This window comes from Pinus tabuliformis, chromosome 8 (genome assembly GCF_031772625.1).
Source record: "Pinus tabuliformis cultivar Carrire ecotype Pingquan chromosome 8, CPIR1, whole genome shotgun sequence".
Lineage (NCBI taxonomy): Eukaryota > Viridiplantae > Streptophyta > Pinopsida > Pinales > Pinaceae > Pinus > Pinus tabuliformis.
The window spans coordinates 366,872,499-366,944,587 of record NC_142294.1 but is presented as its reverse complement, the minus strand read 5'-3'; the positions used below and the strand labels follow the sequence as shown (position 1 = coordinate 366,944,587).

The window sequence follows — 72,089 nt, the reverse complement described above, 5'->3', positions numbered from 1 at the left end:
TAAAAAGAAAAATGACAGTGAAGAAAACAATGGCATCATCAATGGAAAAGATCGAAAATCCTACAAGTCTACACTCTGCACTATAAATAGGGAAAATAATAAGGAAAAATAAGAAGTTGGTATTTCTCAAGTGAAGGTAATTAGAATTCCTTTGACAAAAACAAAATATGATTTAGGTGAAGGCGACTCAAAACTTGTTTGCAAGTAGATTCAAAATGTATGATAAATTGAAAACATAAATATGGCTATGTTCTATGCGAAGGTATTGGAAAAAATTTATGAGATGCAAAAATAAGGATATCTGGGCTTTGCAAATGAGATAACTGTTGAAGCTAATGAAACATGTTCTAGTTCTACATTGATAACTAATGAGGTTGTTGAATTTCTAGCATAAGCTATTTCATCATCATATGAACCTTCAAAGCTCTTGTTCTGAACCCCATCAAAATGCTCTAATTCTTGGATAAATTGTAAACAAGACTGCATGGAAATGTTTGCATGAAAATCTTGATTTAGTTCCAATTGCAGTGTGGCATCGAAACATAAGGAGAGTTGGGTGTCATAAGTCCACCATAATTAGACTGATAGAGAGATTCTATTATCTGCTGAAAGGGGTTTCGCTCACTGATGGAAAAAATATCAAGAGCTTTAATGTGAGGTCTCTAAGACAACACATAGCTCTTGTAGGGTAGGAGCCAACTCCATTTGTAGATAGTATCAAAGATTCCAAAATTTCATAGTCTCCTAACATTCTTGACATTCTACAGGATTCCAGTTTGATAGCAACAATAATTAAAGTGGTTGATGGACCCATGGACTTAATAGTGAGTAGTGAATTTGGAGGCCATGGAACTAGATTAGTTGTCAATGAATGGAGACGAGCCTCTCAAAGATTTGATTCCATCCAAGAAGTGCAGGACACATTAGACTATTAGAGGAAGTATTCTTCTTATAGAAATAATTCAGAAAACAAATCAGTTGACAAATTGATACTCATGACACATGTTGGATACTTTGGAGAAGGAATTGGGATTTTTTCCTAACAATGTTGCCTATTATCATGGATTGCACTTATAGAATTGTATGCTAAACGTGAAGGAAGCTCTGATGATATCGGTCCATCGAGCCTATTACCATCAATTGCCAATGTTGTGAGACATGGGTTACCCAATTTCTCAGGAAAATAGCTTGAAACTGGTTTTTGGATAACCTGGAAGAGGGCCTAGACTATGCGCTAAATGAAAAATATGGTACCTAAACAAGAAGATTAGCCTCAACAATAAAACTCAGAATTGACTCTAGAACTAAGAAACCATCCGAGAGTAGCAAAGACACTAAATCGAATGACAAATATAGTAACTACAATTTACAATTGGCAACTGTAGCTGGAATCCACCCATTTAATCCATGACTTATATAGTCATTAGATACAAAAGGTGGTGCAAATGGTCCATGCTCTCTAAAAATGATCCTTCAAGGTTCTTATTTAGAGGTCAAGTTTCATCGGAAAATTAAGGTTTCCAATTTTTACTAGTATTTCATAATTGAATAAGTTTGATCCTCTCCATTCTCAATTATTTTTGGCAATAATTTTGATTTTGCATTATCAGTCATATCCAAAGTGATTAAATTGGTAAGATGGGAAAGTTCTGCAAGGAAAAATTCAGAGAAGAAAGTTGCAAAGGCATCCAAGTATTATCAATTTTAACAAATTCCCCAACTAGGGAAGACTGTTACCAGAAATTGTAGGTACTTCAAATTTTCAAGATTTTTGAGCTTAAAACGAATGCCACTAGTTAAAAATAATTTTGACAGGTTATCAAGATGGTCTACCTGCAAAGGTAGACTTCCACTGAAACAATCTTCATTCAACACTAAAGATGTTACACTTTTGGGAGACTTAGAGGACAACACACTATAAAGATCATTGCTTTTCAAGTCTAGATGTTCAAATTTCTGGATACCCCAGAGCTGTGAAGAAACTTCTCTTCATGCTCGACATCATGTGGACACAAAATATTATAATTCAGCCTATGTCTCATCGCCTACAAAACATGAAAGTATTATCTAGTCTCAGTTCTGAAATTGATTGCACTATTCTAATGGCATACGAAGATGACAACAAATAGCATGGGAACTCAGGACCAGTTGACGTTGCCAATGTGTTGGACGCGTCCTAGCCTTTTGAAGAGACTGTAATTATTAATCTTCGCCCTCTTGGGAGCTTCTAGCTTCTAAGTATGTAAAACATTCCAATAAATCACATGGATGGATCTTAGTGAAGTTGGTAACTGCTTCAAATTGTTAGTTATATCAATATGTGAGGGTGCTGGAGATATGTCTTTGGGCTTGAACACCGTTGAGGTACAAGAGAGACTTGAGGTTCATATGAACAAATTGATGAAAATTATCGAGAGAGGGAAATGTAGAACCTTTGTTGATAAGGGACGTTATAATTGTTCGAATACATTTTCCAAATCAGTGAAGAAAGTGGGAAGTGATTAACCATCATCTCCATGATGAAGATCTTGTTTTAATTAACCATCCAACAAATTTTGATCGGGAGTGTGCATCCATGTTTTTCTCCCAAATTTTGAATTCTAAAGCTGTGTTTGCCCCACTGTTATGTGTGGATCTAAAAAGGAATAGTCCTCAATGTGGAGAAACAATCATAACATTGAGTTTTGATATTTCACTTGCTGCCAAGCTTCTATTTGGCAAACCCCACTGAATCAGAAATTAATGTAGACTTTTGGAACCTTTCCTGAACCAACAGTCATTAAAATAGAAAGTGGAGGATCATTTTGGACAATTAAACAACTTCTTTAGATGGCTTTACCTCCAGGATTTGACTGTGAGAAGAACAAATTTTTCATAAGCAATTGCAGAATTATCTTATTGGACTTTTCAATGCAATAGTTAAATGCACAGGCCCAAAATCAGTAGTGAACTGCTTGAATTCAGTTGCACAATTTCTGATTGAAATTTGCATCCTTGGATGATTTTAGTGCAAGCATGGATGCTTTCGTTCTTGCTCATTGCGTTTCGTAGGAAACATATATATGGAAGAATTAAGAAATGAGTTAGCATATGGGAGGAGGAAGACATGATACTGTAGTAGATCAGTTGCATCCATGTGGATGAAACAAAGCATGTCATATTATCAGAATTTTCAAACAATAGAGTGAAATGGTGAAGAGGGGTCTAATCCATGTGGTACTTTTAACAGTAAATTGATCAATGGTCTTTGTGAGTGAATAGAAGGTAGGAATCAGAGTTGTTCTCAAATGTAACACAAGGAAAAGGACTGCTATCATTAGGTGCCAATATCCCGACGCTGGGCAATAAAAGCTGGAAATTACTATGGAAAGCGTTACCGTGATATACCAGACTCAATATCCAAAGGATCAACAGAGAATATAAGATGCTTAAAGAGGAGGTAGCTTCCTCTGCAAGCAAGCAAGGACTGGTTTAGCATTATGTTTACAATTTCTAAAGGAGTTTCACAAACAAGGGATTTGATGAAGGCTTGGAAAGTTTGCTGAAAAGGAGGGTTATTGCAATTTAGTGTGAAAGTGGAAGATTTGTCATTGAGTCTAGAGGCTTATTCTATAGTGCAGTGTGAGATGTGTAAGTCTGTCCATTCCTCCATTTAAAATAAAAATAAATTATGCTTTAAATATAAAAATAATATTGACTATAATAAAAAAATGTTGTAAAATAATTACAAGTAAAAAAAAGTGTGAGTAAAATGTTTAAACCTTGTATTTTCAAAAATATTTCAACATGAGATTTAAATAAGCTACTTGAAGATCTATGTTAACTAATTTATGTCAATATCAACTTCATATATATCTATATATAGAAAAAAATTTGTTAAAATAAAATATTTTGATGTTGTATATATATCAATAAAATATTTTAATACTAATTAACATGGACATATACTTAAAAATATATTAATAATAAAAAAACATTTTAATCTGCATTGATAAAATGTCTCAATGTACATGCTATGTAAAACATTTTAATATCAACTATGTATATATTATATATCATTTAATTTTTTTTTTATGTATATATCATGAAAAAATAAGTTTTATGGTTAAAATGTTTATTTTGCACTCAGAAGTTTCCCATGAAGAGAGTTGATCTCTCTCCACTCATGTTAGCTCTGTACATAAGATGGATCTATGCTGGTAGCTAAGACAATGCATGAGTACCTATCTTGAAGAAGCACAATATAGCAACACAGTTGGGGACAATTAAAGAACAAAGGCATGCAATGAGTACCTGGCAGGAAACAATGCTTAAAACTAAAAAACAAAGGCATGCAATGAGTACCTGGCAGGAAGAAAGACTTAAGGCTAGCAAGTTTTCATGTGACATGGGTATATAATGCACCAAGGATAGTGCATAAATAAGAGGGGAGGGTATATTGGTCTGTAGGAGATCTACTAGTTATGTGAATTTTAGATGTCCTTTTAATGCAATTTTTTTGTATTTTGATTTTAAAAATGTTGATTTTATTTTTTTTGTATTTTTTTTTGTGCCCTTAGCTTTAATCATTACATTGAATACCAAAAACATTGATAAATTTGGACCCAGTGTGGGCATACGCTGAGTCCAGGTGGGTTCAATAGACAAACTTTGAATTGCAAGTCGTGTGGGATGCATATGATGAATGGAATCTCCTAATTGAAATTATCTGAGACATGAAGTACAGATTTGCTCAAAAAGAAGTCCAGAAATCATCCATATTGTCACCAAAGCACTACAAGTTAGGGATGCAACCAAAGGGAACACAAAATCTGTGAAAATTCAAGTTGCAAGGGAGGAGGGGAGGCAAAAGTGAGACTGGTTCTTCCACATCACCTTCCACAATGGTCAACCCCTCATGTACCTCATCATTTTTATTCCTAGAACCACAACTAGTGCACAACCTTCTATCTGGTTGACGCTTAAAAGAAAAGAGAAGGAAGAAAATGATAAGCTAGTGGGCAGGTGTCTTCTATGTAGTGAAATTCCTTTCAACATTTCCAAGAGCAATCCATTCTACCAACCTATGTTTCATGTTGTTTCTATTTTTCGCCAACGGTACAGGGCCCCTATTTATGAAGAGTTGAAAGGGCCTATTCTTCAAAGTCAAAAGGTTGATTGCAATGCTAGATTGGGGGAGTTTAAGTCATCACGAGAACACACTAGATACGTTTTGATGTCAAATGGTTGGACTAATCAGAAGGGTAGAACCCTTCTTAACCTTTTGGTTAATTGTCCTAAGGGGACAATGTTTATTAAATCTATTGATGCATTTACACATATTAAAGATGCACAATTACTATGTGAGTTGTTGGACCTATTCATTTAGGAGGCAGGTCCAAATAAGTTTGTGCAAGTCATAATGGACATTGTTGTAAATTATGTCACTGCTAGCAAGTTGGATATGGAGAGATATCCTAACTTGTTTTGGACATCTTGTGCTACACATTGCATTGATTTAGTGTTAGAGGATAAAGGGAAAATTCCATATATCAAGGATATTGTTGAATCATCCCAGAATATATCAAAATTTATATACATCAATGCATTTTTTTTTAGTTTGATGAGACAATTCACTAATAACAAGGACTTGGTGCATCTTGCTAGCACACAAATTTCCATTGGCATCATATATCTTCAATCTCTCTTGGATTACTTGTGGGATGTGATGAGAATGTTTCTTTCAAATCAGTGGCGTACTTTATCTTTTAGCTACAAACCAAAGGGGTAGGCCATATGCAGGCTAGTTTCATATCATGAGAGCTTTTGGGCAAGAGTGGAGGAGGTGTGTACCATTATCAAAACTTTTGTAAATTTCTTTGATTAGTTAATGGAAACAATCATGCAATGAGCTACTTGTATGAGGCTATGGGTAGGGCCAAAGAAGCCATCCATACCTATTATATGATAATGGAGATGATGGGTTTGAATAACAATATTGATACCGAGAGTGTTTGACGAGAGATAAAACAATACACTCCATCGCCCCCTTCACGATGCAGAGATCTACCTGAATGCCACATTTTTTTACTCATATGGTTTCAGATTTGATGCTAAGGTGATGGATGGATTCCTCACTTATGTTCAAAGGATGGTGCCATCCATCTTCACAAGAATGTGCGAAGATTTCTAAATAAATGGAGGTATATAGGATGATAAGTGGAACATTTGTGTTTGACATGGATCTCTAGGATAAGAAGACGAAGATGCGAGGTAAGATTCATTTTTTTTCCAAATTTCATTGTTTCTTCATATTGTGCTTCAACTTTCAAATTTCAATGTTATTTTGTTATGTTTCTCTTATTTGTTATAAATGCTTGGTGGATAATCTATGGTACAAGAGTACCCAATCTCCAAAATATTATCATTCAAGTCCTCATCCAAACATGTAGCTCATCTAGATGTGCGCAAATTAAGAGCGTATTTGAAAAAATACACACTAATAAGTGCAATTGATTAAAAAATTTCAAATTAAATTTTGAATTCGTTATAAAATTTTAAATTATAATTTATTATTTTATGCCACGCCACTCTCTAATTATAACATGTATTATAATTATTAATTTATAATTTATGGCCCTAATATGAGTTGGAGTCTCAGTTCCTTAATGGCTTGGTATACATCTACTACAATCTCTAATTGTGGGTGAGGAAACTTCAAAAAACATGTGACGTGGATGCCATCTCTTTGAATGGGATTGACACCACTATAGCATGGAGAGTTGAGACAAATAGGTCTATCATGGAATTATTCCTTGATTGGTTAGAGGAGGAGGCACCAAAGAAGGTATCAAGGAAGAGAGAGGTGGAGGAGGAGGTGACACCACCACCTTCTAGGACTGAGATAAAGTGAGTTGGACTTAGCAATAGCATGGGCACTATTAGAGGATGTCAAAGGCTACCTCCAATTTCTTCTTCTAGAGGAAATCATAGTCTAACACTAGCCATAGGGATTTCTTCCTCTAGAGAAAAATCCATTTCCTTTTCTCCTAAAAGGGGTAGAGGAAATCACTAGTTTATGTATCTAGTTTCATTGTATATGACTCATGATAATGAGAGACATTTATTATATTTTTAGTTGATATTTTTAGGTTGAGTCGGGACTCGGGATTTAGGACATGATTCACTATTGATGTGTGATATAGCACTAGACATCTTATATATTATATTGTTTTCATATTTATGTGGCAATGCATTTATTTGACATTGCAGTTGCTTTAGATATTAAATTTTTTGAAAAAAATGAATATTTTAGTATATTTTTAATTTTGTCGATGTTTGCCAATTTTTACCAATATTTTCTTGATTTTTACGATTCATTTCTTTTCTAGATCATTGCTGAAATTTCACCGATGCTAATGTCAACAACATTGAAATAAATTAAGCTCATTGTCCACACAAAATAATTATACGAGATCATCATCCATGTCGGATACAACCAGTTGTCTGCATGGACCGAAACTTGTTTTTCATATGTGATCTTACGACAATGGAAATCCTACACCCATGGAGAAGATAATGAAACCCCTTACTCCTTGAGCAAGTGAACTATAACTAGCTTCCCCAAAGATAAAACTATGACCAACTCAAAAGTTGGTGCATAAGGAGTTCAACCACCAACCCAATACTTGCTAGCAATCAAGGTAGATTGGCCAAGAAAGCAACATATGGTAGCTAAATAAGGAAAACAACGATCTTCATTGAATCCTACACAACTACAACTTCGAACAAGAATAATGTTTTAGATAATTATGTGTACTAGGCACCCAAAAACCCTTCAAAACTATCAATTTATAATTTTGGAATTTCACCCTTCAATATTCATATTCAATAATTTACTAGGAAAATGACCTCAAAAGAAGACGAAGTGTATGGAAGATATTGGGTATGACCTCCAGCTAAAATCAAGCAAAGCGGTGTCCTAGATTTATGTATGGGGCCAAGATAGGTTGTTTTTTGAAAGCACACATGACCATGAGGTAAGTAGCTTCAACAATGACCTATCAATATACTAACTTTTAAGGAAAATATGTCTTGAGCAAAAATCACCCTTTAATCTTTAAATAAGACTTAAAATTGCTTCCAGATGGTTAACTACAACCCCACTACTACAAAAAAAAAAAAAACCAAGACTAGCCATTTGACAAGAGTGAAAGTTACCTCCCCCTTAATATACTTTGCTTCTGTGCCCTTCTTGGACAACTAGGAACTTTTACCTTTTCCTCACGAGAAAGGAAAAAACAAGTGTATGCTACTTTCCCAAGCTCCTTAATCTACTGCAATAACAACCCATCCTTGATATGATCTATGGAAATAGCTTTATTTCAAATTAAAGTATATAAAAATTATGTATTTATATACTTATTCTTTTGGACTCGATTATCACAATAATAATAACAATAATATATTTTATGTTGGTATTGAAATTATTTCTAGGATTTTTAAATTGATACTAAAATTAACCCATAGCTAAAAGTATGGTGCCGAAATGAACATGTAGCAACATTGTAATCATGAGTTGGTGTTTTTCCAATGCAAGAAAATAAAAGTAGCATCAAAGAAATTTGTGTTAAGTGAATAAAAGGTTACTTGATCAAACTAATATGAAACTAAAAGGCACTGAACATGTGCAAGTCATAACTGGATCACACCATCAATGTCATAGAAACTTAATAAGTCAATCTCCTTCACACTTACATGAATTGACTCTGCCTTCAAATCTTACACCACCAATGTCATAGAAACTTAATACGTCAATATCCCTCACACTTACATGAATTGACTCCGCCTTCAAATCTTATAGTGAAATTTCGCCTTTTCATCCCGTTGTCTAAATAAAAGCTTCTACAATTTTACATAGCAGTTTTTGAAAGTGAGCAAACTTAGTTTTTGAAATCCTTTTATTATGAGTTAAAGTTTTGCCCTTTTTTGGCTATATTCTTCCTTTTTTTTCAACAATTTGGATTCTTTAAAATTTTCAAAGATAAAGTTTTGTAGTCAAAATTCCTATCATTATGCATAATTATAACTTTTAGAGAAATTCCTAATAAATTCTCAGAAGAAAATAAATAAATAAAATAAAATAAAAAAAAAAAATCTACTAAATAGAAGTAAAGTTTGTAAACTTATTAACTTACTATATTATTATCTAACACCACAAAAATCATACTACTACAACATATATGATTTCAAATAAGTATAGAGACAATGATATTGAAAAGGAAGAAAAGTGATATTGATGATAAGGGAAGGTGATTTTGAATAGCACTAGGAACATGTCCCTCTCCAAAAAAAACACAAAAAGATTCAAACATTGACCTTCTCCAAAATTTAAAATAAAAAGATTCATATTTTGACCAACCTCAAACTTGAAGCTGGAATTTCTCTTTAAATTACATTTGCAAATGGGAATTGAAACTCTTCACCCTTAATTGTGGAGAATTTTTGGATTCAACACTATAATTTCTAAATTCTAACACAATTTTAAATCGAAAAATTATTCACAATTATGAAATTGTGAAAGTTTACATGATCATATCATTAACTCTTTTGTGTTCTAGTACTCCACCCTTCAAGGGTTGTGATAGGTTAATGGGTTAGGGAGCTAGGGGCTTATAGTGTTAGTGGGTAAAGGGTTTCATGGATTAGTGGTTAGCGGTTTATGGTTAAGAGTTCAAGGGTTAGCGGGGATTAGGGATTGGAGGATAGACTCATAGAGGTTATAGTATTGAGGATTTGAGATAGGTACTATATAGGTTTAGTCGATTAGAGAGTTGTGAGTTTGGGTATTGGGGTGATGGATTTAATGGGTTAGGGGTTTAGAAGTAAGGGGTTTAGTGAGTTCATCATTAGGGTTTAGTGGATTAGAGGTTAGCAGTTTGTGAGTTTGATAATAACTATTAGTTATTAATACATCATATCAATAGTTATTGATATCAATGTATCATGAATAGATTGTGTATCAATAAGCTCAAATAGTTGATTCAACCTTTGTTGTCACTGTTGTTGGGAATTTCTCTAGTTTTATGCTAGGTTATCCACCTGAATCTCCTTGGATGAAGCACGGTATGTTAAATACAATCCACTATCCTATAATTTCTAATACTTAATAATATTAAATTAATTGAGAACTCAATTCAATTTCATTTAAAATTTTATACCTCCAACATACTTATTTAAATATAAAACATTCTGATAATAAATTATATTTAAGTGAATTTTAATATATTAAAATTTATTTAATATATAATAATACTGGGTTTTGAAGTGAGTATTAAAATTAATTAGTGATTGCAATATTAAAATTTATTTAATATATAAGAACACTGGGTTTTGAAGTGAGTATTAAAATTAATGCGTGATTGCAAATATTGGCAATGGGTGGATAGTATTTATGTCTCATTTTGCCACTTCAAAGAGGGGAAACGAATCATATTCAAATGTAAATGGCATGCTAACTTTAATGCTAAGGCCTGGGCTACCTCCTCGTGGGCTCTTGGTTTTGGTTTTTGTTTTATTCCATGGTATTTTTGGCTATAGTTCTGGTTGTACTCCTGGCATGGTTTTTTTGGCTATCGTTCTGGTTGTATTCCTAGCATGGTTTTTTTTTGTCGTTTTCATTTTATAGTTATCTGACATGTAAAGTTTTTTGGCCTAAGTGATTTCAAATTTTTAAACAGTGATAAAATGTGTTTATACGATTTTTGACTAACAAATAAAGAAGCACAACTATATCTCTACAAATGAAACACAAATAGCACAACTATCCCTCTACTAATGAAACACAAGATCGCAAAATCGCTGACTAGTTTTGTCTCCAGTGGTAGACTAGTTATGTTTTAATAAAACAAAACTGATTTATAATAGATATCAATGTTTTCTTTTTTTTATAATAAAAAATCATCGACGGGAATTAAAAAAGAAAAACTAATAATATCATCGACCTAATAATATCATCGTCTCGCTACGCACCATCCACTTTGGACTAATGCATATTTTCCTTGTGAGGCAAACTGTATTAAACAAGCGCTGGTGGTGATTGGTCCCATACGCATTTGTCAGAATATGTGGTGATCTGGCTCACCATCCACATTAGGGAACATATGTCTGTCTCCCATTTTATGACAACACAAAAAATCTTACCACGTGCTTATTATTTCGACTGGTTGACCGTGTGGCTTCTAACAATCTGGTTGGGTTTGATTCTAACTTCGAATCCAACAATGTGAGTCTGATTACTACAACCAACGAGACAAAGAATCAGGCCTTCTAACTTCTAATCCAGCAACGTGAGTTTGATCACCACAACCAGCGAGACAAAGCTACAGGTGTGAGTGGTGATTGGGCCCCACTCAGCGGGGGCCACTATTTTAAGGTCAGTTCTATACAACCATAATGATATTCACATGATAAAGATCCTACCCATGTCAATTAATGCACGCGATTGAGGGTTTTAACAACGTGATCAAGGGTTCGACTCCAAATTCTCATACTCGCGGGTTCTATTACCACACCATTAAGACAGAGAGCTTCTTTAATCATAAGCATATTATAAAAACGCTGCTGTGGAGGTTTAATTCAAAAATCCAAATTCCATTTACACAGGAATAGAAGTTAAACACTAAGAAATATAAATCAAACACTCAGAGTTGTTCCTCTGTCGAAATATGAGGATTTGGCTGCAATCTTATTCTTCTCCATCCCTCAATTTGCTACGAAAAATTTACCTAAACTTCTCCTCACATTCACATGAATCTAATCGACTCTACTTTGGAATCTTAACAAATCTGAATGACGTACAGGTACAATGTCGGATCCTTTTCCACTCCCATTCTTGTTTTGGTGGCTAGCAGCAATAAATAGCAGCCGTTCTCTTCGCAGATCAACCCCACAGGATCGATCGATCGGGTTGCGGGTAGAGATGTCCCCTTACTGGACCTAGCAAGAGAAATATTATCTCATACATAATTTGTTTGTCCCTGAGCAGTCGATTCAGAGTCTTACATTTCGATTTCGTTTCTCATTTAGGATTCTTTTAATTACACACGTCTAAATAGACCAACCCTAATCCACGAAAATCGATTTTATTTTATTTGGAATGAGGATAACCAGACTTGCATTTCGTTTGATTAAATCTAAATATCATCTATCAGAATCGCGCGGCTAGTTTTTTGAATTCCAAGACGTCAAAACAGGGTTTATTTAATTTGGTTAAATAGTAAATAAGAAATTATTATTAATAAATATATGTTATACCTATTGAGTTAGTTATTTCATTAATTAAGCATGTACTTTAACGTATTTCTCAATTGTAACTAAATTCTAAGTATAATAAAGATTTAACAGAATACTATTGTTTGCTTGAAATTATAAATTACTAAGTAAATAAGGATAAATATAAATTACTATATATAACATATTATTTGAATTCGAATGGGCCATCACATTATATAATAAATAAAATAAAATAATATATTTTACCAATAGATTTACCTAATGGTAATCTAAGACTAGTTGCTTATATATAATTAATATTGGGATAACAACAATTATAGATTGTTTAATTATTTATTAATTTATGGACCATAATAAGTTTGAATGATATAAATATTATATGCTATACCTTTATTAAGCATAATCATTTAGTTAACGAATGAATTATTTCAAGTTTAGTTAATAATAATATATTTTTTAAATATACATATGAATTCTTTTAATATATTATTTACCAAATTTAGCTGTTTTCCAAGAATAATAAGAATTTATTATATCAAGAATATTAGTGGTTTGACTTTGTCCTTTAGGTCAAACTAGCCGTTGGCAATATAGCCGTTGGAGTCTCTGCACGCTCTATTTAATCAAGCTAAGCCAGATCAGTTCTTCATCTTGTCCTGACGATGAACCACACTGGTTGGTTCGAAACGCGTCGACAATAGATTGGTTATGTGATTTCGCCGAAGAGTTTCTGAACAATGTTATGGATCACAGAAGTCTAAATTCCTTAAGGGTTTAATTAATTTGACTTCTAGTTTTTTTCAAGGAGCCTGCAGATCCCTTTTAATTAGAGAGCCTCAGGGCGGAATCACACACTAAATCGAAATTTATTTATGATTTCAAAAAGAATTCAAATCATTTTACCTAATCTTTATCACAGTTTCTATGTTTACTTAAAGAAATTTAAAAAAACTATTGCATTTTTCAATTTCAAAAATTCTCTCTGATAAATTGATAATATCCAGAAGGTACCTTAAAAAAATATTGCTCCATTGTAGCAGTGATCATTCGGCCCTTTGCACACGGTCTGCAGACGCTATATACTCCCAAATTCGTTGAAAGCCAGGTAGAAATTAATAAACAGAGCATCCTAGCCTAGACATTTTGAAAATAATTAATTAACCAGAAACAGAGCGCAATTGTTATTCATAAAGAGATCAGATAGACATTGCAATCGTTGTTTATAAAGAAATCAAATCCACACAAAATCACAAATAACAAGCCCGAGATAGGTACCTTGCACATATGATTTTGTAAAAGTATTCACTCATGCACCCAGAGCTCTGCCCTCGAAGCTGGAAGGAAAATACTAACAACAAACAAACAAAGAATTAGTGCAGAAACATTTAAAAATAATCAATGAATTGTTAAAACCAAAACCAAAGAGCAGAAACATTTAAAAATAACCCATGAATGGTTAAAACCAAAACCAAAGAAATTAAAGATTCCGATTGCTGCTCATATATCAAAAAACTACAGCACAGATTTCTTCATCTCTCACCTCATCCATTCATGGAGAAGAGGAATTTGTGTCGCCCAATTTGATTCACTAAGATAAATATGTCTTTCTCCTCTGCACTCGGTGGTTAATTTACATATAGACCACACAAACCTAACAAGAACAACATCATACACAGCAGAAACACACAAATAAGACTATACACAAAGAACAACAGCATACATCGCAGAACATTCAATCATAACACCCCATACTACCACCGCATGAGAGAGGAGAGAGGAGATAGAGAAAATTAAAAGGAGTTGTCTATAATGTGATTTTTTGGAGATTTCGGTGACGGAATCCGGCGGAAGAAATTCAGGTTAAATCTTGATTTGTTGCAGTTAAAATGGTTTTTTAACTACATATTTAGATTCAGCACCCTGGAAAACCCCTGGGACGCTTTCATTGTGTAGAAACTAGCTAACAAATTTGCGATTCCAATAAATTCCTACAGGATTTCGAGCAAAAAAATCTGCCAGAAAAACTTTCAAAAAATCGCGTTATAGACAACTGCAAATCAAAATAAACTTATAGAATTGGACCGTCCCTTATATATATATAGACTGCCCAATGTCATCTTTAAACAACGTTCATGCATTTTCCATGCTTTCTTGAATGCTGAGCTGTCAGGATTTTTGAAATTAAATCAATTTGAACGGAGAGATGAACAAAGTAAAATCAGTTTGAACTGAGAATGATGGTTGAACATGTTATAGTTTTTTGATTCTCCCACTTGAATTTAAATCGAGTGCCCTTGAGATATTATAGACAAAGATACATAAGAAATTACGAACTTTAAAATCTCATTTAAATTAATTTTCTCAAGATCAGAATCTCCATTCCTTTGAATATCTTTGATTATATCATTTCAAGAAAGAGTTTAGTTCTAAATGTTTGGTAGGTTAGGTAATTAATATTGTTTTAATAATTTAAAATAATTTAACATAGGTTTTTTTTCTAATGGAAAATGTTTAATATATGTTTATAATAATAATATATTATAATTTATATTGATGTATGAATAAATTAAGTTATATATATATATATATATATATATATATATATATATATAATATTTTATTGTTATATATATATATATATTAATTTTATATTATACAAAGTTTTATTTCGGATATAAAATAAATTTTCAACTTATTTTATGCTACTTATATCTATATTCAAGAGTATTATATTTTATGTTAATATCAACATTATAAATGCACTGAATACTTATTCATGAAAAAACCTTGTATTGGTATTGATTGAGCTAAAATATGATTGATAGGGTTACTAAATGTATTCACTCATAAATTATTATTTATTGGATTATTTCTATAGTTACTCAAATTATTATTCATTGGATGATGATGATGATGAAGAACGTCCATTGAGATGGACCTTAAGAAAAGAAATTAGTTGAGACTTTTCAAAATTTTATTTCTATAAGCAAATAGAAGGGAGACGAGCGTTCTGAGATCACTATAGTTATCTTGGTTGAACAAGTCAAGAAGGTTGGAAGTCTGGCAAATGTTTTGAAAATGAGAACGGATGTGAGTGAGGGTCGGACAATCCAAGAGAAAGTGTTTTTCATCATCAATTCTCTTAGTGTCACACAATTGACAAATTCTTTCTTCCCAGGGTGTTTTGGGGATATACCAACACCCAATTTCACTTTCGAAGCTCGTGGGAGTTAGTTATTATCTTCACAATGTTCATTTTCATTTTAGCACTAGTCAAGACAAAAATAAAATTTTGTTAGCTAGAGAGTGGTTGATCACCTCTTTATAGTAACTTAGCTTTATTTTCCCCTCAAGCTCCTTATCATCCCATAATTTGTCCTTAAATTTGGAAGTGATAGTATTTTTAATATTATCTCTATTCTCCAAGATGAACTCCTCATTCACCCTCCAATAGTTGAGCCATGCCTGGGCATCCTTGTGCCAACCCCACTTGAGTCGAAGGTGAGGATTTTGGCTAGAATTAGAAGCAATTTTGGGGAACTTCTTGGTTTCCAAGTTGTAAAGCTTCTTCTTATACATCTTATATAAATATCTTAATCAAGTATCATAATTAGGACAATCTTTATTTTGTAAATATCATAAGTTAGAGAATATTTATTTTTTCTATGAGTCTATAATGTTGAAAAATTAATTATGAATTAAAAAATAATTGTAATTATTTTATGCCTTCAATATGTTAACCTCAAACAATAATAAGTACAAGTTATAACCATAAATTTTGGTGTTTAAATGCCACTTTATTGTCAAAAGGCCTTTCAAAATTTCTTTCTTATAACCTATTATAAAGAAGGTGACCAAAAAATATATGCAGAAGCAAGTAATCAAATAGATAAGAGATGGGAATGAGGAGAGGCATTCAAAACCTCCATCTTACTTATGCATACCCAACCTTAAACCTCACAAGGGCTTCTCCACAAGGAAAAATAAACTTATAATTCCAAGCTAGATAAACTGAGGTCATGGTTGTGCTTAGGTAAAGAGTGGAGTTGAGATGACTTCAAAGAATTTCTTGGATGAAGTGTGTTTTCTGTGTGACTTTGTCACGCTAATATGGAAATTATTGTAGAAATTTCCCACTGTAGATCACCAGATAATGCAATATACTAAAGCAAAATACTTGATCTACTTCTACAAACAAACTTGTGGAAGCTTAATCAATTTGAGCTAGATCAATCGGAACACATATAACAAAGAAGAACAAATCATACACATGAAACACAGAAGAATTCTCTGGGGAAAACCTCAGCTAAAAACCCCACTATTTGTATTATCATACAAGTGGAAATATCTCAGGATTACATAAAGCTTTAGCTCTCAAGTTATCCAGCTCTCAGTACAATCCCTCACTGCTGCTCATAGACAGAATAGACAACACATATGCCTTCCTTCAGTCCTCCAAGCCTTCTATTTCCTTGCGCAGTTTCTCCTAGGTCCTCCAGCTGCAACCTGTGTGATTCTCGCCTCACACACAACATTGACCTCTGAAATAACTGCGCAATCCTGAAGGAGATAATTCCTTCTACATGGATGACTTTCCTATATAGGAAAATTTATCCAACTAATAGTACATTGTCCCTTTCTCTGATCTCAACTGGGCCTCTGACTGAACTGACATGCATGAGTTATTCATCAGAGAATATTCAGTTATCTGAAGTACAATAGTTACGTGCATGCATGCATTAACTAACTGAACTCACAATCAGTTCAACAGACTATTGGAACTAATCTAATTGGACTTAACTCAGTTAACTTAGGTAACTAATTACAACTCAAAGGATAACTGTCAGGCCAGGGTAACTCCAGAATGAGCGGGTGAAAAACTGATTTATTATTCATTAGCTAACACACATTTATATACATAAACATGACGGATCAATTCATATTCTTGATGACTGTCCAATTCACCCATCCATTTCGGATTAGGTGTCAACATTCCCCCCCTTAATCTGAAGGGATGTTGGTGAGTCCAAGCATCGTTCTGAATCTTTCAAGCTTTTCTCTTCCAAGCGCTTTGGTGAAGATGTCTGCAATTTGCTCGTTTGTGGAACAATGACGGAGATGGATTGTTTTGGCCTCAACATGATGTCGGATCAGATGATATTTAGTATTGATGTGCTTAGTACGATCATGGAACTTTGGGTTCTTGGCCAACTTTATTGCAGAGGTGTTATCAATCATGAGTGGAGTTGATTGTGTTTGTTTTACCTGCAAGTCTTCAAGAATTTTCCTGAGCCACACAATTTCTTTCGTTGCTTCAGCTGCTGCCACGTATTCTGCTTCTGTTGTGGAATCTGCTGGTACTGATTGTTTGCGTGATCTCCAAGAGACAGCTCCTGATCCAAGACTCATAGCATATCCTGAAGTAGATACCCCAGTTTCTTTGTCTCCATCGAAGTCTGAATCAGAGTATCCAATCAAGTTGAAGTCGTCCACCTATGTATACTTGATTCCAAGGTCTTGAGTTCCCTTCAAGTACCTTAGAACTCTTTTTGCAGCAGACCAATGTCCCTCACAAGGCTTTTGCATAAACCTGGAGAGGATTCCAACATCAAATGAAATGTCTGGTCTGGTAGTAGTGAGGTAGATGAGACTTCCTACAAGCTGTCTATACTTTGTTGCATCCTCAAACTCCTTTCCTTCAATAGATGTGAGCTTCAAGTTTTGTTCCATTGGAGTATGTTAGTGTCAGTCTTTACAGCCTTCCTCCAGTGATCAAATGTGCTCTTACATAGTGATTTTGAAGTGTCAAGGTCAAATTTTGTCATTTCAGTGAGTCTTCAAAGAAAAATTTGGTCACTAGGCATTAGGTCTAGGGTTTGCCCAAATGTCAGTCCATGTCATCATTCAGTTGAGCCTATCATCATTCAGAGGGTTTTCATTGTCATGTCAGTGTCGAATGAGTCATTTTACACCTTATTCATGCTTCAGTTGCGCCTAGGCAAGGTCATTTCCCTCTCCTAGGGTTTTGAAGGCAATTTCTCTTGGGCGGCCAAATCACCGGCAAAAATTGTTTCCTGATGTTCATACACCTTCCCCTATCCTTAAAGTACCTTATAAAACACTTCCCATCCCTTAGATCCGCCAAATTCCTCATTTTTGCACAAACCCTAGTTTCTAGCTACAACCTGGCAATTTTCTAGGTTGGGCCTGTGTTTTGCCCTTTTGGACCCCTTCCCCTCACTCAATCTCTGAGATTCCACTTTCCCTTGCTTCCTAACATCCCTCCATACTCCCACAAATTTCCCCAAGAATTTAGAAGACCCCTATCCCCTTCATTTCGCTCCATTTCGACAAAATTCCTTGTTTCACACATCGGGACAAGTGACACTCAAAAGCTGTTTCTGAGCAATCAAAGATGAATTTTGGAAAACTGAGAGAGGTTTTTGTCCACAACATGCCAAGGAAGAAAAACCTCTTTCACTTTTTACACAGGTGTCATGGTTTGAGAGAAATGTCAAAAATACCGGCGAGAACGAAGGTGCTCCAAGGACGGTTGGCCAAAGCACAAAAACGAAGGAAAACGCCTGATCCACTCCAAATTTTGGCCAAAGCCTCTTTGATTGAGCATGGTACTTGATTGGGGACTCCCAGCCCAAATTTCAAGAAATTTGGAGAAAATTTTGTCATTTGCAAATTTTTGGTAAAATTACAGGTTTTTCCCGTGGAATGGTCTCACCCGGGTGAGACCATTTTGGAGGACTGCTCGGAATTTTGAAAACTTGGCATTTTTGGAAAGGGCATGCAAAGAGAAAAATTACCAATACTTGGGAGAAGCAATTTCATCCAAAGGGACTGTTTCACTTACTTGAATGAAGATGTCATCTTGCTTTTCATGAACTAACTGAATTACCTCCTCATGCAGGCTCTGTTCTGATGGCATGAGAACATTTGGATCAAAAACTCTGTCTATGATCTCAACAACAAAACTCTCCTTTTCAGGATTCAGCACAAGGTATGCTTGGTCACCATGATCTGAATTTTGATCTGAAATAGCTGAGTTAACTGCATTACATTCTAAAATTGAATCTTGGCTACCCTGCACGCTGTCTTCTTCTGTAGGCAGATCTGAAACAAGCTCTTCTCTTTCATCAACTACAGCCATATGACCATCTTCAACCTGCTGATCTTGACAAGTATCCTCTGAGATTTCTATGTGCTGTTGAAACGGATTCTCATACATAGCCTCCATGATCTCTTCATACATAAAAAAAATGACTTTCTGCCCACTTTTTGAGTTGCAGAAAGTGACCTTGGGAGAAATGGTTTTTGAGGGGGAAAAACAACTCCAAATTCAGAAATTCCACTTGGGATGGAAAGTAGACAGACCAAGCTTTCCAATGAGCCATCTTGCACCTGATTTGGACCAGTGGAACCCACTCAAAAGTTGCTGCAAAGGGGCGCGACCATTTGAACAGGGGGCGCGACCATTCGAGCCAGCTTTGCCAGAATTGACCTTTTTTGTCAAAAAACACTGTTTTGACTATGGTTGACCATTTTTACTTGTAGATGATGGATAAATGTAATATTTTCATGGCACTTTGATAGATTTTATCTCTCTTTACCCTTCTAGAAGCTTCCTTGATGTAAAAAGTGAATAATTAATGCATGAATCAGTTAGCTAAGTAATAGAGGCAAGTTGTTGGACTGCCTATTATCTAGTGCTTAATTTAGAATTAGTTCAAACTGCCCCAAGGAAGCTGAGCTCGACCCCTAGAGGTGGGGAAAGGAGTTAGATGGTCTAGATGGTCTATATTATGCTCTCTCCTTCTCATTTTCATGGTTGGACTCTTGTGGGAGAAAGCATTATTGTGTATTGTACATCTATTTCTACAATTTAAGGAAAGGAAGGCCAGGGTTTTGCAGACATCATTGTGGATTCTTGTGGATTGTTGTGTTGATGGTGTGTTCTCTACATGTTCTTGTAAGTTTGTTTATGTATTCCACATCTCTCTTTTGCTTCTAATTGGACAGATGAAGTGGTAAAGTTCGAATTCATGCTTTGACATGCTCAGCTTTTTAGTTTGTTCAATATTTATGTTTTCTACTGTCTAGAGAGGATTCAAAATGGTTGTTTGCCCTCTTTAGCTCCTCCTCTATCATCCTTGATCATCCATCTCAGATTAAGGCATCAGCGCTCACTCCTACCTTGCCCCAAAGATCCCCCTGCAAAAACTGTGCTCAATCCCCGCACCCTGAATTGCACTCCCTCCAATTGCCACCAAAAACCCCAAAAATCATTAAATCAACCCCCCTATCAATTTACTAGCCTAAAATCTTTATTTTTAATTGGTCAGCCTAATCATATTGAAAGATCTATCAAATCTGACCCGAGAGAGCCTTCTCATACCTCGTAGGGCTAGCTACGAGGTGAAATGGTTTGATGTAGCCTTGAGAGTTTGTCTATCTCAGCCTAGGTGAATTCCAAGCGCTAACAGAGTAGAAAGGGGATTGCACTCTGTCATGCCAAATCTGTTTAACAAATCTCCAATGTATTTCTTTTGAGAAAGAAATATGGACTTTGGATGTTGGGTTACTTCAATGCCAAGATAGTAATGAACATAGCCCAAATCAGTCATTTCAAAAAAATTTCCTAATTCTTTCTTTATGGATGCAATATAGCTTTCATTGTTCCCTGTCATTAAAAGATCATCTACATATACCACAAGATATACAATTGTTGCCAACTTTCTTGACAAATAAAGTTGCATCATCAAGATCAAAATGATTGAAGTTGAGTTTCAGAAGATGCTCAGTTAGTTTTTCATACCAGGCTCGTGGTGCTTGTTTGAGGCCATACAAGGACTTCACAAGTTTGCATACTTTGTGTTCATGTCCTCTCACAGCAAATCCTTCAGGCTGGGACATAACAACATTCTCTTTTAGATCTCCATTCAAGAATGCAGTTTTTACATCCATTTGATGGACTTTCCAACCGTTCTGAGCAGCTAGTGCAAAGAGTGTCCGGATGGTGGCCCATTTTGCTGTGGGGGCAAAAGTTTCTTCATAATCGACCCCTTCCTTCTGTGCAAAACCTTTTGCCACAAGCCTAACTTTGTGCTTGTCAAGTGAGCCATCAGCTTTGTACTTGTTCTTGTAGACCCACTTGCAGCCAATTGGTTTTGTTCCAAATGGAGGATCAACCAGCTTCCAAGTGCCATTCTTTATGAGGGCATCATACTCCTTCTGCATCGCTTCTTTCCATTCATCATGAAAAGCAGCTTCTTTGAAGGAAGTTGGTTCAAAATCTGTAGGCAAGTTCAATTCACAATCATAAGTAACACCCATATCAACAGGTGAATTAGAGTTATCTACATCACCTCCATCTTGTCGGTTTGTATTTCTGGTTCCTGTTTTTCCAATTTCATCAGGATGAACACTTTCAAGTGTCTTTGTCAACCACTTTGGGGGACCTTTCTGAGATGGTCCAGGCTGCTCTGTTGATTGAGTTGGGTCTGAATCAAGATTGAGTCTCCCAATTCTATCAATTACATCACTTAAAGCATCATCCGTTGTTGGAGTGTCATGCAGGGGAGATTGTTCTTCAGAAGAAGATTCCACATGTTGATCTAGTATAGGAATCCCCCCTTCAAGATGTGGAATCTGATTATCAAACTCTTGAAATGATTTCAGTTTTGTGAATCTATCCAAGCGATCAAGTTGCCGCTCAACAACACTGTCAGATTTGGATGATTCAAGAAAAATGACATCTCTAGATAAAACAAACTTTTTAATTACTTCATCATAGAGGCGGTATGCTTTAGATGTGTTTGAATACCCCAGGAAGATACACTTATGACTTCTAGCACCGAGTTTGTTTCTATGTACCTTTGGTATTAAAGCATAACAGGTGGAACCAAAGATCCTGAGATGTTTTACCGAAGGAACATGTCCATACCACAATTCATAAGGAGTCTTGTTTCTTATAGCACTAGATGGACATCTATTCTTTATATATGCAGCACATAGAACAACATCAGCCCAAAACATTGTCTTTACATTTTTGAAGAAAAGCATGGATCGTACCATATTCAAAATTGTTCTGTTCATTCTTTCAGCTACACCATTCTGTTGAGGATTATAAGGTACAGTTGTTTGATGTTTAATCCCATGTTGGCGAAGATAGTGTTCAAATTCATTTGATGTATATTCTTTTCCATTATCAGTGCGAATAGACCCAATATGAGATTGTGCATCATTTTCAACCCACTTATGAAAATTCTTGAATGTTTGAAAAGCATCAGATTTGTTCTTCAATAAATAAACCCAACACATTCTGGTGTAATCATCAATAAATGTCATGATATATTTATTTCCATTTGCAGAAGGAATAGGCATTGGACCACATAAATCTAAATGAATGAGTTCAAGCTTCCTATGTTCTCTTGAATGTGAATCATGAAAAGACTGTTTGCTATGCTTTCCTAGAATGCAAGCATCACATTGCTTATGTTTTCTAGGAATTGTAGGCAAACCAGCAACACCATTTTTCTTTAATAAGCGAAGACTGTCATAGTTTAAATGTCCAAATCTAGCATGCCATAATAAACTTGATGGAAGTGTACCTTCTTCATGATGAGAAATATATGAGAAATGTTGTGCATGAGCAGAAGTTCCTTGCAGTTTAAGAAGTCTTTCTTCTTCTATACCCCTCATGACAAGTGAGTGGTCATATGCCTTTCTTACCTCAAGCTTGCCATCAAACATGTGAATGGAGTGACCTTGCTGGCGGATGTGGACCAGGGACATCAAGTTTCTCTTGAGCTATGGGAGATATAGAACATGATCCAGAAGAAAGTCTGGAAGACCAGGCAGTTTAAGCCTGATTGTGCCAAGCCCTGATGGCTTGATTTTTGACTGATCTGCAAAGTATACTGCTCCATCAACATTGTCAGTGAAATCTTCAAAAAAATCTTTCCTATAAGTCATATGACAGGTTGCTCCTGAATCAAGCAACCAGTCATTTTTCGAAGAAGCAAGTGAAGCATTAAACAAGTCTTCATTTACTCCAATGTTACATTGTGCCTCAATATACTGAGCGGATTCAGGTGCTTTACCTTTGTCTGTGTCATCAGTTTTACCTTTCTGCTGGTTTCTTCTCTGCTCAACCTTGTCCCATGGTAGCTTGCATGTAGAAGCATCATGTGATCCATTTCGTTTGCAGCGAATGCAATGCAGATCTGCCTTTTCTGCTTGAGAATGTTTGCCCCCATGCCTCTGAAGTATCTTCCTCTTCCTCTTCGTCCACCTCTTCCTCTTGTAGAATCTTGAGCAAGATGCTTTTCTTTATGAGCAAGGCAAACAGTCTCTTCAGAAGATTCAGGGACCGTTTTCTTTCCAAAGGCTTTCTCTCTTTCAGCAAAATTTTTCACAAGAGACTCAAAGGTTATGTCTTTAAGATTTCCATTTGCTTGTAAAGACTCAAGATAATTAGAGTAGGTAGGATAGAGTGCTTTGAGAAAGGCAATAAGAGAGATATCCAACTCAACCTTAGTGGATTTAATATCATGCATTATAGACTTTATTTCAGATGCAAGAGCAAGGGGCTCATTATTTTTCAGTTCAAGAGTGAAGAGTTTAATCATGAGCTGAACAACTTCAAGTGCTGAATGTGAATCATAGAGTTCTTTCAGCTTTTGTAAAGCTTCAAAGGCAGTGGAATAGGATGAAATATGACGACTTACTTCTTCATTTACAGATGCTGCGATCAATGCATAGGCTTTGCTGTTCTTGTTTTCCCAAATGACAAGTTCTTTATCTTATGTAGGCTGCACATGGTCTTTGTCTTCTTCTCCAACACACACTCCTTTCCACAACTCATTGTAGATGAGGGTGTGTTTTACCATCCGAGACCATTCAGAATAGTTCTCCTTGCCAGTGAGAACTATTCCGACCATAGAGATGATTGAATGCATTCTGTAAAAAAATACTTCTGCTTGATAAAAAAAACTTCCTTACAGCCTTATGCACTATATTTTCTACAAATCCCTCTAATGTGTGACAGAAGGCATCAGAATTTCATTGAAATATTATATCACTTTATGCTTCAATACAGCATTACCAAAAATAAAAAACTGTGCAATATCACTATATCACCTCCACAAATGCTTTGATATATAAAATGCTCTGACTGATATGACTTTGAATGCTTTTGAAAACTGCTTATATAAACCCTTTGAAAACTGCTTACAACACAATACTCAAAATTGCCATCATAAATACATATCGACAACACAACATTATACCGCCATTAAAATCATCTCTCTTGTCATTCTCAAACTTTCGGGACTCATAGTGAGAAAGAATACATCTCCACGTTGAGATGAATCAGGTTAAAGTCATATGGTTATCTTCATGCATAAACAAATTGCGCAATACTGAATCAAACTGCGCAAACCAGCTACCATACCATACATAAATCGGGATCTAATTATTGTTATACATCCGACCGGATCACCCTTTTTCTTAGCGAAGGGTTTGAGAATCTGTGATCCTTCCAAGGAGGAGATCGAGTCACAGCAGTAGAAAAAACGCGTGTCACGCACGCTCAATCGAAGACGCTGGTTCGAATCCTGTTCAATCCCCAAAGCACAAACACACAAAAGTGTTCTCAACCGGAGACCCTGGTATCTTAGAGATTATATTCTAGTGAGATTATCGATCGATTACAGTGCAAGGCTTAAATCCTGCCACAATGAAGAAGACGGACTTTGCAAAACGATTTGACTTAAAAAGGCCAGAGCCAAGACGGAATTCGAATTGCAATTACGAATTTGCAGTTAATGGCACATCTTGGGGGAGGAGCCGAGGCTCACGTCCATTTCAAGAAGTATGAATACAGAGCAAATTCCAGTTTAGTTCTAACTACAGACTCTAGACCCAGAAATACGCATGAGCCCACAGGAGAACCAGAGTCTCTTTGGCGTAAAATTGATCCTAGGGACAACGCACATTCAGTATCAATTCAAAATCAGAAATGCATCAACGCTTATGCGCATTCATTATCAATGACTCATGATCTGAGAGGGCGCAGTCTCTGGCAGTCAGAGAGTGCAATACCGCCTTGAATGAAAACGCTTATAGTGCAGTCAGTCCAGACAGAGGCATTCAATATCAGTTCAAAATCAGAAACGCATCAACGCTTATAGTGCAGTCAGGCCAGGAAGAGGCAGAGCCAGGGAATCAATGTCAGAGTAGCGCTTAGGACTGAGCAGCTCTCAGGACAACAGGAGTTACAACTATTTCTGGGACCTGTGCTCTGATACCATGTCAGGCCAGGGTAACTCCAGAATGAGCGGGTGAAAAATTGATTTATTATTCATTAGCTAACACACATTTATATACATAAACATGACGGATCAGTTCATCTTCTTGATGACTGTCTAGTTCACCCATCCGTTTCGGATTAGGTGTCAACAATAACTCATCCTGATATCCTTTAATCAAGGGATAAATTCCTCAATCAAAGGGGAAACTGTTGCATGTCTTCACATAGACTTCATGTTTGATTTTCTACAACTAATTAACTCCAGATGAATTAATTAATTATTTTACAAACAACTGCTAAGATCAAATTCGAATTTTTCTTCTCAATTTTAGTTTAGGGACTAACTAAAATTTGAATGTATCCCAAAATGCTATTTATAGCAATGTTATCTTTAGCATTTCCATTTTATCATTCATTGTTGCCATATCCAACACTAGTACTTGAAATGTTATTTATAGAAATGTTATTTATAGAATTTCTGTTTTTAGCATTTCTTGTTGCTATTTTCAACACTCCCTCTCAACAAGAAAGGCATTTAACTCGAACCCGATCCTGAACCTTTGGAATGTTCTACATGCAACACTTCTCCCTAGTGTTGTTGCTCCAACAATTCTAGAAACAAAAAAATATCCAACCTGAATTAGAATGATGCCTCTGTTATCAAAGCCTTTGACTGTTATTGCCTCTGTCGACTGAAAAATCTACACCTATGTGCTCTTTAGTATCTGACTGCTCTAGCCTCTAATACTTTGATCTCTGACTGCATCAATCACACTGATTCCTGCTACTGCATCCATGCTGCTGCTAGTCCTATCTCCCAGCACTGCATCGGCACTGCACCTCTTCTCATTATGTTGCATCGTGCTGCCCACTACTGCACTGCAACTCAGTTACTGAGAAGTAAGTAACTGACCTCCCTGTTGGGATAGAAACACCCTCTGATATTGAAGCTCCCTCTACCGCTCCATCCGCATCTGTTTCTACCCACTCAGCCAGTCCTACTGCTCCTCGTCGGGGCTCCCGTAGCAAGGTCTAATCAAAGAGGTTGGGTACCTCAAGGATCCTGCCCCTATTTCAACCTTCTTGGGACTATCTCATCACATTGCCCCAACTCACACCTGGAGGTATGGCTGCATGTGATCCCTCTGCCCACTTGGCTCGAAATCCCCCCCCCGCCGGAGGTCTCTGCATGAGTGGATGCCTCCACTCAGTCTCCTCTCTGCTTCTCCAGTTGTGGCTGCTCCACAACCTCCTGAAGCTGCTTCACCAATCGTGGCTCCTCCACAATTGTTTGAGACTTCTTCTGAGGCTGCATGTTGAGAAGTAATGTACTCTCCCTCTCAACCACCAAGTCTCCAACATTTTCCTTGCTCCTCAATGCTTTGCATGCATCTTAAACCTCAAGAGCATACAGGTTCTTGACTCGTGAACCGATCTGCTTCACCTGTATCGTGGTGATATGTCTAAGGAAAACCTTTCCCTTACTGAAGACTACGTCATAGCCTTTGTCCTCCAGCGTCATGATCAATACCAAGTTCTTCTTCAGTCCTGGAACATACTTCACATTTGTCAAGGTGATGCGAGCTCCATGCTCCCTCTGAAAAGAAACCGTGCCCACTCCTAAAACAATATAATTTTCATCATTACCCATCTCTATGAGTATCTTGAGGTCTTTCTCCTCCAAGGCACTGAATAAAGTTTTATCATCGGTCATGTGGAATGAGGCTCCACTGTCAAGATACCAACCACAACCCATCATCGATAAAACCATGCATGCGATGAGGGTAAAATCCAATTCAAACTGAGAGGCCAATGCCTCACCTTCAGATCCTTTCGAGGATCCCTTCTTGGATTTCTTCAATGGACAATTAGTTGCATAATGGCCCACCTCATGACAATTAAAGCATCTCACTTTAGATTTGTCAATCTTCTTCCCTCCATGAGAAGAACTCGATTTGGGATGAGAATCCTTCTCCTTCCCTTTCCTTTCCTTACTTGCTAAGGCCAGATTTTCTTCATCCTCCTTGGATGAAGAACCATCTCTGGTGCTTCTCTTGATCTCCTCCTGCATCAGATCCGACCACAGTCATTCCCAATCTGGCAGTTTCTCTCTTCCATTCACTGAGTCCTAGTAGCTATGTTAGCTCTTAGGAAGACCGAGGAGAGAAAGATTCACCATGTCATCATCGACTGTCGTGATTACTACACTTCCAAGCTCATCTTTGCAGGTGGTAAGCTTGTTCAAATATGTAGAGATTGTGTCATCCTTTTCACACTTGGTTTTCCGAAGCTTGTCCTTTAGCGCCAGCTTCCTTTGATCACTGCTATTCTGATATAGATCCTTCAATGTCTTCCACATTGAAAACGGTGTCTCCTTCCCATGGAGACTCAAGACAATATGGTCTTGAACTCCCTCCAGAAGAATTATCCTCACTCTCGCCACACATTTTTTCCATTCTGCCAATTCTTTGGCATTAGCTGCTGCTGGCTTAGGGACTTCTTAATCAATGAAGTCCTTCAAACCGTTGTCCTCTAATACCACTTCCATGCCATCCTTCCAGGCTATGTAATTCGAGCTGCCATCCAGGGCATACTCGAGTCTCCAGCCACTGAATGCCATTGGTGAACTTTGAGATGTGATAAGAAATCGATTATGTACCTACAATCAATAACTTCAAACTTCGAACTTCTCCCTTCTTTGTATACTATTCTCCGCTCTAATCACCTTTGCTCTGATACTGTGTAGAAATTTCCCACTATAGATCACCAGATAATGCAATAAACTAAAGCAAAATACTTGATCTACTTCTACAAACAAAATTGTGGAAGCTTAATCAATTTGAGCTAGATCAATCGGAACACATATAATAGAGAAGAAGAAATCATACACATAAAACACAGAAGAATACTATGGGGAAAGCCTCAGCTAAAAACCCCGCTATCTGTATTATCATACAAGTGGAAATATCTCAGGATTACACAAAGCTTTAGCTCTCAAGCTATCCAGCTCTCAGTACAACTCCTCACTGTTGCTCATAGATAGAATAGACAACACATATGCCTTCCTTCAATCCTCCATGCCTCCTATTTCCTTGCGCAGTTTCTCCTGGGTCCTCCAGCTATAACCTGTGTGATTCTCACCTCACACACAACACTGACCTCTGAAATAACTGTGCAATCTTGAAGGAGATAATTCTTTCTGCATGGATGACTTCCCTATATAGGAAAATTCCTCCAACTGATAGTACATTGTCCCTTCCTCTGATTTCAACTGGGTCTCTGACTGAACTGACATGCATGAGTTATTTATGAGAGAATATTCAGTTATCTGAAGTACAGTAGTTACATGCATGCATGCATTAACTAACTGAACTCACAATCAATTCAACAAACTGTTGGAACTAATCTAATTGGACTTAACTCAGTTAGCTGAGCTAACTAATTACAACTCAAAGTACAACTCATCCTGATCTCCTTTAATCAAGGGATAACTTCCTCATTCAAAGGGGAAACTATTGCATGTCTTCACATAAAATTCATGTTTGATTTTCTACAATTAATTAACTCAAGATGAATTAATTAATTATTTTACAAACAGCTGCTAAGATCAAATTCTAATTCTAATTTTCAATTTTAGTTCAGGGACTAACTAAAATTGGAATGTATCCCGAAATGCTATTTATAGCAATGCTATTTTTAGCATTTCCATTTTATCATTCCTTGTTTCCATATCCAACACTGGTACCTGAAATGCTATTTATAACATTTCTATTTATAGTATTTCTTGTTGCTATTTTCAACAATTATATCATGGTTGTTTGTATATTCAAGGGGCTACTATGAAAGTAGTTTGTGGTTGTGGTTTTACATGTGAGTGGACTCTAACGTCCATTTCAAGACCTTGCAATGATGAAAGCACATTGATCTCTTATATATTTCAAGAAAATGAGTTATTCCAAAAGGTCTTTTGTTAGTAGCATTTATATTTATTTGTTTGCAATGATATTTAGGGTAGAACCACCTATGTGATCAATCTATTTGAAATGGATTCATTAATTTATGGATTTCCTTATACTGTTTTTCTTGTGGATATTTCATCAAGTTCATGGCTACTGATCAATGTGCATATAAAATATGGGTTGCTCAAAGGTGTGATAATGGCAGCTCTAGAGTGATGAAGTATATGTTCCTTAACCAACAACCCCTTATTATGAGTATCTTGTAGGCTCAAGGTTACTAACTTGTGGGCCTTTGCTACTTGCAACTTTAGGGAATCCCCGTACACATTATCAACAAGTTATAATTGATGTCTTATTAGCTTAAAGAGGTGTATGACCATGATACTCCCTTGTATGTGTATGATGTATTCAAAGGAATTCTTAAGTATTCTGATAAAAGTTTAGTTTTTACCAATGTAGTGAGAGATTTTGATGTTGAACTAGTCATGCCTGTGCTTCTAGATGTAACTTTTCTTTTAAAAAATGTTTTGATTAACATTCAATAATATTATTAATAATTGAAGGAAGTATTATTTTTCAAATAATAACTTGCTATAGACAAACAATATCAATATGACTTATATTTATAAAATGCATCTTTTAGATATGATCATGATTTGGATCTAAAAAAGTGAATTTAGTTGGCTTACAAAGTTTGCATTGACTTAAATAGGTCATTCTCAATTAGTGTAGTGTGTGAACTCCACCTCTAGCCTCATTTATATAGTTCATACATTTAAAATATAGAGTGAAATAAATTGGCAACAAATTAAATTTTTAATTTTCTTCTTTAATCATAAGTAATGAGCAACTAGTTTATTATGGAAATTCAACGGATAGAAATAATGTCGTCCTATCCCAAGGGATTAGCTTTACTAGTTGTCACCAATATTATTAGACATTCCGCTAGTTCCATGCTGGCAAGTGTTTGGTTAGAATCCCCTTATGTAAGGCACACTAGTCTACATCGATGGTTTTCTAGGGATTTAATCGACTAATATTGGGAATCATCTCTTAGGTTCCTTTTGAGATTTTCCTTTGAAACAGAAAGGAGAAATGTCCTACCATGCCACCTAAGAACCTTTCAACTAAGAATCCATAAATAGAGGATATCTACTATGTTAAATTTTCACATTAATTGCGCCTAACCATTAATAAGATCACCTAAAACCATACTCAATAACTTGCATTGTGATGCAACAAGAATGAGTTGGACACCAGTTTATAACTTGCTAAAAAAGGACATGCAAATGAGAACATGGCCTACTAATTGTAATTCCAATTTTTTAAATGAATGCATGACATGGAGATTAAAATAGCCCCTATGAATCCTAGTGACTTGGATGAACTTAAATGGAAGACATTTCTATCCACCCTCCATACTTATTTCTAACAGTAGTTCATTTTCCTAGTTATTCATGTTGGTTTTTTGTTATCTTAGTACACATGTAATAAATCATAAACATTTTGGACAATAATAATTTAATTCAATATGTACCTTTATACTAATTGACAATACGAGATGTTTTAAAGATCTATATATTTATACCTAATCACACCAACATTAAGGAGATATAATTTAATACCTACTCTCCCTAACATTTAACGTAATGGTATCTTTTCCAAGAGCAATGAATACTCCCATTAGCTTCCCCATTTCATTAGATTTTAAACAACTTTCCATAAAAAAAATCGTTATATCATAGAGGTTTCTATACTCCTTCCCATTTGTTCACTCTTATCCCACATAAGAGGTGTAGGGGGTGGTTGAATGTTATATACAAAAAAGAAAAACTAATGAATCACATTGTTTGGAGATCTTTTCTTTCAAAAATGTATTATTGTGTAATAAATGCCCCTTTAGTTTTTCTTCCTAAACTTCTTTGACCAATTATATCAAAGTTCATGAAGTAAACAAAGGAGAGCTCTACAACCCTAATGGTGCGACAACCATGAGCTAAACTGAACTACGACCCAAAAATCTGATGACATTTGTAAAGCTGCAAACCAGGAGGCCGATAACCAGGTCGCAATGACAAAGGAGGAAGAGGGGGAGAGATCCCCTCCTACCGAGATACGACAACAAGGGATTCCCGCCAGAATACAAGTAATCCAAAACTAGCAGGAGATACCAAGAAAATGTCAGGACCTGTCCTCAGGGCGTGATGGCAAGAAGGCAGCAAAGGAAAATGTTTACCATGTGCGACGGAGAAACCAAGATTCATCATTCCAATGAACAAACTGGAGCGATACAAAAGCTAACTGAAGATTCATCTCTTCTCGTCAGTGTTGGGGTCATTTTCGCGCTTTGGTTTTTCCTTATGGCCCTATAGGCCCCTCGAACCACTGGTACACGCAGGTCCCAGTCAGTTTGTCTCGCCTAGTGAACTCTGTTCATGATTCCGCATAGCTTTCTGAATGCTCCATCGTGGAATATTTGTGGTGTTCGTCACCGCATCTGGTTTTGATTTTCAGTTCTTAGTATGGGATGTGCTTGCACAACACACGTCTGCACCCATCGACACAGGTGGGTGCGTAAGCTACTTTGTCCTGGCTTCCCGGCTCTTGTTCGATACTGGGGGCTTCCAAACTGCAAGCACATCCATCTTCTACATTCGCGCTAGTTCCCAATGGTCTTTTGATGTGTACCCCACCATTGTGCGAGGGCTCCATGAAGCACCCATTCCATCGCACCGTATCGCTGTTGTTCCGGTACTGCGCTTTCAAATTTGTCCAGGAATTCATCCACTGCTGTCACCCCATCATAGGTTGGCAATTCCCTTGCCTTAGTTGTCACGCAACACAGTGATCTAATCATCATGTTGCAATTTAGTGTTGTCACTTAGTGCAGCCGGTTCTACCAGCGTTGTACTTCTTCGTCTGAATCCGAAGTACAGGAACTGTCGCGCTCCCATGAGATTCTCCCATCTGCAGTCAGGTTCACCTGATCCTGGTCTCACGTGGTTATCTGGTAAATACAGTCCAGCTCATTGTCACTTTCATCATCGCGCACAGGTTCAACGTAACGCGCTCCTTGAGCTGCGTCTAATGGAACTACTATGCGTAGGGACTTTTTCTCGAATATCATCTTCCGCTTCTTCAGGTTGATGAATCCATTCATATCAGTGGCCCAGTCTATTCCTAGCAATGCGGGATAAGGATTGTTGTCATCAACAATCTCTATCACTTCAAAGTCCGTATGCGTGCTCACGCCTTCGATATCAACTGTTACCCCTCGCAACCTCCCCATGGGAAAAATCTTCTGTTGGTTCGCCATTCATAATTGAATAGGGGACTACTATAACGTGGGCCTGCCCATGCGTTCCCATGTCTGCTTCGGCAATACATTCGCGTCTGAACCCAGGTCTAGGATTACCTGATCCATTTCATATTCGCCAATCTGCGTCGTCAATCTCATTTCCCTCCCAGTGCGCAATGTATGCTTCCCCAATTTCCAAACTACGCATGGATCCCCTGACCTTGCGCACCTAGTAATCAACTCCTCTAGTTCCTTAACTGCCTAATTGTTGCGCAACAGTTTCATGCATGTCTCCAAAAAGGTAGTAAGCATAGAAGGATCCATCCCTGGCTTTGGTTTATCCTTACTACCTGAAGTGGAGGCCTCTGTGAAGCTCTTCTTAGCTTCCATGAACGTCTCCTTTGTGCATTCTAAGTCAAACTCAGGTTCCTTTATAAGAGCCTTGCGAACCCATGCATCTTCCTCGGGCTGCTTCCCCTTATCCTCCCCTGTGGTCGCACCGCTTCTGAGCACCATGTTCACATTTGGGTCTTCTTCACGCGGTTCAGACCTCATCATTTGAATATTTTGAGTCGGAGGAGGCTAGAGTACCCCTTTCTCGTGCATCTGTGCGATCAACGTCGGGAAATCTACCATTTCATGATCAAATTGAGCACAATATGAACAAGATACTCTCGTCGGGTTGGTACAATAGCGGGCATAGTGCTTGGGTCCTCCGTAATTGTAACAAATTAACTGTTTACGGCCCCTTCCTGGGCCCATTCCTCCTCGTCCTCGACCTTGCCCTTGAAATCCATGGCGCGCCATCCCTGCCGCTGGGTCGATGGCTCGCGTTTTTGTCTGCATCCGATAGGCTGGGGTTCGATCCATCATTAACTCATAGCTATGACAAGTATGCTCGTCATGGCCCACCGACCTACATAAATTACAAAACAGTTGTTGGGGTGCCGGTGTATACTTTTGCAACAAATGACAATTATCTGTCGTGTGCTTTCCTCCTATCTGACAGATCGTGCACCATAATGCAGGTGTCGCACTCGGCCCTGCCTGTGCCTTTGGTCTCAACGACACTGGCCCCCCTCCTGCCAAATAGTTTTCGAATACCGGACAGTGATCCTTGTCATGGCCCTGGCACTTGCATTTTATGCACCATACTTCCTCGCGTGCCTCTGGCCACAGTGCCCTATCCTGCTTCAAGTTCTACATTTCCAGGCAGAGATTTTGTAGTTGCACGTGGATTTGTTGAACTCCTAGCCCCGGATCTTGTATTGGTGTCTCATGCAATCTCATCGCTATTTCCAATGCTTCGGCCTGGGTAGAAAGTTTCTGTTGCGACAACGCCATCCTCAGGTGTGATGTCAGAGATGCCACAAACCAGGCGTGATGTTGTGCATCCGTGAGCGTCATATTAGCCTCGCGATCGTGCTCTTTAGTCGCCGATCTAGATCCCAGGGGGTCTCGCTTGGAAGCATCACGATCTCTTTAAATCCGATGACTGACTATGTCTCTGATTTTGGCCGGCTAAATTCTTTTTTTTAGCGCATTCTGGATCTTTGTTATTCCTGCATTTGGGTGATCATTGGAGTGCTTGATATACCATGTCAACGCGCAATCTTGCGGTGCACTCACCAATGTAGCCTTCTTAATGTTGTCATCTGTGACCCCTTGCGCTTCTCACACTGCTCTTACCACAAACCAGAACTGGTCCGGATCCTCGTTCTCTACTCTGAATATGGATAGCTTGATCGTGCTCGCCATACTAAACTGCGGGGTTGGTGGAGGTGGAGTGGGTGGAGATGGAGGCGAGGGAGGTGAAGCGGGTGGTGGCGTGGGTGGGGTTGGTAACTGCGGAATGTGCTGCCTTATCAAACCGACCGCACTTCTCGAAAAGACTCGAGCAAGCTCTTCCTTCTTTATTGGGTTCTAGTGGCACAACATTAAACATCCCTTCGGTAGATCCCGGTCCGGGCAATGGAGCCATTTGTTGGCTTGTTAGAACCTGACCCAGGTTCAAAAGTGATTTAGCCAAACAAATCCTAAAACTACCAGCCCTTTCGGCAACAATCCGCGGTGCGCGGACTGAAGTCTTACCCGAGGTAGTATGGGATGGTGTTGGAACCAGGTTTCTGCACCCTAGGGATGTCCTTGATGAAATATAGGAAGTTTATGAACCGAACCTGTGCACTTGCACGACTCCATGCAAGCCGTCTGTCATTCGCAGCTTGTGCAACTATTCCCGCGCAGTTCTGTAAAGAGCGCGGAGAGGTGTTGTCTAGATCCTTCATTCTTACTGTGCTATTATTATAGATCTTAACTGTGTGGGCTCAATAGTCTCATTAATCAATCAATATTAATAACAAGTGTGTGCAATCATAACACTGTAAAGAGATGCATAAATATAACAGAAGCATAGACACACAATATTTCAGAATCAACTTATCTTTTATTAATTCTCTGTCCAAGTACAATCCCGACTCCGCCCTGCGCACCCAGCTGCAAGGGTCCACGCACTCAGCTGCGGACTCTGCTAGGCCTCTGAGCACTTAGCTGTAGAGCCTCTACCTATCACTACGACACAATACCTTCAGATCTACTTCTAACTTCTAACCATGCCTTTTCATCTCTCTATTACTTATCAACAACTTAAAAACTTCCTTTACACTTAGAGCTTCGCTCTATTTATACCATCCCATGGTCCGCAGACCATGGGTAGGCCGACACACTTTACATTAAATTACATTATCTTAGGGCAGACAACCCTAGACTCTCGCGCTCTGCACCCGCATTTTGCGGGGTCTTTACATCACACTTGACCAAAATTCGGGCTTCAAGCCCCAAAAGCATGCTATGGGGGGATCCACTGCCCAACACTAGGCATAAATTCAATTCCCATTTGACAACCTTATAAATGTCTTATAGTCTAAAACATTTGAACATGCCTTAGTTTTCCATAACCTTGATCAACCAATAGAGTGAAATTGTTGTTGCACCTGAGAACTTATATTCTCATATTTAGGCCATGAGTAATGTTGCAGCTTCATACCTCCCTCTTCTTTCACCCCACCCATGTTTCTAGAAAAAAACTTGCCACTACTTAGAAGAATTATATCGATAAAATCAATGTCAACATCTAGAAGTTTCTTGTTAAGGGCATTGTGCAAGGTTTCAAGCTAGCCCTTAGTGGCCTCATCTTGACTGGAAATCACTAAAACATAATCATGAGATCCCATGTTACCTTGGGAATCCCTTTTTTTCTAAGAGAAAACAAATGATTCATGTATTTCTCGTCATAAAATCCATGTCTTTTGGCATATGAAACACTCTATTCTCCTCACCTCTTGATGGACTAGTGGCACTTACATCCACTGGAGATGTTGACCTTGCCCTCTTCAAATTTTGGCATTCACTGCTTTGTTATGGAAGCCTTCATTTGGGGAGTTTTGAGGTCTAATATGGCCTCCTAAGGAAATTATAAAATAATAGTGAAAATAATAAAATAAGATTATATTACATTATCAAATTTTAGGGGGGGAAAATATAAATTATTTTTTCAACTCGTATTTGCAACTTATCTCCCTATGGGTTTACTCAAATTTTGAGTGGAAACACTTGTTGGATGCAAAATTTGATTCCTCATCCAAGGAGTACCCATGTTGCATACTTTTGATGGACCCTGCAATCACATTTTTCATGTATTTTTATTTTTTTTGTAGCGCAGTCCATCAAAAGTATGCAATATGGGTACTCCTTGGATGGGGAATTAAAGTTTTCATCCAATGAGTACTCCCGCTCAAAATTTGAGTAAAACCTTAGGGAGATAAGTTGAAAATAAGAGTTGAAAAAGTAGTTTTATTATTTTATTATTATTTTTTTTAATCTTTTTATTTTTTTACTCCAAAAATGGTGAATTATCCCCCATGGTTGACTTCATCATCTTGAATCCTCTTGGTTCTTATAAAGTTTATTTTAGTTGTACATTTTTCTTAGGAGTCTCATTTTAGACCTCAAAATTCCCCTAATGACAGATGACCCAACCAAACTTCAGAACGTGTTGAATGATAAAAACTTCAAGAATTCATGTCCTCCTGCATTCACTATAATATTACTACAATTATTAGTTGCTTTCCCTAAAATGTTTTTGCAAAAATCCATATTTTTTTCCTCAATTTATTTGTTAAACCTTATGTAATATCGTCTCCACTTTTGTGTAGGTTGTAACATGATAATCCTTAAGTTGAGTCAAATGACATTGTTCTTCGATGGATAAATCCTGCATTTAAATAATATTTAATCTTATCATATATATCTCTTTATTCATATGTATCAAGTTAATCTTGCAAAGATATTTTTCAATGGGACAAATGAAAAATTTTCCAAGACCTTTTCCATCGACATCAGAGTCCTCTAGTTCATTTCTCAACAAAACACTACAACAACCATGTTAGTGGCATTAGCTTCCATTGAAAACTCATGACCTGATTCTTCTACAGAAGGGATATCTAGAACTTCTTAAACCAACCCATTACCTAGAAAACGATAAACCAACCGATTACCTAGCAAAGGATTATCTGGAACTTCTTGAATAAGCACATTACCAAGTTTTTTCTCACTGGGACAAATGGAAACTTTTCCAAGACCTATTCCAATAGCACTGGTGTCATCTCTTTCATTTCTCAATAGACTATTTGTAACAGTCATGTCACTAGCATTAGATTTCATTGACAACTTAAGACCCATTACTTCTATAGGAAGGCTATTTGGAACTTCCTAAACCAAACCGTTACCTAGAAAAGGGCTATAAAGTATAGGTAAACTAAATTTCATACATGATACTACAAAATTATATACCATTTTTTTCCCATATCTCTATGACAATCCTTTGAAAGGAGGAGAGATTAAATGACCAATATGGAAAATAAGTTGTTGAACAAAGAGGGACACGCCAACGCCATTCAAGACAATCACATTACTATTGTTATTGATCAACATAGATCCATCTTAAATGTGTATCATACATGAGCCGAGAGGGATCCAATTTCTTCACGTGCATTTTTTTTTTATGAACCGACATTATTTAAATATTTTGTATAGTTATTTTTTTTTTTTTGGGCCGACATGAGCAAAATTTCAACTTTGATGACAGACGAACAAGGTTACACATCATAATGGGTTGTAGAATGATCCTCTCAGCTCAACCATGGATTTGGATTGGGCAAACATGTAATGGATCTCAATGGAATCAGGCCAACGCCATTCAAGACAATCACATTACTGTTGTTATTGATCATGGATTTAGATTGGGAAAACATGTAATGGATCATAGTGGAATTAGACCAAGGTAAAAGAAAATGAGAGGTGTAATGGAAACCCATACACAAATAGACGTTTTCATGTTAGAGGATAACAATAAAAAGAGAAATCCAGAATTACATTTATTAATAATGGATCAATCACATTAATGTTGTTATTGACCAACATAGGTCCATCTTAAATGTGGATCTTACATGAGCCAAGAGGGATCCAATTTCTTCACGTGCAATTTTTCTTATGAATCGACATTATTTAAATATTTTGTATAGTTATTTTTTTATTTATTTTTTATTTTGGCCGACATGAGCAAAATTTCAACTTTGATGATAGACAAACAAGGTTACACATCATATTGGGCTGTAGAATGAGCCTCTCGACTCAATCATGGGTTTAGATTGGGCAAACATGTAATGAATCTCAGTGGAATCAGGCCAACACCATTCAAGATAATCACATTACTATTGTTATTGATCATGAATTTAGATTGGGCAAACATGTAATGGATCTTAGTGGAATCACACCAAGGTAAAAGAAAATTAGAGGTGTAATGGAAACCCATACACAAATAGACATTTTCATGCTAGAGGATAACAATAAAAAGAGAAATTTCTAGTTTGAAATTTTATATTTACATAAGAGATAATTAATTATTCACTAATAAAGCAAAATGTATTTCAAAAAATATGATTTCGAATTACCTTTATCAATAATAGTCGGTTGATAAGTGAATGTCTTAAGTCAATTTATGAATCTACGTGAATTATTTGTGCTTATATATAGCTCTTAGGCAAAACGATTCAAATCTCTTTACGTGTGTAAAATTGATAGGGATTTTATGACTTTAAATAAGTTACCTAAGATAATAATATCATGGGTAAAACCATGGGTTGTGAAAACTTGGAGTCAAAACTTTTACATAACACAAAAACTGCAATGGTAAATTAATATAGATCACAAAAGTCTTAGATGTCTTTCGCTAGAAATCACATTTTGACCGACAGGTTTTGAACCAACAAGTGTGGTTCATCATAAGGACCAGGTGAAGTGGCAGACCATGGCAAAGGCTTAAATAGAAAACAATGTAGAGACCAAAATTTCAAGTAACGACTATTTTTGAACAATAATATTTAAATTATGATATTAATTTTTTATTATTATTATTAATACTTAAACAAATGTTATTAAGGGCTATATTAAATGGCTGGTTTTTGAAACATAATATTTAAATTATGATATTAATTTATTAAAAACAAATATTATGAAAAAAATGTATTAATGGGAATTAGTAAAAAAAAATAACTAACAAGAATAAAAAAAATCAAAGTCAAACTCGAAACAAGAAGGGAAGTCAAAAATTATAAAAAGGAGTCAAGACGCTAATCAAGACAAGATAAAAAATAATAATAATGGAAATAAAATAAAAATAATTAATGGACAATAAATAAAATAAAACAAAAATATACACAAGTCAAAAGAAATATATATATATATATATATATATATATATATATATATATATATATATTCGAGTCAAGATAAAAAATAATAATAATGGAAATAAAATAAAAATAATTAATGGACAATAAATAAAATAAAACAAAAATATACACAAGTCAAAAGAAAACTCATTAAACCAATAATAAAAATACTAAAAGGAGTTAAGAACGAATAAGATGATACAATACTTAAGAAAACCTGAAGGATCAACAACATAAACTCTAATGAAGAATAAGCCAACAATAGATACTATAAAAAGGACACCAATACTTACACAGTTATTTTATCTCAATTTTATTTTATTTTTATTTTGACCTAATCAAAATGTTGAACATTAAATTACAACATCTCTATCATACTCAGGTGGAGAGCCTCTTTCGCAATTAAACTAACTATTTTACTTCAATTTTATTTTAAGTTTAGTTTTAATACTATTTTATTTTGACCAAGTCAAATTGTTAATCATTACATTACAACATCACTACCATACTCTCGCGCAAAAATTAAAAGTTGCTAAATTATATTTTAAAATTATTATTCTATTATTTCTAATATATTTTTAAAATAAAATATTTAATATTAATAAATAAAAGACGAAAAGTTATTAATAATAAGAAGTATTGTATGTCACTTTAGTCGTTATCAAAGAAGTTAGAAAATACATAATGAATAGTTAAACATAATATGACTAACCAAATATTTGTTGTTAGAAGATAACTAAAATAAGAAAAACATTATTTTCTCAGACTTTGTAAATGAGAATTGAACCATTTACATCTTCTAAAAAGTTGATTAGGTATTGACGCTATAGTAATAGAGTATATTAAAAAATTATTTACCTAATATTTTATAAATATTTTTAATAGAAACATATATTAGTTCTTAATATTATAAAAAAATAAAATAAATGTATATCATATATATATATATAACTAAGAAGACTATAAATTTTACATTGAAAAAATAAAATTGAAACAACATTTCCTATGTAATAGTGTTATTTATTTATTACTTTTCAATTTTGGTTTTTTTTTCTTAAGCTTTGCACTGAAATTTTAATTCTTTCTCTCATAAAATAATATAAAAAAATAAAATTATAATATTTAATAAAAAATTTAAAAAATATATTTATTTAATGGTTTATTCTTTTCCCCCTTAAAATAATGTAAAAATAAAACTCCACTCTCCCCCGCGAAGCCATCCACTGAATCTAGTAAGGGTCACAGTTATAATCTTAGGTCTTTGACCCGCTTAACCCCGGGGGAAAGTAGTGGAATTGGTATTACCTCATTGCCTCCACAATCCAAGTCTTCCAGGGGTAGACACTCCAACATGTCCAAAGCCATTTTCCAGGCTGGACTGGATGTGGCACTAGGTTGGCAACAACCCATTGACAAGGTCCTTAGAGCATTGAACTCCCTCCCCCCTGGTCCCCCATGAAGTGGATCTCATACAGCTGTCGGGGATTGGCTAGCCCTAGGAAGAAACTAACCTTCTGCCGGATGATGGAATTGGAAGTGGTAAACATTATATTTCTTCAAGAGACACTTGTGGCTGGCTCACAAATTATTCCCATCCTCGAGGCCATCTCTCCTGGATGGCATTTCATTGCACTGGATGCACGTGGGCGTTCTGGTGGTTTGATATTGGGACATGATCCCAGGTCCATAAGATTACTGAACACCTGGGGAGGGGAAGGGTTCATAGGTGTTGATATATACTCAGCAGAAGTTGGAAGGGAGCTGAGGATTATAAATGTCTATGGGCCCTGTATCAACAGGATTACATTCTGGCAGAAGTTACTAAATTATGACTACTTTCAAGCAGAGAACATTATTATTGGGGGGGATCTTAATTTCTCCCTCGGACATGCTGAATCCTGGGGAATGAATGCTCAGATTGACTCTCTATCGGATGGGATCCAGACTCTATTAGAGGATCATCATTTGATTGATATACCCATGTCCCGTCTAAAACCCACTTGGAGAAATCGGAGGACTGGTGATGCTACACTAGCCAGAAGATTGGATCGTTTTCTGGTTAAGGAGACCTTATTGGAACAATTGCCCCTATATCACCAATGGGTGGGATTAGGGGGATTGTTAGATCATATTCCCATCTACCTTGAGATTGCAGGTGAAGAACGTAAGCCCAAGGCACCATTTAAGTTTAATTCTACTTGGCTTAAAGATGATAGTTATATACAGATTGTCACTAAGCATTAGAAGACCTGTATTGCACAACAAGGAAAATCGGCCTCTGCTGATTTTTCATATAGAATGCTAACCCTGAAACAAAAATCAATTGATTGGGTAAAGGAAAAGAGGATAAAAGATGAGCAGATCCTGAGGGACACAAAACTAGAAATTGAACTCTTGGGTGGTGAAGAAAGTTGAGGTTTTGTTTCTACTGATGCTAAAGAAAGATTTGTCATACTTGAGATTGAGCGGAATAGGATCTTGAAAGATCGGGAGGAAACATGGCAACTCTGTAGCAGGGCTACTTGGTTAAAGGAGGGGGATGAGAACACCAAGTATTATCATCGTGTTGCTAATGGGAGACGAGCTATCAACACCATCTGGAAACTTGCGGATGATGATGGCACTCATGCTAAGACCTTCCATCAATTGGCCAACCTTGGTATTACTCATTTTGGAAGATTATTCAGAGCTCCTCCGGAGGCTAACCTTGCTGAGATCATCAGGGTCGTAGGACACTTCCCCAGATTTGTGGACCAAGAAACAGGAGATGGTTTACTCATTCCAGTAACCATGGGGGAATTAGAGGCCACTATAAAGTGGTTCAAGAGGGACAAGAGCCCTGGACTAGATGGATGGTCGATTGAATTCTGCATAGCCTTTTTTGACATTATTGGGCACGAGCTCCTCCATATCGTTGAAGAGTGCCATACTAGTGGGCGGATGTATGATGCTTTCAACTCTACATTTATTGCTCTTATACCCAAGACTGATGACCCTCAAACCTTCGATGATTACAAATCCATATCCCTCTGCAATTGTATATACAAGATTATAGCCAAGATTATTTCAAATTGCCTTAAGCCCATATTATCCGAACATATTTCATTGGAGAAATTTGCATTCCTTGATTGATCCGGATTTAAACAGGAATGCAACAAATTACAGAGATAACCATATACACAAAGATGCAGCGGAAATAATACTTCATTTCATTAATGGAAAATACTGAAATATGCTTACAACCAGAAATGGAAATAAACCAGCTAGGGCGATGGTAGCTTATCTCTGAGAAGAGATGTGATGGCTACATGCCTCTGAACTGTCTTACAATGAGGCTCGAAGGCCTATTTATTGTTGAGAAACAGTGGAAAAACCCTTAACATTCCAAAACCTAACCCTAGAAGATGAAACGCCAAACTATGGGCCCCGTTTGGGGTAAGTTGGTACATCAACTTCCCGGGGTTGTAACTTTGGCATATGATCTCCATTTGACGCATACAATAGCTCGTTAGAAAGATCTATCTGAGCACTATCATTGTTGGAACGGGCAACATCGGTCCATCCATCTCATGGACGCATGTTGCCCCCGGATTCCCCAAAAAACGTCGTTTAGGGCCTCAAAACGGCTCCGGAAGTTCAGGACCCGAAAAACTGCTAAAAATAGTAAGTTGTGCTACAATTAAGGATGCTGAGAAGAACAATGGTAGGGGTCCAGGTGGACTTGGCAGGTGGCCACCAATATCCACCTGGATCATTCCTCCCCCCTTAGGAAGCAATGGTCCCCATCGCGTTGAGCTCCTCCATGAGATGAGGAAACTTTTGCTGAACTTGTTCCCTGGTGAGCCACTTGCCCTGCTGAAGGAGTTGGCCTGCTTTGACAACTCGATACAGTTGGATATTCTGTTGGCGAGTGTTCTTGATCTGTGTGTCCATGATCCGATCAGTTGCAGCTTGTTCCATGCAATCTGGATTTAATTCTGTGGGTTTGAGCTGTTATGCAATGTCGGATGTGTCTAGCAATGGTGGAAAGTATGGCCAAAGGCGGTCCACATTGAACACTGGGTGTAGGCCAAGGAATGGGGGAATGCTGAGCTCAAATGCATTGTCTCCCATAGCCTTAGTAATGGTGTAAGGACCATATCGGAGTGGTCTCAATTTCCGATAAGCTCCAGTAAGGCGTTCCTTTTGCAAATGCAACCAGACTTTGTCGCCCACCTGAAACTTGTGTGGCACCCGATGTTGATCATGTCGCTGCTTGTACTTGGCATTTGATTTCTCAAGAATGTCATGGACCTGCTGGCGAATGTGTTGGATGCGCTCAATGAAGCTGGTGGCCTTATCTGTTTCGGACTGGACATGAGCTGAATTTATGTGAGTAGCTGCAAGTGGCATGGCCACATCAATGGGGCTTAGTGGCTGGAATCCCAAACCCACCTGAAAAGGGCTATGGCCAGTGGAGCTGTGAAGAGCTCGGTTGTAGCTGTGCTGAACATAGGGGAGGCTCTCGTCCCATGTGCGTGGATGCTTTGAGTTATACATGCGCAGAATGTGCACAATCATCCTATTGACAACCTCTGTCTGGCCATCAGTTTGAGGATGGAAGGCTGTGGACTTCGTCAGTTTGGTGTCCAGCATTAACCAGAGACTGGACCAAAATGTGCTGAGAAACCGACTATCCCGATCTGAGATGATAGACTGTGGGATCCCAAAGTGCACCCACACTCGTTCAAAGAAGAGTTTAGCAGTGGCTTCTGCTATGATATTCTTCTTGCAGGCCACTATAATGGCCATCTTCGAGAACCTGTCGACGACCACAAAAACACAGTCATTTCCATGCTTAGTGGAAGGAAGGCCTGACATGTAATCCATGGAGATGGATTCCCAAGGTCGACTACGGGTAGGCAACGAGGTATAGAGGCCGTGCTTCTTAATGGTCGGTTTGGAAATGGCACAGGCAGTACATGATCTGATATACTTCCCAACATCCTGTCAAAGATTCGGCCAATAGAAATAATTTTGCAGAACTACCACTGTTTTCTCGACCCTGAAATGCCCCGCAGCCCGACTGTAGTGGGCTTCCAAAATCATCTTGGCACGCTCGCTTGAAGGAACACAAAGGTGACCGAGGTGGCATAATAGGGCATCATGGAGGTGAAAATCTGGAACATGCCGACCCTCCAAGAGTGTCTTGTATGTGTGGCCGAATTCTGGGTCGCTTTTGTAGAGAAGTGGCCAATCAGAAGTCTCGTGCCCACAAGAGTTGAGAACGGTGGTTAACGCCATGATCGATGGTCGACTGAGGCAATCTGCAACATTATTGGTGTTGCCCTTCTTATACTTGATATTCAAGTGGAACTGTTGCAGGTATGTAGACCACTTCTGATGGCGATCATTCTGCAGTTTCCCTTGGGTCTGTATGAACTGCAGGGGTTCGTGGTCTGTGTGGATGACCGTTTCCTTCCCCAAAATGTAATCCTTCTATTGTCGGCAGGCCTGTACAATGGAATACATCTCTTTATCATAAGTGGGGTACTTCCGGACTGTGTCTGAAAGAGTTTCACTGTGATATGCCACTGGATGTCCATGTTGAGTAAGGACTGCCCCAATAGCATAGTCAGAGGCATCTGTCTCGACCTCAAATGGTTGTTGTAAATATGGTAACGCGAGCACTGGTGCCGTGCAGAGGCGATCCTTCAACTCCATGAATGCCTTCTGTTGAGATTCAGACCAAAAGAATTTTGCTTTCGCCCCTCCCTTGGTGACTTGACTCAAGGGCCAAGAAATATGAGAAAACCCCAACACAAACCTGCAGTAGAAGTTGGCAAGACCTAGAAAGCTGCGGAGCTCTGTTAGAGTGGTTGGAGAGGGCCAATCCCGAATGACTTGGATCTTGGCTGGATCGACATGCACCCCCTGTTCATCAATGATATATCCGAGATACTGAACCTGGATCATGCCAAAATTGCATTTCTCCAAATTAGCACATAGCTTGTGTTGCCGTAGTGTTTGGAGAACCTGTCGGATGTGGTGGAGGTGCTCTTCCCAACTCTGACTGAAGATCAAAATGTCATCCAAGTATACTACTACAAAGGAGTTGGTGAATGGCTGCAAGATGTCATCCATTAGCCTCATGAAGGTTGCAGGAGCATTCGTCAATCCGAAAGGCATAACCAACCATTCGAAGAGGCCCTCCTTGGATTTGAAGGCAATCTTCACACATCAGAGGGTTCGATTGGTACCTGGTGATATCCTGACTTCAGATCGATCTTGCTGAAATATTTCGCCCCCTTTAGTTGGTCTAGGAGGTCATCAATCCGCGGGATCGGGTACCTATTACGGACAGTGATCTTATTCAGTGCCCGATAGTCAATACAGAGTCTCCACGTCCCATCCTTCTTCTGTACCAACACGATCGGGCTCCCACAGGGCGATGAAATCGGACGGATGTGACCTTTCTGCAGGAGCTCCTGAATCTGTCTCTTGATTTCATCGTTTTCCAGAACGGAGCACCGATAAATTGGTACATTGGGTAGCGGCGCACCTGGGGTCAGATCGATGGAGTGCTTGACTTGACAGTGCAGAGGAACCCCTACCGGGGAGGTGAAGATGTCCTCGTACTCCTCCACAACCTTGTCCATCTGTAGTTGTCGTGCAGAGGGACCCCGTCTGGAGGCCGCGACCACTGTCTTTTTCTTTCCTTGAGGGCGTATCATCAGGAAGACAAATTTCTTGGTTTTGGAAATGATCTTACTGCATTGTTTTGCAGTAATCAAAGAGATGGCGGTAGGTGGTGCTACCTCTGGTATCATGTACAACTTATTTCCCAATGTAATAATAACAGCACGGGGCCTTGATTCATACACAGCATGTCGCTTCCACAAGTATGGTTGTCCTAGTAATACATCACAAACTTCAAGGGGAGCAATGTCACACAATACCTCATCCGTGAAGGGCTTGATGTTGTATGGAAGGCGACACTGCTGGCTCACGCGAAGATCTCGTCCTTGGTGAAGCCACCCAATGGTGTATGGTTGTGGATGTGCTGTGGTCGGTAAGCCCAACCGCTTCACGACCTCTGCCGAAATGAGGTTCTTTTGACTCCCGCTATCAACAATGAACTGTATCGGGGAGCCCTTTACCCACATCTGGGAGTGGAAGAGACACTCCTCCTCCTCTGGATCTTCGGGTTCATTTTTCTGGATCTTTGCGGTAGCAACAGTGGCGCTGGGATCCGCATCAATGATCTGCTTCCCTTTTTCATTCCCCTTATCGGGTTCTGACTCAGAGTCGGAACATGCATCTGATTCTGAAACCTTTAGCTCAGCCACCAGTGACTGCTTGGCCCGACACTCACTTGTGTTGTGAGTGGAGCTCTTATGGAACTCGCACCATTTTCCAGTGTCCTTTCTCGGCTTCGCAGCGCTGTTCTTTGCTTGCAGCTTCGGCTGGTTGTCTTGGACTGACCCGCCTTGGCTTTGTCCTTTGTTCTGTGGTTTAGGGGCACCTTTCCCCTGCTTTGGATTCGCAGATCCAAAGTCTCGCTTCTTTTGTTTAAACTTCTGCTCGACCTTGACGGCATATCGGTATGCTGCGCCGAGCGAAGAGATGTTTAGGAATGTATTTCTTCCTGGATGTACTTGTGTAGGCAACCACGGTATTTGAGTATCAAATGTTGCTCCGAATCCTTGATACCTAACTTTGTGCGAAGGGTATGGAAGAGATTGGTGAACTCCGACACGTCTTGGTCCCTTCCCTGCCGCAGCGTGGTCCACTTTATGTATTCATCCTCATAGCTTCCAACAGGGTAGTACTGCTCCTTGATGGCATCCCGGAACGAATCCCAGGTGGGTGCGGCTGAAAATAGTGAGCCAGTACTTTCATCCTTCTACTCGCAGTAGGTTTCCCACCAGTCCTTGACGTGGGGGGCTGCTTTGAGAAGAGCAAAAACAATCTTTTCCCGATTCGAAAATTCATGAACAAAAAAGTAACCCTCTAGTAGATTTAACCATTTATCTACGACATCTGCGTCTATCTGACCCTCGAATATGGGGATTTCAAAATTAACTTGTACCTTAAATGGTGTGGCATTTCCAGAGTAGCTGCTGGAAGCCGATGCGTTGCTTCTGGGTAGCCGCTGAAGGATCTGGGCAAAGCTATCCATCATCGCGTTCCGTTGTCGCTCGAGGGCTTCTTCGAGCAAGATTTTGATGGGATCTCCTGCCCCCTCGTCTTTCTTCTCATCCGCCATGGGAGGCCGTCGGGATTTGCGAGGCTGGTCTTGCAAAGGTTCAACCAGTTCAAGCCCTAACTCCTTATATCCCGACCTTGTTGGGGACATGCAAAGAAAAACAGAGAAAAAGCAGACCGCTCTGATACCATTGATCCGGATTTAAACAAGAATGCAACAAATTACAGAGATAACCATATACACAAAGATGCAGCGGAAATAATACTTCATTTCATTAATGGAAAATACTGAAATATGCTTACAACCAGAAATGGAAATAAACCAGCTAGGGCGATGGTAGCTTATCTCTGAGAAGAGATGTGATGGCTACATGCCTCTGAACTGTCTTACAATGAGGCTCGAAGGCCTATTTATTGTTGAGAAACAGTGGAAAAACCCTTAACATTCCAAAACCTAACCTTAGAAGATGAAACGCCAAACTATGGGCCCCGTTTGGGGTAAGTTGGTACATCAACTTCCCGGGGTCGTAACTTTGGCATGCGATCTCCGTTTGACACATACAATAGCTCGTTAGAAATATCTATCCGAGCACTATCATTGTTGGAACGGGCAACATCGGTCCATTCCATGGACCCATGTTGCCCTCGGATTTCCCCAAAAACGTCGTTTAGGGCCTCAAAACGGCTCCGGAAGTTCAGGACCCGAAAAACTGCTAAAAATAGTAAGTTGTGCTACAATTAAGGATGCTGAGAAGAACAATGGTAGGGGTCCAGGTGGACTTGGCAGGTGGCCACCAATATCCACCTGGATCATTGATCATTGTCAAATTCTTGAAGCAGTGGGCACAACACAAGAAGCCCTCCATTCAATCAAATCCAAGAACCTCAAAGGCATGATTCTCAAGATTGACTTGGCAAAAGGCTTTGACCAAACTAGCTGGCTCTATATTCCAATGTTATTTACCCATCATGGATTTCCTCTATCATTCATACAATGGATTATGTGTTGCATATCCAATGTATCCTATAGTGTGTTGATCAATGGATCAACATCATCCTTTTTCCATGTAGAAAGAGGTCTGAGACAAGGATGCCTCCTCTCCCCTTCTATTTCTATTAATCATGGAAGGCCTGAGCAGACTCATCTCGGAAGATCGATTGCCGGGAATACAGATGGGTATCAAGATCATAAACAATTGCACTCTCACTCACTTTCTATTCGTGGATGACATTCTCATATTTCTGAATGGAACATTGGGGGATTCCACTACTTTTGCAGCCACCTTTTGATTATTTTGTTACGCTACTGGTATGCAATGCAACAACCATAAATCCACTCTATCATCCTTTGGTTGTAATCCATATGAGATTCATATGGCACTCTAGTACTTCCCATTTATCACTATACAGATTGAGGAGGGTCTCAAATATCTGGGATACAGGTTAAAACCATCCAACTACCAGATTGCAAACTGGGTATGATTGGAAGCCAAAATTGAAAGAAGATTAAATATATGGCATCACAGGTGGTTGTCCAAGGCGGGGAGACCGATACTCATCAAATCAGTCCTAGAGACCACCCCGATTTACTGGATGTTATTGTCATGGATCCTGAAGGGTATTATTAGAAGAATACAACAACTCTATTGTAGATTTCTTTGGAGGGGCAAACAAGAAGGTCACATATTTGTCTGGGCTAGTTGGGATAAAATCAAAATTCATAAGAAATGGGGGGGATGGGGATTGAAAAATCTAGATTCCTTTGCATGTGCTCTGGCAACAAAGATGGGATGGAATGTTCTATCATCAAAGAATCTTTGGGCAGATGTTATTTATCAGAAATACATCTCTCCCCTACAAATACTTGAGTGGATTAGGCTTCCTATATGGGACATGACCAACATATCAACAGTCTGGAGGGCAGTCCTCAATACATTGGACTACGTCAGGGATGGATTGACCTGGAAGATTGGTAATGGAAGTTCAGTCAGGATAGGGATTGACCCTTGCATAGTATGTGGGAATGCTCACCTACTACCACAAGGGTTGATAGAACATCTTTCAGATACAGGCTACACCAATTTGGCACAAATCTCAAACCAGAACACACTGATATGTTCCGATAGACATGAAAAAGTTCTAATACATTGGGCATTCCCCCACATTGGCTGGACAATTGGCAGAACTATATTATAGCATTGAAGGAATCACATGTTCGGGTAACTGAGATGGATTATGAACTAAATTGGTCATACTCACCAAATGGGAAATACTCTCCCAAATACAGATACCTCCATATTACTGCAGATCACAGACCCTTCGCTTTGGAATGGTGGTGGTTTGTACTATGGAAGCTGAAGGTCGCACCCTGAGCAAATCTGTTTATGTGGTGCATCCTCCAAAATAAGGTTCCTACTGTAGAGAATTTACAAAAGCAGACCTTTCATGGCCCATCATGGTGTGTTTTATGCAAAGAGGAATTGGAAACATGTGAGAATCTATTCCTAAATTGCACTACCACTATTTCCATCTAGGTCGAGTTCACTGCACAACTTTAGATACAGAACAATTGGCAGGGTCCAATATTCAGGTGGCATGGCACCAATGGTGGACAAATGCTCACACTCACAGGCGTCGGAACATGCTTGTTATGGTTAGTTGGTGTATCTGGCTATAGCGGAACAAGATAATATTCATAGACACTGCACCATGTTGGGCTCATGCCATTTCTCACCTCATCACAACATACCATTGTTTATTGGAGGAAACCCGAGAACCACTTGCTCACAACATCTTTGTAGAAAACATAGATTATGACATCCCTTAGGCTTATTTTGATGTTTCGGCACAACAACATGGTTGTGGAGGAGGCAGACTCCTTCATATCATGCACTCCTACATTTTCAAGATTCAAATGGGATTGGGGGGAGGGACAAATAACTTTGCAGAATTAACATCCCTCTGCCACTTATTATACTTTGCTCTTCTCAAAGGATGTAGCAAATTGCAGATATTTGGTGACTTGCATATCATTATTAAATGGCTTAATCAACAAAATGTTTGTCACACACACATACTCTGTCACATATTGGATGATGCATTGAGATTGAGAACACATTTTGACACTATTTCTTGGCATCATATATACAGGGAGCGCAACTATGTTTCCGACATGCTATCCAAGGAGAACTCACACCAACCAAAGGGGGTATGGTTGATCCAAGAAGAGCAGGATTTGGACACTTATAGCTACTACCATCGCCCATTCATGGATGAACAATATTGACAGGGCCAGGGGCCCCAATTTATGAGTATTTTTTGGCACAATTTTGATGTAAATTTTTGAATTATAGCATATGCTTATGTCTATATATTACTGAACTTTTCATATGTAAATATTTATAGTTGTCTCCCTTCGATGGGATTGACACATTTTTTTAGACAATCAGATAGTGGCCAGACCACTGATACTTCATATGCTATCAAGCATCTTTAGCATGTAGTTTTCTAATTTAATGAAAATTATGATTTTTCCATGGGAAGAAAATTGTAAAAATAAAACTCATAAAAAATATATATATATTTAATGTTTTAAATTAAAAAATAAGTAAATATTTAGAATTAAAATATAATTAATGAAACATACTCTGATGCGGTGGATAAGCATGGTGGTATGGATGAGGTTGGGATCGGTCCTGATCGTCCCACATGTTCATAACTTGACATATGGTACACATAACATGCAAGTGGCATAAGGTGCGTGGAAAGTTTAAGAGACATAGCGTGGGGTTTATAGTGTGTATGGTGGTTTGACTTTGGCAATGGTTATCTGTAGTTATGGGCGATAGTGAGGGTGGAAAAGGTAACGTTGAGTATGCACAAGTCACAAACATGTGCATGCTTACTAAACTAGTCTTTTTTGAGTGCAAGGACATTGCAAGTTGGAGGGATTTGTGTTGTGGTTGCTAAGGGGTGAAAATTTGTAGGGTTTGGGATCTTGATGAGCAGAACGCTGGTGAATTTGTTAGGAGCTGAGAGGAAGAGCATTCTTTTTCATTGTGTCACTGCGAAAATCAAGAGGGGTTGGGGTTTTTCTTCTAATAGTCTGGTAATCTCTTTGGTCCGGCTTCTTTGACTTTGGTAGTTTAAATGTGGTGAGTGTATGTTCTTTTTATGTTTGTTCCTTTGCGTGTCGTGCATAATTCAATGGTGCTCTTTTTGTTCATCATCGAATCTATAGTGTAATTTTTTCTCTAGGTTGCCTCAGGGCCGGGGGAGAGGTCATTTGTCGTTGTTGCAGGGCGCTTAGACCTTTGGTTGTTGGGGGTTCTATTCCCAAGGAATGCCCTCGGGCTTTAGGGCATGTTCTTTTGGTGACCTTGGTGGAGGTGTGCATGGTGCTTGGTGGCTTTGATATTGTTGAGCTTAGAAGTGGGGCTTTATTGTCGGTTCACGACTCTTAGATTTGTGTGCATAGCTAATATTGGCGGTTTGTGTTGCTCGGAAAAATGTTAATGCAACGGGGGCATGCCTGATGTAGAGGGGGCCTTGTGGGCATTTGGTGGGACGTGGAGGCCATGTGGGGAGAAGAAGGGTGATGGAGGTGATGAGGTTGCATTTGAGGGAGAGTTGGTCCATGATCATGTTCTGCCATCCAGTCATGTGGTCGTGCCACCTTCCCTGGACTCTTTGGACATGTAGATTTAGAATGTGAATGCACTCCTAGTGGAAATGGGGCAACAAAGGCATGAAGACTGAAATGAATTAATAACATTCCTTAATGATTTGTAACACAATCAATGGGAAATCCTTGACAGGTCAGCCTCACTTAAATGGAGCCAAAGACGAACTAATGAACGACTAGATCAGATTAAGGGTCGGATTGATTACCTGGAGTTCCATGTTCACAGGGATCCTCAACCCCTAGACATTCATAGAGCTGGCCAGACACTAATACCTCCTCAAAATTTGTGATGGCGGTGCACAACATTTGTATTCTCCTTATGTTTTGGGTGCTTTTTGCATTTTATTTCAGGGTTCGATGTAAATTTTGGAATTTTGCTATAATTTTTTGTATCTCTTTCCTGGCCAACAAATTCGGTAGGAGTGAGGTCGAGAGAGAGGTGGAATTCAAGCAAATTTGTTGTAACATTTTGAAAAGTTAATAAAATTCATTTGGTCGACAAAAAAAATTTAATGAAACATAATTAATGTAAAATTTAAATATGAATGTATTACTATACTTCCCTGTCTTGGGCAAGGATTAATAAAATTTGTGGAAACTCAAACCAACCTAGATCCATCTTAATTTACCAAGCATAGAGAGGGATCAAATCTCTCTTCACATCTCAAGAGATTTGATCTCTCTCTAGGCTTGGTAGATAAAGAGTTAAGATGAATCTAAACTAGTTTAATTTCCCTCTTTAAACATACTATATTCCACAGTAATACCATGGGTCAATATCATGGGTTCTCATAAACTTAGAGCTCAAAAGCCACTAGTAACTTGACCAAGTCAAGTTTACCTAAAATACTCAACAAAAATTAATTAAAATAATAATAACATAAAAAATAATTAAAATAATAATAACATAAAGTTATTTTTATTTATTTTAACATGAAATTATTTTTATTGTACCTGTAGACATGGTATTTTCAGTTTTGCCTTTGACTACATGTTAGTTTTCCTTTGAGCAAAAATTTAGGTTGTTTATCCATAGTTTAACATTAGAAATTCAATTTTCCTTATTTTTTATTATTATCTAAATTTATTTATTTGTAACGTGATTGGTTGATGTCTTATTATAGGTTGTTTAGTAACTTCCATTTTTTTTAGTTACTAATTTTTCTTTTTTATTTTATTTAACTTTATTATTTTTATTATTTTTTGTATTATTTCCATTTCCATGAATTATAATTTTTTCTCCATATTTTCAATTTATAGTGACTTATTATTATATTAAAAACATATTGTAATAAATTTAATTATAAAAAAATATATATTAATAAGAAATAAAAACGCATACACATATATAATAAACATATATATTAAAGTGTATATATATATTTTTTTTTTCACAAGAACAACTATGGATTATATTAGCTGGTTGGCCTAATTGCCAGAATTCTGATTACAATGGGAGTTGTCCAGGTCCAAATAGAACCGACCTCCTGAAGTACTGAAGGGTTTGTATTCCTCTTCCAGCTCTTTTTAGGTTCTACAATGGAGTTGATTTCTGTAATTTGCCCAAGCTTGAAAATGCAAACAAACTGATTTAGAATCAGACAATAAAACATAGCCGCTGAAATGTTTATGGAATTGGGTCCCAAGTTTCTTCCCCATCCCTTATCATTGCCCCGACGGAGAGAAGAACGACATTATTTGCTTCACGATCTGCTTCTTTATTATTTTCTCTTAGTACATGAAAGTATTTCAGGTTTTGGAACAACTTTCCCAAGCTTCTAATTCTTTGAATATGCCTTGCTAATCTTAAGTCCCGGGGGGCAGTATTGGTCACCATGAGCTTTATGATCACTTGAGAGTCCCCTAGAATGATTGTCTCCTTGATTTCCAGACTCAATAGCAGCTTGAGACCTTGATAAAGGGCCAATGTTTCCGCTTGTGTGCTGGAATTGAACCCCAGGCCCCAGGCAAAGCTATGGATCAGAGTGCCTTCCGTGCTATTAACTGTTCCTCCTGCCCCAGCCTTGCCAGGATTTCCTTTTGCTGCCCCATCTAAAAAGAGAGAATGAACCTTATGGTTGGAGATCCAGTCTCGAAACTCTTCCTTATTTATCCCCCTCACTTGCCATTCCTCAAAAGGAATAATGCTTTTGTTGGCTTGACGGAATTGAAGGTTTAAGGAAGTCCCCCAAATAATGTCGAGTTGACTAAGATTCGAATCGTCTTTATGATCCTCCAGGCATTCTTTTAGCTAGATTTTTATCTTAGCCACTACCACTTTGGCATTGTGCTGGGTATTTCTAAAAATTCTGTTGTTCCACTCTAGCCAGATTTGCCAACAACAAATTTTGAGGAGGGAAGACCAGGCGACCTTTATCACTTTATTTTTAGAAGGGAGAGTTGGATATCTATTCTGCCAGTTAGTGAAGAGTTCGGATATGGAGCCAGGCGGTTAGAAATTTGGATTCCAATGCTCCATCAGTTCTCTCCATACCTGCTCTGAAAATTTGCATTTTAATACCAAATGGGTGACACGTTCTGCCTTCTCTCTGCACAACGAGAATCTAGACGAGCCATAGATGCCACACCTCTGTAGGTTCTCATAGGTGAGTATTTTAGCGTGACAAAGAAGCCAATTGAACATATCGATCTTGGGCAGCGATGGAATGTCCCAAACTTTTTTCCACAGGGCCGGGGCAGGAGGAACATACGAGATTGCAGCAAGATTTGAGTAGCCACACGACATAGTATAACCCGCAGCTAAAGAGCCCCAACCTCGTCTGTCTCTCCTGCGAATGTGTGAAGGGGCAGCTCCGTTTAACAAGTTGCAGAGATGACTGACGTCTTGAAGGAGTTCCGCCGATGGATCGAGGAAGTTCCAGCCAACCCAACGCGTTCCTTCCCACTTGGAGATGTCCCAGAGAGTGTGTTTACCTGTATTTGTGATCTAGTCACGCAGCTTCTTCATGGAATGAAAGTCCCCAATCGGATCGTGATCCATTATGCGATCTGATCATATGTTGATTTTTTTCCCATTTCCAAGGATCCAATAGGCCTTGGAATGGATCAAAGGGGCAGCTTTAGAGCTAAGTTTGGCGAATGAAGAGGTGCCTTGGGGAAGAGGCCCGTCTAGACATCTTGACCTCTCGCCTGTGAAGTATTTCCTCCAGAGCGCTAGCTAAGCCCAACCAGGCTTGGGCGCTATGATTTTCCAAAGTAGCTTAGCTCCCATGGCGATGTTTTGAAGGGGAAGCTTCTTGAAGTTTAGGCCTGCCTCCATCTAAGGTTTGAGGATTGTCTCCCAGTTGACCAGGGGGAATTTCCTCTCGTTTTGCTTACCTCCCTTCCAAAAGAAATTTCGAATGTGCTGGTCCATTTTCTAAAGGATGCCGACAGGTGCTAGAAGCACAGAGAACTGGAATAAAGGGAGACTACAGAGAACAAATTTGATTAGGACTGTCTTGCCTGCAATGTTTAACCAATTATAGCCCCATGCCTAAAGTTTGACCTTGACTTTTTCTAGCTGAGGTATCCAGTCCCTGTTATAGGCACGCTTGAGGAAGATAGATATTCCTAAATACTTAAATGAGGTCCATACAGCAAGGCAACAAATCCTAAACATCTGGCAATGGAGTTGAGCATAGGGGGCAAGGTATTCCAGCTGTATATGTGACACTTTCCTTTATTAAGACAGCTTCCAGCCATCATGCCAAACTCATCCATAGCCTCTTTGAATCTGGTGGCTGAGTGGATTGAAGTAGCCCCAAGAAGCAGTGTATCGTTTGCAAATAGGGCATGATTTATGTTCTGAACTCCTCTTGCAATGCAAATCCCTAGAATCTCCTGATCTTTCATTTTTTTGTTTAAGTGAAAGCTGAGAACTGAGGCTTGGATAACAAACAACAGAGGAGACAGGGGGCAACCCTGCCTTAATCCTCTTGTAGCTTTAAAGAAACCTGCAGCTCTGCCATTAATTAAGGGGGCTATCCATGGCTCCGAGATGCAAGCCCGGATCCATTTTATAAAGCTCTCTCCGAATCCAATTTTTTTTAAAACATTCAACAGAAAGCTATGCCTAACACGATCAAATGCATTTGCTAAATCCAGTTTGATGGCCATACCTCTTTCCTTGCGCTGGTGACTGGATAGGATTGCCTCTTGAACTAGAATGAAGTTATCCACCAGCTGTCTTCCATGGATGAAGCCCCCTTGATTCTCAGGAATGATTTTAGGGAGGATGTGTTTCAGCCTGCTAGCAATGATTTTGGTGATCAGTTTGTAGCCAATATTACAAAGAGAGATGGGGCGAAATCTGTTGAACGAATTGGCGCCCTTCTCCTTAGGAATAAGTGCAAGGAACGAGGAGTTTGTGCTTCCTCCAATTTTCTGGCAATCTTGCGATTTTTGTATCATTTTAAGGAGATCTTTTCCCACAATGTGCCAGCAGGATTGAAGAAATCTGGCAGAGAAACCGTCAGGTCCTGGGGCTTTATCAGGGTCCATGGCAAAGAGAGCAGCTTTGACCTCATCCATGGTGACTTTAGCTTCTAGCTGGAGGTTCATATGAGCTGAGATTGAAGAGGGGACCCCGTCCAGCAGACAAGAATTCTGAGATCCATTCGCCTCTTCGCTGTATAGTTTTTGGAAATGGCGAAAGGCTGCCTGCTTGATGTATGTAAAGTCTTTGTGGGTCGCGGCTTCTTCTTTGATTTCTGCTATATAGTTGAAGCTTTTTCTGGCTTGAGATTGTTTGTGGAAATATGAGGTGATTTTGTCTCCTGCTTTGAGCCATAGGCAGCGAGATTTGATCCTCCAGCCTTCCTCTTCGTTCAAATAGGCTTTGTGATATTGTTGTTGAAGATGGGCCTCTTTGATCCAGGTGGATATTGGTGGCCACCTACCAAGTCCACCTGGACCCCCACCATTGTCTTTCTCAACATTTTCAGTTTCCTTAATTGTAGCACAACTTACTATTTTTAGCAGTTTTTTCGGGTCTTGAACTTCCGGAGCCGTTTTGAGGCCCTAAACGACGTTTTTTGGGGAATCCGGGGGCAACACGAGTCCATGGAATGGACTGTGTTGCCCGTTCCAACAATGATAGTGCTCGGATAGATCTTTCTAATGAGCTATTGTACGCGTCAAACGGAGATCATATGCCAAAGTTACGACCCCTGGAAGTTGATGTACCAACTTACCCCCAAACGGGGCCCACAGTTTGGCGTTTCATCTCCTAGGGTTAGGTTTTGGAATGTTAAGGGTTTTTCCATTGTTTCTCAACAATAAATAGGCCTTCGAGCCTCATTGTAACACAGTTCAGAGGCATGTAGCCATCACATCTCTTCTCAGAGATAAGCTACCATCGCCCTAGCTAGTTTATTGCCATTTCTGTTTGTAAGCATATTTCAGTATTTTCCATTAATGAAATGAAGTATTATTTCCGCTGCATCTTTGTGTATATGGTTATCTCTGTAATTTGTTGCGTTCCTGTTTAAATCTGGATCAGTGGTATCAGAGCGGTCTGCTTTTTTTCTCTGTTTTTCTTTGCATGTCCCCAACAAGGTCGGGATATAAGGAGTTAGGGCTTGAACTGGTTGAACCTTTGCAAGACCAGCCTCGCAAATCCCGACGGCCTCCCATGGCGGACGAGAAGAAAGACGAGGGGGCAGGAGATCCCATCAAAATCTTGCTCGAAGAAGCGCTCGAGCGACAACGGAACGCGATGATGGACAGCTTTGCGCAGATCCTTCAGCGGCTACCCAGAAGCAGCGCATCGGCTTCCAGCAGCTCCTCTGGAAACGCCACACCCTTTAAGGTACAAGTTAATTTTGAAATCCCCATATTCGAGGGTCAGATAGACGCCGATGCCGTAGATAAATGGTTAAATCTGCTAGAGGGTTATTTTTATGTTCATGAATTCTCGAGTCGGGAAAAGATTGTTTTTTCTCTTCTCAAAGCAGCCCCCCACGTCAAGGACTGGTGGGAAACCTACTGCAAGCAGAAGGATGAAAGTACTGGCTCACTATTTTCAGCCGCACCCACCTGGGATTCGTTTCGGGATGCCATCAAGGAGCAGTACTACCCTGTCGGAAGCTATGAGGATGAATACATAAAGTGGACCACGCTGCGGCAGGGAAGGGACCAAGACGTGCCGGAGTTCACCAATCTTTTCCATACCCTTTGCACAAAGTTGGGTATCAAGGATTTGGAGCAACATTTGATACTCAAATACCGTGGCTGCCTGCACAAGTACATCCAGGAAGAAATACAGTTCCTAAACATCCCCTCGCTCGGCGCAGCATACCGGTATGCCGTCAAGGTCGAGCAGAAGTTTAAACAAAAGAAGCGAGACTTTGGATCTGCGAATCCAAAGCAGGGGAAAGGTGCCCCTAAACCACAAAACAAAGGACAAAGCCAAGGCGGGACAGCCCAAGACAACCAGCCGAAGCTGCAAGCAAAGAGCAACGCCGCGAAGCCGAGAAAGGACACTGGAAAATGGTGCGAGTTCCATAAGAGCTCCACTCACAACACAAGTGAGTGTCGGGCCAAGCAGTCACTGGTGGCTGAGCTAAAGGTTTCAGAATCAGATGCATGTTCCGACTCTGAGTCAGAACCCGATAAGGGGTATGAAAAAGGGAAGCAGATCATTGATGCGGATCCCAGCGCCACTGTTGCTACCGCAAAGATCCAGAAAAATGAACCCGAAGATCCAGAGGAGGAGGAGCGTCTCTTCCACTCCCAGATGTGGGTAAAGGGCTCCCCGATACAGTTCATTGTTGATAGCGGGAGTCAAAAGAACCTCATTTCGGCAGAGGTCGTGAAGCGGTTGGGCTTACCGACCACAGCACATCCACAACCATACACCATTGGGTGGCTTCACCAAGGGCGAGATCTTCGCGTGAGCCAGCAGTGTCGCCTTCCATACAACATCAAGCCCTTCACGGATGAGGTATTGTGTGACATTGCTCCCCTTGAAGTTTGTGATGTATTACTAGGACAACCATACTTGTGGAAGCGACATGCTGTGTATGAATCAAGGCCCCGTGCTGTTATTATTACATTGGGAAATAAGTTGTTCAGGATACCAGAGGTAGCACCACCTGCCGCCATCTCTTTGATTACTGCAAAACAATGCAGTAAGATCATTTCCAAAACCAGGAAATTTGTTTTCCTGATGATACGCCCTCAAGGGAAGAAGAAGACAGTGGCCGCGGCCTCCAAACGGGGTCCCTCTGCACGGCAGCTACAGATGGACAAGATTGTGGAGGAGTACGAAGACATCTTCACCTCCCCGGCAGGGGTTCCTCTGCACTGTCAAGTCAAGCACTCCATCGATCTGACCCCAGGTGCGCCGCTACCCAATGGACCAATTTATCGGCGCTCCGTTCTGGAGAATAATGAAATCAAGAGGCAGATTCAGGAGCTCCTGCAGAAAGGTCACATCCGTCCGAGTTATTCGCCCTGTGGGAGCCCGATAGTGTTGGTACAGAAGAAGGATGGGACGTGGAGACTCTGTATTGACTATCGGGCGCTGAACAAGATCACTGTCCGTAATAGGTACCCGATCCCGCGGATTGATGACCTCCTAGACCAACTAAAGGGGGCGAAATATTTCAGCAAGATCGATCTGAAGTCAGGATATCACCAGGTACCAATTGAACCCTCAGATGTGTGGAAGACTGCCTTCAAATCCAAGGAGGGCCTCTTCGAATGGTTGGTCATGCCTTTCGGATTGACGAATGCTCCTGCAACCTTTATGAGGCTAATGGATGACATCTTGCGGCCATTCACCAACTCCTTTGTAGTAGTATACTTGGATGACATTCTGATCTTCAGCCAGAGTTGGGAAGAGCACCTCCACCACATCCGACAGGTTCTCCAAACACTGCGGCAACACAAGCTATGTGCCAATTTGGAGAAATGCACTTTTGGCATGACCGAGGTTCATTATCTGGGATACATCATTGATGAACAAGGGGTGCATGTCGATCCAGCCAAGGTCCAAGTCATTCGGGATTGGCCCTCTCCAACCACTCTAACAGAGCTCCGCAGCTTTCTAGGTCTTGCCAACTTCTACCGCAGGTTTGTGTTGGGATTTTCTCATATTTCTTGGCCCTTGAGTCAAGTCACCAAGGGCGGGGCGAAAGCAAAATTCTTTTGGTCTGAATCTCAACAGAAGGCATTCAGGGAGTTGAAGGATCGCCTCTGCACGGCACCAGTGCTCGCGTTACCAGATTTACAACAACCATTTGAGGTCGAGACAGATGCCTCTGACTATGCTATTGGGGCAGTCCTTACTCAACATGGACATCCAGTGGCATATCACAGTGAAACACTTTCAGACACAGTCCGGAAGTACCCCACTTATGATAAAGAGATGTATTCCATTGTACAGGCCTGCCGACAATGGAAGCATTACATTTTGGGGAAGGAAACAGTCATCCACACAGACCACCGACCTCTGCAGTTCATACAGACCCAAGGGAAATTGCAGAATGATCGCCATCAGAAGTGGTCTACATACCTGCAACAGTTTCACTTGAATATCAAGTATAAAAAGGGCAGCACCAATAATGTTGCAGATTGCCTCAGTCGACCACCGATCATGGCGCTAACCACCGTGCTCAACTCTTGCGGGCACGAGACTTCTGATTGGCCACTTCTCTACAAAAGCGACCCAGAATTCGGCCACACATACCAGACACTCTTGGAGGGTCGGCAGGTTGCAGATTTTCACCTCCAGGATGCCCTATTATGCCACCTCGGTCACCTCTGTGTTCCTTCAAGCGAGCGTGTCAAGATGATTTGGGAAGCACACTACAGTCGGGCTGCTGGGCATTTCGGGGTCGAGAAAACAGTGGCAGTACTGCAAAACTATTTCTATTGGCCAAATCTTCGACAGGATGTTGGGAAGTACATCCAATCATGTACTGCCTGTGCCATTGCCAAACCGACCATTAAGAAGCAAGGCCTCTATACCCCGTTGCCTACCCCTAGTCGACCTTGGGAATCCATCTCCATGGATTACATGTCAGGCCTTCCTTCCACTAAGCATGGAAATGACTGTGTTTTTGTGGTCGTCGACAGGTTCTCAAAGATGGCCATTATGATGGCCTGCAAGAAGAATATCACAGCAGAAGCCACTGCTAAACTCTTCTTTGAACGAGTGTGGGTGCACTTTGGGATCCCACAGTCTATCATCTCAGATCGGGACAGTCGGTTTCTCAGCACCTTTTGGTCCAGTCTCTGGTCAATGCTGGACACCAAACTCACGAAGTCCACAGCCTTCCATCCTCAAACTGATGGCCAGACAGAGGTTGTCAATAGGATGATTGTGCACATTCTGCGCATGTATAACTCAAAGCATCCACGCACATGGGACGAGAGCCTCCCCTACATTCAACATAGCTACAACCGAGCTCTTCACAGCTCCACTGGCCATAGTCCTTTTCAGGTGGGTTTGGGATTCCAGCCACTATGCCCCATTGATGTGGCCATGCCACTTGCAGCTACTCACATGAATTCAGCTCATGTCCAGTCCGAAACAGATAAGGCCACCAGCTTCATTGAGCGCATCCAACATATTCGCCAGCAGGTCCATGACATTCTTGAGAAATCAAATGTCAAGTACAAGCAGCGACATGATCAACATCGGGTGCCACACAAGTTTCAGGTGGGCGACAAAGTTTGGTTGCATTTGCAAAAGGAACGCCTTACTGGAGCCTATCGGAAATTGAGACCACTCCGATATGGTCCTTACACCATTACTAAGGCTATGGGAGACAATGCATTTGAGCTCAGCATTCCCCCATTCCTTGGCCTGCACCCAGTATTTAATGTGGACCGCCTTCGGCCATACTTTCCACCATTGCTAGACACATCCGACATTGCAGAACAGCTCAAACCCACAGAATTAAATCCAGATTGCATGGAACAAGCTGCAACTGATCGGATCATGGACACACAGATCAAGAACACTCGCCAACAGAATATCCAACTGTATCGAGTTGTCAAAGCGGGCCAACTCCTTCAGCAGGGCAAGTGGCTCACCAGGGAACAAGTTCAGCAGAAGTTTCCTCATCTCATGGAGGAGCTCAACGCAATGGGGACCATTGCTTCCTAAGGGGGGAGGAATGATCCAGGTGGATATTGGTGGCCACCTGCCAAGTCCACCTGGACCCCCACCATTGTCTTTCTCAGCATTTTCAGTTTCCTTAATTGTAGCACAACTTACTATTTTTAGCAGTTTTTCGGGTCCTGAACTTCCGGAGCCGTTTTGAGGCCCTAAACGACGTTTTTTGGGGAATCCGGGGGCAACACCAGTCCATGGAATGGACTGGTGTTGCCCGTTCCAACAATGATAGTGCTCGGATAGATCTTTCTAATGAGCTATTGTACGCGTCAAACGAAGATCATATGCCAAAGTTACGACTCCGGGAAGTTGATGTACCAACTTACCCCCAAACGGGGCCCACAGTTTGGCGTTTCATCTCCTAGGGTTAGGTTTTGGAATGTTAAGGGTTTTTCCATTGTTTCTCAACAATAAATAGGCCTTCGAGCCTCATTGTAACACAGTTCAGAGGCATGTAGCCATCACATCTCTTCTCAGAGATAAGCTACCATCGCCCTAGCTAGTTTATTGCCATTTCTGTTTGTAAGCATATTTCAGTATTTTCCATTAATGAAATGAAGTATTATTTTCGCTGCATCTTTGTGTATATGGTTATCTCTGTAATTTGTTGCGTTCCTGTTTAAATCCGGATCACTCTTTGTCAAGAATCTCTTTAGAGATGTGGGCCTCTTCCAAGATCTGGTGGTGGGCATCTAGCATGCATTGGATCTTTTTCCTTTCAGTAGCTGGATTAGGAAGAGATTTGGCCCAACTTTTTAGGGTAGATTTCACTCTTCTGAGTTTCTCTTCCCAGATATAGAATGGAGAGCCATTGACTGGCTGAGACCAACTTTGCTTGACAATCTGCAGGAAGCTGGGTTCCTTGATCCAAAGAGGGCTGAATTTGAAGGGGATGGGGCCAAGATCCATGAGGGTTCGGAGGATCAGCTTGATGGGGTTATGGTCAGAGGTGCTACAGGGAAGGATATGCATGCTGGCATCTAAACCAAACAGAAGGAAGGAACTTTGCACAAAAAATCTATCTAGCCTTGCTGCAATATGCCCAGGCCCTATTCTTTTATTTGACCACGTGTACTTACCTGAAACAGGCTTGATATCTAGCAGATCCCAGTCTTGGAGAAGATCTTCTGCCCATTCCCTTGCCGGGTCTCGCACAATGGTTCCTCCACGCTTTTCTGTAGAGTGCAGCGTGAGATTTAGGTCTCCTGCAATGATGATGTTTTCTAGAATGCCCAGATCCGCTTGGTTTCTTAATGAATCCCAGCAAGACTTTTTTTCTCCAGCGCTGACCGACACATAAACGTTGAAGAGGCAAAAGGTTTCTTTAGTAACTAAATGTTGCATCTTCAACATCAACCAATGGGTTGTTGAAGTTTCAGATATTAGCGAGAACATGCTATCATTCCATAGAGATCCCAGCCCTCCAGAGGCTCCTCGGGCTGAGACAACAGCTGCTTTGCTCTTATTCCATAGTTTTCTACTTAGGTGAAGGAGGCCCGAATCCTCCATCTTGGTCTCCTGGAGGAGGAGTATGTTCGGGGCTTCTATTCTTATTAAATTTCTTATTGCCTCTTCTTTGATTTTTCTCCCCATACCCCTGCAATTCCAAGAGATGATTTTCATTATTTACCTTTGCTTTGGTGGGCTCCCTTGGAGCCTTGATGCTGGTTTCTAGCCATCTTTGGTTTTTTTGCTAACAACTTCTCCAATGTAGGTTGGCTGCCCTGCAACTTGTCCTTATACGTTTCTTGCTCCCTTTTCTCCCGATCTGTTTCGCGCCCTCTTGTAGATCTCCTTACAGAGGCTTGGGAGTCTCCTATTTCTCCTTCCTCCTCCGAGTCTTTTGATTCTTGGTCCTCTTCCTCAACTTCTTCTGGGGTTCCTTTTGAGCTTTCTTCTATGCCTGAGTCTTTGGAGGGATTGGGTTAACCGCCTTTCTCTGGAGTGGCTGATTTCTGGGCCTCGACTTCATGGGTGTCCTTTGGTTGAGAGCTGAGGGGATCAAACCTGTTTTCTAGGGTAGTCTTGGGCTGGGTATGCTAAGCAGGGCCCTGATGAGGATTGCCATTAGATCCTCCCACCTTCTGAGCTTTGAGAGAATTTTTAGTTCGCTTGACTTGGTCCCAGCCGTCCCCTTCCCTTGCACAGATTCAATATTGGACGGACAGCTTCTGCCGAAATGGCCATAAACATGGAATTTCCGGCATTTAAAGGGTAGTTGTTCGTAGTCTGGTTTCTGCATGTGTGTCCAGCTTCCAACCTTGATTTTAATGGCCTCTGGAAGTCCCTCCTCCAGATCCACCTCCACGCAGAGCCTGGCACAATCATATTGATCCTTGTTATTTGCCCGATCTATAAATTTTCCCAGGGCATTTCCTATGTGCATCAATGAGTCCCAGTTCCAGCAATGCACTGGAAGATTTGGCAGCTTGACCCACACTGGGACAACTTTGGGTACATTCACTGCCGGATCAAAGTCTGGAGTCCATTTGTTTAGGTACAGAACCTGGGGGCACATGAAGTAGGGGCCGTTTCGAAAGATCAGGTCTTTGTCGTCCTTTGAGGTAAACTCGAAGAGGAAGAATCCTCTCCCTAAGATGTAAGAGGTCACACTTTCTTGGATCAACGGCGCCCAGTTTCTTTTGACCCAGTTCTCTGTGGATTTGGGGGGAGGCCATAGTCCGGTGAACTGGCCGACAAGAGCTCTCTCGGACAAGGACAATGCTACCTGGATCGGTGCTTCCGTAGGGAGGGAGATCTCAGGAATATCGTCCAGTTTCTTGACGAATTTCGCAGCTTCGACATTCTTCTTCTTAGGGAGATCTTCCAGGAGACGATTGAAGGCCTCAGCTGAAGAGGATGGGGGGGGGGAGGGGAGATCACCGCCTGGGGAGTGCCCATCACCTCCATGGTCCCAAGCAGCCTGCCAAGCTCGATCCGAGCTTGCTCAAGCCTTCAATGAACCGACCGACCGCATGGCAGGCAGAGAGTAACGAGCGAGCCCTTCCGCAGAGCGTAGAACAGCGTAGTGCGGGCTTGCGCGCAGCCTGCGGGACGTGCAGAAAGCGGATCTGGGCAGGGACGAAGGCGATCAGAGCAACAACGCAGCGAAAAGAGATTCAATAAACCCACGTGATTATTAATATTATAAGCCTTAAAGATATTAAAGTGTATATATGTTAATATAAACAATATTAGTTAATCATATTTCTTAAATTTTATTAATTGTTTTTTTTTTGTGTTTATTGTTTTTTAGTTTAATTAAACTATATTTAAACTAAACAACAAGTACTAGTTGCTATGTAACCCCTGTTTTTATTTAGTCAAAATAGACGGATTACCTTTCAGCACAATTAAATAAATATTCGATATAATCGAATAAATATCATAAAAAAACTAAATTTTATTAAATACTTATATAAACAACTCAATTATATGAGATAACTAGAGTTAAAATCATATTCTAAAAACTTTAACACTTCAATAACTTTCAGAAACGAATCCTTGCTCTTCTACTAAAGTCTTTCTTAAAAGAAATTGAGTGTTAAATTTTCAGAGAAGGAACGCTCCAAGGAACCAAAGATACGACTTCGGGCAATTAGGTGAGAATTTCACTTTATTGGTTAAATTTATGTTTGAATTTTTGAGAATTTTAATTTTAAAGGTGTTTGAATTTTTTTATAGTGAAAATAGATTTAACATATTTTTAATACAAATTATAGAGCAATAACTAAAATTTCCAAAAATTTCTACCTTTAAAATCATGCTAAAATTTTTATTATTTTCCAATTTTTTTTTTCCGAAATTATAGCATCATTGTAGCCCGAAAAAAAAAAAAACACTGGACAAAATCATTAAAGCGTTGTCAACCGAGTCCACAATGTTATCCCAGTAACAAAAAAATCACCAAAAATCACCACCATTTTTTCCATAATTTCCCGGCCAAAAACGATGCCTCGTTGGAATCATTAAAGTAATAGAAGTGATATGCGGTACGCGAAAAATTCGCAAACGCTTCACAGTACCGAAGTTCAATGGACAGCTGGATGCGTAACTCTGTAACTAAAGCTCCTTTATGTTATACCGAACAGTAACGTAGTTCGTCGTCCGCGCTCGGCGTGGTTGAGGTTTTGGTACGTTCGAATCACTGTATCAAGTCTTGCTTTCTCCTGAAGGCTGAGGATTGTATGAACTGAAGGTCTTGTTAGGAATTAGGGAAGAAGGAATGGTTTCTGTTGCTTCAACGTCTGGGTCTAACATTCCAACTGTTTTCAAGGTAATGTGTGTTGCTTCTGACAAACAAGAGGTTAGCTTTGTTGAGAAGGTCCAACTTCCACAGGACCAGATTTCACTTCTTTGCAATGAGCTTGTTCCCAATTCTGCAGTAACCACCGGTGCTCAATTTACCCAAATTCACATAAATTTCAATGCACTCAATCAGCGATGTTTGCCTGTGGTTGCATTCTACGGGAACAAGCAAATGATGGCAGAGTCCTTCAAGAAGCAGGGTTTATTAGGAGAAGAAGAGGTACTTGATCAGTTGAAACCAGGACTGTATGCTATAGTTCGAGAATCCGCCGTTTTTGTTTTCTATTCGCATAAAGGTCAAGATCTCAAAGAAGCCTCGAGGAAGGACGTTTCTTGCAACTTCATTCGATATCTCGTAGAGCTCTCCGACCATCCGTATGTTTGTGTTCAGGGCTACTATCCCTTCGAAACTTCAGGTTCTTCGGTCAGAACTGTTTCTTTTAAAGGGAGACGCACCAAGAAGCTTCAAATAAGCCATGTGAAAAACTCTGAGAACGATGTCAGCCTTTCTGATGGATTTAATGTTGCCATTGATAGGCAATTCAAGAAAACGGCTTCGGCGCCTCCCGTAGCTCCAAGTAATGTTGTGTTCTGTGATGGTTATAATCGATGTGCTTTCTTGACTGCAGATTACAGGCCTGCAAGAGTTTCTACAAGGCCCGAGTGGAAAACTCTGAAAGGAACTCATCAACTTCGTAGTCAAATCGACAGCTGGTTGAAGGACGGCGATTTGAACTTCTGCAAAATGAGCAATAAGGATTTCGTCTCTTTGCTGCAGCATGGTAAACTTCCAAGACATGATGAATACTGCAATTTCATGAAAACTCTCAACGCTTCCATGGCGGAAGCCCGAGTAGGCGCTTCTGCCGAGTTCTCTATGGGAGCAATTCAGGAGAGTGTCGTTGCCTGCTTTCTGAAAATTCTACCAGAATACTTTAATGGAGCACAATTTTTTGACTCCCTTGGGACTGCGTCCTCACAACATCATGAAGAATTACGTGGCTCTGGTTCTATTGATAGGTTTGATCAACTGCACAGCGAGTTGAGTAAGATCTTGGCAGGCAAGGATTGTGATAAGAAGCTCGTCTTTTTTGGATCGGAGGTTAAATTTACTGGTGGTCATATTTATAAGATTGAAGGACCCCAGAATGAAAGTGGGCCTGTTAGATATGGAAGAGAACTAATTTTGAAATATTCAGATCCAAAGGAGACATTGAAGGTCACGCTACTGCAATTCAACGAAGGAGTACCTGTGGCGTCATTTTCATATTCAGGTGACCGGGTAAAATTGAGTACTAAAGCTACTTAAGGGAGCGTAGAGGGAACCTTTGAAGTTGTCAACGACAGTTCCATCGTTATTCAAAATTGGGTGAAGTCTCTGATTCCTAAGAAATTGCAGTGTTTTGGGTAGAAACATCGGTTTTGTAGCATTCCTGGTTACCAAAGAAGCTAGTGAGGAACATATGCCTTCAGTTGAAAAGCCTCTCATTGAAAATATTTTGACAACAGAGAACTTAAAGAGTGTTGAGCACGAACTACCAGATGGGATTTGCAAGCTTTTCAAACAATTCGCGTCAACAGTTGGAGCTCCTCTTGATCAAGCGACGTGGATGACACTCCGATCTCATAAACAGGCCGGAACAGTAATTTCACATATTTATAAGACATCCAGAGAAGAATTCGTAAAAAACATTGAAGCCATGGTTTGGAAAGAGTTGCGGAGTACTCTTCAAAAGAAGTTCGAATCTGAAGGCAACGAAACTGTGAATCTGCTACAGGAAAACCTGCATAGAGAGGAAGACGCATTCCTCTCAGAAATGAAGCGGGACATGTCGGTGATCACAGGCAAACCTGTTTGCGGGTCCATCAAGGGTTGTGAAATTCAGAGTGTTTGGTACACTTACGATGAACAGGTTGTTCTGAAGGTTTCAATTGAAATACTTGAGAAACCGTGCACTGCATGGAAGATTTCTGAGCTGATGCCAAGGAAAAATGATTTGGAAGAGTTAAGCCGAAATGCCGAGTATCGGATCACTCCTACGTGCACTAATCAATTTGAGTTAGTTACCCTTGACCCTGAGATAGAACGAATACTACAATTGGTGGCCCTCAAGTCCGGGCACTTGTTGGCGTTCATTAAGAATTTGGTTGATCCATGCCTCTATGTTTATAGCTGCTCGTGCATGGGTTCAAGGTTAGATGGCATAAATCCTATTCGAAGATTCAGGAGGGGTTACGATGTATTGTCTTTTGATGAAGGCACTCAATTTGTAGCCTTATATGATAAGCTAACCTCTAAGGTTGCGGTACACAAGTTTGATGATTCTTTCCGCAAACGAGACTGGACAGGGGTAGATGTGGATCTCCATAAATTTTCTGGCATGGGAATCTTAACCTGGATGCATCTGATACCAGGTAAAAGGGAATTGATCCTGATTGATGATACACACAGGGTCAGGGTGGTGGAACTCCATCAGCAGCCGATGATGAAACCTAGGCTACTAATTCTTCCTTCACCTGTTTCATTAGCTATTGTTTCTGTGGATGGATCATTTTTATTTGTTTTTAGCAAGTCAGACAACAATGACGAAGTAGTAGAAGCTATTGACTTTTCTGTCGTGGTGGAGATATATGTCTTGGCTGATGTCATGAGCTACTTGAGGACCATTCCCCTAAACAAAAGAATCAGAGATTTGGGAGAGCTTCAAGTGAAGATTGTAAATTTTGGATCAGAGTCATCTTGTTTTCTTCAGTGCATCAGTTCCTCATAGCATTTCTTCCCACTTTTTGAAAACTATTTCAGCAAAGGAAGTTGTCCAATTGCAAGCAATAGAAAGTACAGAAAACAAGGTAGTTCAAGTGCCCGAAGAAAGAAGAATTTCTGGATCTTGTCCCCAATTAGAGTATATATACCATATTTTCGATAAGTTTGCAACCAGTCCCGCTCTCTTCAGTGAAGTTAAGAAGACTGTTTCTATCAATGTAATATTAAGCACCAAAGACATTGATACAAAATGTAATGAGGATGACTGTAAAAATGCCTTGAAAACTCTTCTTCAAAAACTGGAGAAGGAAAAAGGTAAAGATTTCTCAAATACAGAGATTCGAATTGATGTGGAAAGATTTGAACCATGGATATCTGGGGGTTCATTTGATCTAACGGGCTTGGTAACCAAGGCTATGGGAACATGGATTCGCAGGCTTGCCTGCCTTGTTTCTATCCAAATAGCCCGAGCAGAAAACAATGGACTGCTTGCTCTCAAGGATGGGTTTCAGATGCCACCGGAACTGAGTTATACAGACAGTTTATCTCTGACAAATTTGATAACTTTTGGCATTTATGACACAGTTCTTAGTAACTGGGAGGGCGAGATTATGGTCACATCATCCATGGGAAAACAAAGCAGCGGGAAATCTTATTTGTTAAACCACTTGTAAGGGTCTCTTTTGGATGTTGCAGGTGGAAGGTGTACCGATGGAGTGTGGATGACTGTGAGAGCAGCAGAGAAACACATTTATGTCATGCTGGACTTTGAAGGACTGGGAAGCTTTGAGCGGACAGAACAAGAAGATATGCTACTATCTATTCTTAATGCAGCCATAAGCAATTTAACAATCTTCAACAAGAAGGTAGGTTCTTAAATTCTTTTGAAGTGTTTTTGATTAATTAAAAATTACAAATGGAAGCCTATGTATAAAAGAAAAATATGATGTAATAGATTATTTCCGTTTCATTGAGATAATCGCTGCAATATAATTGAAATCTGTTTCCCTTCTTTATATAATAAATTGTTTGGTCAGGTACCGTATTTGATTAGACTTTTTAAGAAGATGACGCTAAGACCATTTACAAAGAAATTTACAGTGTAATTTTCAAATTAAAAGAATAGTAACAATTAAAATGTAATGTTATCATTCATAAGTCAAGAGAATAAAAATTTGATGTTATCATCTATAAGTCAAGAGAATAAGTTTCTTATTGAATATGGAATGTGAGGTTACACTGTAATCGGGATTAACATCTGGCTTTATGTATGGGACCATTACTTGTAAGTACTTGCGTCAAAATATAAAGCCTTAGAGGTGATTATGGTGGCATAATGGTTTACTTGTAAATGCTGTTTGGGTTGTAATCCTCATTTTCCTCAAAGAGTATACATTTTATACATTTTGAGTGGGAGACAACCTAAAAACATCTGGCAAGGGTGGAAACTTGATCATTCAACCTGCATTGATAGGTTTTTCAAGTCAGACTATGATGCACTATTTCATTAAAGAAATTTATAACCAAAAGATGTTGAGAATGTTGTCCAAAGCGATTCTGTCTGAGTAACATCTGAATTTTTACTGACAGTAAAAAAATAAAAATCAAGAGAGTAAGTTGATGCCCGTCATCAAGATGGGCTTTGGTGAATGCAAAATTCTATTGAAATATGAATGCAAAATTCTAGTGAATTGTATCATAATATTGATTAGGAAACTGACATTTCAAAACATATATTTGATAGTCATCAATTTGAATCGTAGGGCATTTATCATTGGTGAATCCACTCTTTGTGAACTAAGTTTTTGGAGGTGGTATTTGATGCAAAATCAATCACATATGATTTGTATAAAATCTTGTGAGACCAAACCTTGTTCAGTTTGGCAACCCATTTAAACTCTGTATTTGAAGAAGACCATAGCTTGGCAACCCATTTAAACATTTGAAGAAGACCACTGAACACGGTGGGAGTCAATACTGTGTGCAGGAGGAGATAGAGGTTCTTGCTAGGTATATCGTAAGGCCATCTGCATTCTTTCCATGTTGAATCCTGAATCCTGAAGACAATTGTTTAATTTGTGGTGATCTTCAATGGAGATAGGATTTTGCAACTCTTTAATCTTAATTCTGTGTAAGGTCAAAAAAGCTTTTTGTGTGGACAAGTTTTCCATTTTAGCTATGTTATGTTTTCTATATTGTATAGTTCGCTCCAATAAAATACATTTTTGCTTAATCCTCTTGTTTAAAAGGTAGGATTTCAATAGTATGTATTTGTAGTTCTCTAATACCAAATAGATTTAAAAGGAAAGTCTCAACTTCTTCCAGATCTACCAATTGCTTTGTATTATAGAAGAGTCTTGGATTTAGAAGATAGG

General features: G+C 39.2%; 1 protein-coding gene across 1 annotated transcript; it reads left to right on the top strand.

Annotated features, from left to right (window-relative positions):
* Positions 1-41,166: 41,166 nt before the first annotated feature.
* Positions 41,167-63,626, top strand: LOC149235637 (uncharacterized). The gene is made up of 3 exons (XM_089368613.1): positions 41,167-41,806; positions 42,083-42,679; positions 63,436-63,626. The coding sequence occupies exons 1-3, from the start codon at positions 41,167-41,169 to the stop codon at positions 63,624-63,626; spliced, it is 1,428 nt and encodes a 475-aa protein (XP_089224739.1).
* Positions 63,627-72,089: the final 8,463 nt, after the last annotated feature.

What these genes read in the sequence shown, in the direction of transcription:
- LOC149235637 (XM_089368613.1), top strand. Translation starts at nt 41,167, where the DNA reads ATGGAATTGGAAGTGGTAAACATTATATTTCTTCAAGAGACACTTGTG. An exon ending in TGAGATTGCAGGTGAAGAAC is followed by an intron (nt 41,807 to 42,082) that starts GTAAGCCCAAGG and finishes CTGATGCTAAAG; the next exon opens with AAAGATTTGTCATACTTGAG. An exon ending in ATCCATATCCCTCTGCAATT is followed by an intron (nt 42,680 to 63,435) that starts GTATATACAAGA and finishes TTCTCTTCCCAG; the next exon opens with ATATAGAATGGAGAGCCATT.